At 47.6% G+C, this 70963-nt stretch overlaps 5 protein-coding genes across 5 annotated transcripts in view; all 5 read left to right on the top strand.

Moving 5' to 3' along the window:
- LOC115201770 (AT-rich interactive domain-containing protein 4B) overlaps positions 1-20901 on the top strand; it is a 42213-nt gene extending 21312 nt beyond the window's left edge. The window contains exons 3-5 of the mRNA XM_029765659.1: positions 1348-1608; positions 2957-3103; positions 18756-20901. Of these exons, the coding sequence (XP_029621519.1) occupies positions 1348-1608; positions 2957-3103; positions 18756-18901 (554 nt within the window). The 3' untranslated portion in view covers positions 18902-20901. The remainder of the gene's footprint in view (positions 1-1347; positions 1609-2956; positions 3104-18755) is intronic.
- Positions 20902-29014: 8113 nt separating this feature from the next.
- Positions 29015-33556, top strand: LOC115201772 (foot protein 1 variant 1). Its single transcript, XM_029765661.1, has 2 exons — positions 29015-30855; positions 31085-33556. Exons 1-2 carry the CDS (start codon positions 30228-30230, stop codon positions 31636-31638), a joined length of 1182 nt encoding a protein of 393 aa, XP_029621521.1. The 5' UTR covers positions 29015-30227; the 3' UTR covers positions 31639-33556.
- Positions 33557-51608: 18052 nt separating this feature from the next.
- On the top strand, positions 51609-55366 carry LOC115201774 (mitochondrial import receptor subunit TOM20 homolog B-like). Its single transcript, XM_029765666.1, has 5 exons — positions 51609-51777; positions 53631-53680; positions 53796-53877; positions 54103-54245; positions 55192-55366. Exons 1-5 carry the CDS (start codon positions 51654-51656, stop codon positions 55234-55236), a joined length of 444 nt encoding a protein of 147 aa, XP_029621526.1. The 5' UTR covers positions 51609-51653; the 3' UTR covers positions 55237-55366.
- LOC115200907 (mitochondrial import receptor subunit TOM20 homolog B) lies at positions 55295-59021 on the top strand. The gene is made up of 5 exons (XM_029764021.1): positions 55295-55300; positions 57306-57335; positions 57451-57532; positions 57758-57900; positions 58847-59021. The coding sequence occupies exons 1-5, from the start codon at positions 55295-55297 to the stop codon at positions 58889-58891; spliced, it is 306 nt and encodes a 101-aa protein (XP_029619881.1). The 3' UTR covers positions 58892-59021.
- LOC115200906 (mitochondrial import receptor subunit TOM20 homolog B) lies at positions 58950-62676 on the top strand. The gene is made up of 5 exons (XM_029764020.1): positions 58950-58955; positions 60961-60990; positions 61106-61187; positions 61413-61555; positions 62502-62676. Exons 1-5 carry the CDS (start codon positions 58950-58952, stop codon positions 62544-62546), a joined length of 306 nt encoding a protein of 101 aa, XP_029619880.1. The 3' UTR covers positions 62547-62676.
- The last annotated feature ends 8287 nt before the right edge of the window (positions 62677-70963 follow it).

Raw genomic sequence — 70963 nt, 5'->3', positions numbered from 1 at the left:
TACTTAATGCAGCTGGTGGCCACACCAGATACTGACTGTTACTTATGATTTTGAGCCCCCCTTGTTCAGGGACACATTCTATTTCTGTTAGTCACATGTCTGTGGAACTTGTTCAGTTTGTCTCAGTTGTTGAATCTTATGTTCATAAAAATATTTACACATGTTAAGTTTGCTGAAAATAAACGCAGTTGACAGTGAGGACGTTTATTTTTTTGCTGAGTTTATTTGAAAGGTTATTGCTTAAAACCGGCATCTCAAATTGTTTGGGGACAGACTTGGTGGAGACAACCGAGCACTGAAGGCGATCCTTGGTAAAGATTGCCACTCCCCCACCTTTGGAAGATCTGTTTTGCTGAAAAAGGTTATAACCAGAAATGTCAACATCAGTATTCAAAACACTCTTCCTTAACCACATCAGTAATGACCAGCACATCTGGATTGGAGCTGTGAACCCACACTTTCAATTGGTCCATTTTAGGTAATAAGCTTCTAGTGTTAACATGCAGAAAACCCAGGCTTTTACGGGAGCAGAAATCAGTGAAGCAGATATCAGAGCACCAGTCAGAATTGGGGCTAGCAACAGTAGATGGGCCAGGGTGTACATGCACATTTCCAGATATCATCAGCAGTAATACAATCAAGGCCCGGCAGAGGACAGGGAGAGCTCTGCAGTGCTGATTTATGACATCTGAATGTGCATTAGATGGCAACAAGATCATATTATACAGCAATTTCATCAGGTAACATGAATACAAAGCCGGCGAGAGGTGGTCAGAATAGGATGGGAGGCCAAAAGTCTGTAACCAATAGAGAGTCAGAATCCCGAGTGTGGGTACAAACAGTTGGTCTCACGGTTGGGTAAAGAAAGTTTGTAGTCAACAAAGTATGCAGGAGTCATGAGGCAAATAGCAAAATGCACAATTTAAAAAAGATATATAACGACTTGGGGCTAGCCATTTTAAGTTCAGAGTCACTCACCCTAACAGTGCCTGTGTGCTGGAGGCGAGCGAAAGCTCGTAGAGAGGGGGGAGTGTGGTGGGGGTACCTGTACTAGACAGGGGGAGACAGGCCAGGGCAGACGGTGAACAGAGAGGGGGAGACAGGCCAGGGCAGACGGTGAACAGAGAGGGGGAGACAGGCCAGGGCAGACGGTGAACAGAGAGGGGGAGACAGGCCAGGGCAGACGGTGAACAGAGAGGGGGAGACAGGCCAGGGCAGACGGTGAACAGATCGCCAGGTGGAATCCAAGCAGCAGGCAACAGGAGTAGGTATCACACCCACTTAATTAATATTTTCCTTTTGTCTCCCTATTCTCCTTCCTGCCCTGCCATCCCCTCCCTCCTACAGCCCACAGCAGTGACAGTGAAGACCAGTTAGTGGGTGAGAGTATGGCTAAGTCTTCAGCCTCCAAGACCCATGGTGCAGCAGACATGAAGGGGTCCATCTCGCCCAAGTGTCTCAGCCAGAGACAGGTTGAGGGACACACCCCTCCATCCAGCCATAAGTACCACAAGGAGCAGCAGCATGGGGCCCCCGACCGCCACCACCCTCACCACAGAGAGCACCATGGCAGAACACCATCCGTCTACAAGTGGAGCTTCCAGATGTGTAAGTGTGCCGATACCAACTACAGTTTACACAGAGCCTCAACCAACCCTGGCCGTCTTTCACAGAGCCTCAACCAACCCTGGCCGTCTTTCACAGAGCCTCAACCAACCCTGGCCGTCTTTCACAGAGCCTCAACCAACCCCTGGTTGTCTTTCACAGAGCCTCAACCAACCCTGGCTGTCTTTCACAGAGCCTCAACCAACCCTGGCTGTCTTTCACAGAGCCTCAACCAACCCTGGCTGTCTTTCACAGAGCCTCAACCAACCCTGGCTGTCTTTCACAGAGCCTCAACCAACCCTGGCTGTCTTTCACAGAGCCTCATCCAACCCCTGGCTGTCTTTCACAGAGCCTCGACCAACCCTGGCTGTCTTTCACAGATCCTCGACCAACCCTGGCTGTCTTTCACAGAGCCTCGACCAACCCTGGCTGTCTTTCACAGAGCCTCGACCAACCCTGGCTGTCTTTCACAGAGCCTCGACCAACCCTGGCTGTCTTTCACAGAGCCTCGACCAACCCTGGCTGTCTTTCACAGAGCCTCGACCAACCCTGGCTGTCTTTCACAGAGCCTCGACCAACCCTGGCTGTCTTTCACAGAGCCTCGACCAACCCTGGCTGTCTTTCACAGAGCCTCAACCAACCCCTGGCTGTCTTTCACAGAGCCTCAACCAACCCTGTCTGTCTTTCACAGAGCCTCAACCAACCCCTGGCTGTCTTTCACAGAGCCTCAACCCCTCTAGATTGATGCCAGCTACAGGAATTCTCATTTACATCCCACCAGATTGTCTGTTACTATACAAGTAGATTTGCCAGACAGAACCCTTTGTGATCACACAGAGGGCAATGGATAGAGGACTGACTAGTTTCATACTGTTTGGTTTAGCGTTCTACTCTGAAACAGCCCACTGAGTCCTCTCCTTTCAATGTTTATAATCTTTAACACCCCACAGAGTCCTCTCTGTTACAACCTGGCTCAAGATTGTAACAATAGGAAACCACACACTGAGTAAAGGAATAACAAAAATAATTTATCCGATAAATAAAGTAAACTCACAACAATAATCAGATGAGGCATGAAGGTCAGTAAATTAGGTGTCAACTGCCAAAGCCACAACGAAACAACCCAAGGTATGCATGGAGAGAGGAATCTCTTGCTGAATGGGGAAACAGTGGCTGTACCCTATCAGCACTGACCACTCTCCCAGCTCCGCCCACCTCTCCTACTCCGCCCACCAATCTCCTGCAGGAAGTCAGCTCAGCAAAACCCTGTGATTCCTCTCCTTTCAATGTTTCTACTCTGAAACACCCCACTGATTCCTCTCCTTTAAATGTTGTTCCTCTCCTCCCCTAGCGGACCTGGAGAAGATGTGTAGTCTGGAGAGGATCTCCTTCCTCCAGGAGAAGCTGCAGGACATCAGGAACCACTACCTGTCTCTCAAGTCTGAGGTGGCGTCCATCGACAGACGACGCAAACGCATCAAGAAGAAAGAGAGAGAGAGTGAGTCATCATAATTGACAGTTTATTTGCTACCAGAGCTATGGTAACCGCAATTAAAAAAAAGGAAGGAAGAAATGTCGTTTCTAACCCTGTAGTACTGTAGCTGGAGACCAAGGCCATCCCTGTAGTACTGTAGCTGGAGACCAAGGCCATGCCTGTAGTACTGTAGCTGGAGACCAAGGCCATGCCTGTAGTACTGTAGCTGGAGACCAAGACCATCCCTGTAGTACTGTAGCTGGAGACCAAGACCATCCCTGTAGTACTGTAGCTGGAGACCAAGACCATCCCTGTAGTACTGTAGCTGGAGACCAAGGCCATCCCTGTAGTACTGTAGCTGGAGACCAAGGCCATGCCTGTAGTACTGTAGCTGGAGACCAAGACCATCCCTGTAGTACTGTAGCTGGAGACCAAGACCATCCCTGTAGTACTGTAGCTGGAGACCAAGACCATCCCTGTAGTACTGTAGTACTGTAGCTGGAGACCAAGACCATCCCTGTAGTACTGTAGCTGGAGACCAAGACCATCCCTGTAGTACTGTAGTACTGTAGCTGGAAACCAAGACCTTCCCTGTAGTACTGTAGTACTGTAGCTGGAGACCAAGACCATCCCTGTAGTACTGTAGCTGGAGACCAAGACCATCCCTGTAGTACTGTAGCTGGAGACCAAGACCATCCCTGTAGTACTGTAGTACTGTAGCTGGAGACCAATACCATCCCTGTAGTACTGTAGCTGGAGACCAAAAACATCCCTGTAGTACTGTAGCTGGAGACCAAGGCCATCCCTGTAGTACTGTAGCTGGAGACCAAGACCATCCCTGTAGTACTGTAGCTGGAGACCAAGACAATCCCTGTAGTACTGTAGCTGGAGACCATCCCTGTAGTACTGTAGTACTGTAGCTGGAGACCAAGACCATCCCTGTAGTACTATAGCTGCTGACCAAGACCATCCCTGTAGTACTGTAGCTGGAGACCAAGACCATCCCTGTAGTACTGTAGCTGGAGACCAAGACCATCCCTGTAGTACTGTAGCTGGAGACCAAGACCATCCCTGTAGTACTGTAGCTGGAGACCAAGACCATCCCTGTAGTACTGTAGCTGGAGACCAAGACCATCCCTGTAGTACTGTAGCTGGAGAACAAGACCATCCCTGTAGTACTGTAGCTGGAGACCAAGACCATCCCTGTAGTACTGTAGTACTGTAGCAGGAGACCAAGACCATCCCTGTAGTACTGTAGCTGGAGACCAAGACCATCCCTGTAGTACTGTAGCTGGAGACCAAAGTCATCCCTGTAGTACTGTAGCTGGAGACCAAGACCATCCCTGTAGTACTGTAGCTGGAGACCAAGACCATCCCTGTAGTACTGTAGTACTGTAGCTGGAGACCAATACCATCCCTGTAGTACTGTAGCTGGAGACCAAAACCATCCCTGTAGTACTGTAGCTGGAGACCAAGGCCATCCCTGTAGTACTGTAGCTGGAGACCAAGACCATCCCTGTAGTACTGTAGCTGGAGACCAAGACAATCCCTGTAGTACTGTAGCTGGAGACCATCCCTGTAGTACTGTAGTACTGTAGCTGGAGACCAATACCATCCCTGTAGTACTATAGCTGCTGACCAAGACCATCCCTGTAGTACTGTAGCTGGAGACCAAGACCATCCCTGTAGTACTGTAGCTGGAGACCATCCCTGTAGTACTGTAGCTGGAGACCAAGACCATCCCTGTAGTACTGTAGCTGGAGACCAAGACCATCCCTGTAGTACTGTAGCTAGAGACCAAGACCATCCCTGTAGTACTGTAGCTGGAGAACAAGACCATCCCTGTAGTACTGTAGCTGGAGACCAAGACCATCCCTGTAGTACTGTAGTACTGTAGCAGGAGACCAAGACCATCCCTGTAGTACTGTAGCTGGAGACCATCCCTGTAGTACTGTAGCTGGAGACCAAGACCATCCCTGTAGTACTGTAGCTGGAGAACAAGACCATCCCTGTAGTACTGTAGCTGGAGAGCAAGACCATCCCTGTAGTACGGTAGTACTGTAGCAGGAGACCAAGACCACCCTGTAGTACTTTAGCTGGAGACCAAGACCATCCCTGTAGTACTGTAGCTGGAGACCAAAGCCATCCCTGTAGTACTGTAGCTGGAGACCAAGACCATCCCTGTAGTACTGTAGCTGGAGACCAAGAACATCCCTGTAGTACTGTAGCTGGAGACCAAGACCATCCCTGTAGTACTGTAGTACTGTAGCTGGAGACCAAGACCATCCCTGTAGTACTGTAGCTGGAGACCAAGACCATAACTGTAGTACTGTAGCTGGAGACCAAGACCATCCCTGTAGTACTGTAGTACTGTAGCTGGAGACCAAGACCATCCCTGTAGTACTGTAGCTGGAGACCAAGACCATCCCTGTAGTACTGTAGCTGGAGACCAACACCATCCCTGTAGTACTGTAGCTGGAGACCAACACCATCCCTGTAGTACTGTAGTACTGTAGCTGGAGACCAAGGCCATCCCTGTAGTACTGTAGTACTGTAGCTGGAGACCAAGGCCATCCCTGTAGTACTGTAGCTGGAGACCAAGACCATCCCTGTAGTACTGTAGCTGGAGACCAAGGCAATCCCTGTAGTACTGTAGCTGGAGACCATCCCTGTAGTACTGTAGCTGGAGACCAAGACCATCCCTGTAGTACTGTAGTACTGTAGCTGGAGACCAAGACCATCCCTGTAGTACTGTAGCTGGAGACCAAGACCATCCCTGTAGTACTGTAGTACTGTAGCTGGAGACCAAGACCATCCCTGTAGTACTGTAGCTGGAGACCAAGACCATCCCTGTAGTACTGTAGCTGGAGACCAAGGCCATCCCTGTAGTACTGTAGCTGGAGACCAAGACCATCCCTGTAGTACTGTAGCTGGAGACCAAGGCAATCCCTGTAGTACTGTAGCTGGAGACCATCCCTGTAGTACTGTAGCTGGAGACCAATACCATCCCTGTAGTACTGTAGCTGGAGACCATCCCTGTAGTACTGTAGCTGGAGACCAAGACCATCCCTGTAGTACTGTAGCTGGAGAACAAGACCATCCCTGTAGTACTGTAGCTGGAGACCAAGACCATCCCTGTAGTACTGTAGTACTGTAGCAGGAGACCAAGACCATCCCTGTAGTACTGTAGCTGGAGACCAAGACCATCCCTGTAGTACTGTAGCTGGAGACCAAAGCCATCCCTGTAGTACTGTAGCTGGAGACCAAGACCATCCCTGTAGTACTGTAGTACTGTAGCTGGAGACCAAGACCATCCCTGTAGTACTGTAGCTGGAGCCCAACACCATCCCTGTAGTACTGTAGCTGGAGACCAACACCATCCCTGTAGTACTGTAGTACTGTAGCTGGAGACCAAGGCCATCCCTGTAGTACTGTAGTACTGTAGCTGGAGACCAAGACCATCCCTGTAGTACTGTAGCTGGAGACCAAGACCATCCCTGTAGTAGTGTAGTACTGTAGCTGGAGACCAAGACCATCCCTGTAGTACTGTAGCTGGAGACCAAGACCATCCCTGTAGTACTGTAGCTGGAGACCAAGACCATCCCTGTAGTACTGTAGCTGGAGACCAAGACCATCCCTGTAGTACTGTAGCTGGAGACCAACACCATCCCTGTAGTACTGTAGTGCTGTAGCTGGAGACCAAGGCCATCCCTGTAGTACTGTAGTACTGTAGCTGGAGACCAAGACCATCCCTGTAGTACTGTAGCTGGAGACCAAGACCATCCCTGTAGTACTGTAGCTGGAGACCAAGACCATCCCTGTAGTACTGTAGTACTGTAGCTGGAGACCAAGACCATCCCTGTAGTACTGTAGCTGGAGACCAAGACCATCCCTTTAGTACTGTAGCTGGAGACCAAGGCCATCCATGTAGTACTGTAGCTGGAGACCAAGACCATCCCTGTAGTACTGTAGCTGGAGACCAAGACAATCCCTTTAGTACTGTAGCTGGAGACCAAGACCATCCCTGTAGTACTGTAGCTGGAGACCAAGACCATCCCTGTAGTACTGTAGTACTGTAGCTGGAGACCAAGACCATCCCTGTAGTACTGTAGCTGGAGACCAAGACCATCCCTGTAGTACTGTAGCTGGAGACCAAGGCCATCTCTGTAGTACTGTAGCTGGAGACCAAGACCATCCCTGTAGTACTGTAGCTGGAGACCATCCCTGTAGTACTGTAGTACTGTAGCTGGAGACCAAGACCATCTCTGTAGTACTGTAGCTGGAGACCATCCCTGTAGTACTGTAGCTGGAGACCAAGACCATCCCTGTAGTACTGTAGCTGGAGACCAAGACCATCCCTGTAGTACTGTAGCTGGAGAACAAGACCATCCCTGTAGTACTGTAGCTGGAGACCAAGACCATCCCTGTAGTACTGTAGTACTGTAGCAGGAGACCAAGACCATCCCTGTAGGACTGTAGCTGGAGACCAAGACCATCCCTGTAGTACTGTAGCTGGAGACCAAAGCCATCCCTGTAGTACTGTAGCTGGAGACCAAGACCATCCCTGTAGTACTGTAGCTGGAGACCAAGACCATCCCTGTAGTACTGTAGCTGGAGCCCAACACCATCCCTGTAGTACTGTAGCTGGAGACCAACACCATCCCTGTAGTACTGTAGTACTGTAGCTGGAGACCAAGGCCATCCCTGTAGTACTGTAGTACTGTAGCTGGAGACCAAGACCATCCCTGTAGTACTGTAGCTGGAGACCAAGACCATCCCTGTAGTACTGTAGTACTGTAGCTGGAGACCAAGACCATCCCTGTAGTACTGTAGCTGGAGACCAAGACCATCCCTGTAGTACTGTAGCTGGAGACCAAGACCATCCCTGTAGTACTGTAGCTGGAGACCAACACCATCCCTGTAGTACTGTAGCTGGAGACCAACACCATCCCTGTAGTACTGTAGTACTGTAGCTGGAGACCAAGGCCATCCCTGTAGTACTGTAGTACTGTAGCTGGAGACCAAGACCATCCCTGTAGTACTGTAGCTGGAGACCAAGACCATCCCTGTAGTACTGTAGTACTGTAGCTGGAGACCAAGACCATCCCTGTAGTACTGTAGCTGGAGACCAAGACCATCCCTGTAGTACTGTAGCTGGAGACCAAGGCCATCCCTGTAGTACTGTAGCTGGAGACCAAGACCATCCCTGTAGTACTCTAGCTGGAGACCAAGACAATCCCTGTAGTACTGTAGCTGGAGACCAAGACCATCCCTGTAGTACTGTAGCTGGAGACCAAGACCATCCCTGTAGTACTGTAGTACTGTAGCTGGAGACCAAGACCATCCCTGTAGTACTGTAGCTGGAGACCAAGACCATCCCTGTAGTACTGTAGCTGGAGACCAAGGCCATCCCTGTAGTACTGTAGCTGGAGACCAAGACCATCCCTGTAGTACTGTAGCTGGAGACCATCCCTGTAGTACTGTAGTACTGTAGCTGGAGACCAAGACCATCCCTGTAGTACTGTAGCTGGAGACCATCCCTGTAGTACTGTAGCTGGAGACCAAGACCATCCCTGTAGTACTGTAGCTGGAGAACAAGACCATCCCTGTAGTACTGTAGCTGGAGACCAAGACCATCCCTCTAGTTCTGTAGTACTATAGCAGGAGACCAAGACCATCCCTGTAGTACTGTAGCTGGAGACCAAGACCATCCCTGTAGTACTGTAGCTGGAGACCAAAGCCATCCCTGTAGTACTGTAGCTGGAGACCAAGACCATCCCTGTAGTACTGTAGCTGGAGACCAAGACCATCCCTGTAGTACTGTAGCTGGAGCCCAACACCATCCCTGTAGTACTGTAGCTGGAGACCAAGACCATCCCTGTAGTACTGTAGTACTGTAGCTGGAGACCAAGGCCATCCCTGTAGTACTGTACCTGGAGACCAAGACCATCCCTGTAGTACTGTAGCTGGAGACCAAGACCATCCCTGTAGTACTGTAGCTGGAGACCAAGACCATCCCTGTAGTACTGTAGCTGGAGACCAACACCATCCCTGTAGTACTGTAGCTGGAGACCAACACCATCACTGTAGTACTGTAGCTGGAGACCAAGGCCATCCCTGTAGTACTGTAGTACTGTAGCTGGAGACCAAGACCATCCCTGTAGTACTGTAGCTGGAGACCAAGACCATCCCTGTAGTACTGTAGCTGGAGACCAAGACCATCCCTGTAGTACTGTAGTACTGTTGCTGGAGACCAAGACCATCCCTGTAGTACTGTAGCTGGAGGCCAAGACCATCCCTGTAGTACTGTAGCTGGAGACCAAGGCCATCCCTGTAGTACTGTAGCTGGAGACCAAGACCATCCCTGTAGTACTGTAGCTGGAGACCAAGACAATCCCTGTAGTACTGTAGCTGGAGACCATCCCTGTAGTACTGTAGTACTGTAGCTGGAGACCAAGACCATCCCTGTAGTACTGTAGCTGGAGACCATCCCTGTAGTACTGTAGCTGGAGACCATCCCTGTAGTACTGTAGCTGGAGACCAAGACCATCCCTGTAGTACTGTAGCTGGAGACCAAGACCATCCCTGTAGTACTGTAGCTGGAGACCAAGACAATCCCTGTAGTACTGTAGCTGGAGACCATCCCTGTAGTACTGTAGTACTGTAGCTGGAGACCATCCCTGTAGTACTGTAGCTGGAGACCATCCCTGTAGTACTGTAGCTGGAGACCAAGACCATCCCTGTAGTACTGTAGCTGGAGACCAAGACCATCCCTGTAGTACTGTAGCTGGAGACCATCCCTGTAGTACTGTAGCTGGAGACCAAGACCATCCCTGTAGTACTGTAGCTGGAGAACAAGACCATCCCTGTAGTACTGTAGCTGGAGACCAAGACCATCCCTGTAGTACTGTAGTACTGTAGCAGGAGACCAAGACCATCCCTGTAGTACTGTAGCTGGAGACCAAGACCATCCCTGTAGTACTGTAGCTGGAGACCAAGCCATCCCTGTAGTACTGTAGCTGGAGACCAAGACCATCCCTGTAGTACTGTAGTACTGTAGCTGGAGACCAAGACCATCCCTGTAGTACTGTAGCTGGAGCCCAACACCATCCCTGTAGTACTGTAGCTGGAGACCAACACCATCCCTGTAGTACTGTAGTACTGTAGCTGGAGACCAAGGCCATCCCTGTAGTACTGTAGTACTGTAGCTGGAGACCAAGACCATCCCTGTAGTACTGTAGCTGGAGACCAAGACCATCCCTGTAGTACTGTAGTACTGTAGCTGGAGACCAAGACCATCCCTGTAGTACTGTAGCTGGAGACCAAGACCATCCCTGTAGTACTGTAGCTGGAGACCAAGACCATCCCTGTAGTACTGTAGCTGGAGACCAAGACCATCCCTGTAGTACTGTAGCTGGAGACCAACACCATCCCTGTAGTACTGTAGTGCTGTAGCTGGAGACCAAGGCCATCCCTGTAGTACTGTAGTACTGTAGCTGGAGACCAAGACCATCCCTGTAGTACTGTAGCTGGAGACCAAGACCATCCCTGTAGTACTGTAGCTGGAGACCAAGACCATCCCTGTAGTACTGTAGTACTGTAGCTGGAGACCAAGACCATCCCTGTAGTACTGTAGCTGGAGACCAAGACCATCCCTGTAGTACTGTAGCTGGAGACCAAGGCCATCCATGTAGTACTGTAGCTGGAGACCAAGACCATCCCTGTAGTACTGTAGCTGGAGACCAAGACAATCCCTGTAGTACTGTAGCTGGAGACCAAGACCATCCCTGTAGTACTGTAGCTGGAGACCAAGACCATCCCTGTAGTACTGTAGTACTGTAGCTGGAGACCAAGACCATCCCTGTAGTACTGTAGCTGGAGACCAAGACCATCCCTGTAGTACTGTAGCTGGAGACCAAGGCCATCCCTGTAGTACTGTAGCTGGAGACCAAGACCATCCCTGTAGTACTGTAGCTGGAGACCATCCCTGTAGTACTGTAGTACTGTAGCTGGAGACCAAGACCATCTCTGTAGTACTGTAGCTGGAGACCATCCCTGTAGTACTGTAGCTGGAGACCAAGACCATCCCTGTAGTACTGTAGCTGGAGACCAAGACCATCCCTGTAGTACTGTAGCTGGAGAACAAGACCATCCCTGTAGTACTGTAGCTGGAGACCAAGACCATCCCTGTAGTACTGTAGTACTGTAGCAGGAGACCAAGACCATCCCTGTAGGACTGTAGCTGGAGACCAAGACCATCCCTGTAGTACTGTAGCTGGAGACCAAAGCCATCCCTGTAGTACTGTAGCTGGAGACCAAGACCATCCCTGTAGTACTGTAGTACTGTAGCTGGAGACCAAGACCATCCCTGTAGTACTGTAGCTGGAGCCCAACACCATCCCTGTAGTACTGTAGCTGGAGACCAACACCATCCCTGTAGTACTGTAGTACTGTAGCTGGAGACCAAGGCCATCCCTGTAGTACTGTAGTACTGTAGCTGGAGACCAAGACCATCCCTGTAGTACTGTAGCTGGAGACCAAGACCATCCCTGTAGTACTGTAGTACTGTAGCTGGAGACCAAGACCCTCCCTGTAGTACTGTAGCTGGAGACCAAGACCATCCCTGTAGTACTGTAGCTGGAGACCAAGACCATCCCTGTAGTACTGTAGCTGGAGACCAACACCTTCCCTGTAGTACTGTAGCTGGAGACCAACACCATCCCTGTAGTACTGTAGTACTGTAGCTGGAGACCAAGGCCATCCCTGTAGTACTGTAGTACTGTAGCTGGAGACCAAGACCATCCCTGTAGTACTGTAGCTGGAGACCAAGACCATCCCTGTAGTACTGTAGTACTGTAGCTGGAGACCAAGACCATCCCTGTAGTACTGTAGCTAGAGACCAAGACCATCCCTGTAGTACTGTAGCTGGAGACCAAGGCCATCCCTGTAGTACTGTAGCTGGAGACCAAGACCATCCCTGTAGTACTCTAGCTGGAGACCAAGACAATCCCTGTAGTACTGTAGCTGGAGACCAAGACCATCCCTGTAGTACTGTAGCTGGAGACCAAGACCATCCCTGTAGTACTGTAGTACTGTAGCTGGAGACCAAGACCATCCCTGTAGTACTGTAGCTGGAGACCAAGACCATCCCTGTAGTACTGTAGCTGGAGACCAAGGCCATCCCTGTAGTACTGTAGCTGGAGACCAAGACCATCCCTGTAGTACTGTAGCTGGAGACCATCCCTGTAGTACTGTAGTACTGTAGCTGGAGACCAAGACCATCCCTGTAGTACTGTAGCTGGAGACCATCCCTGTAGTACTGTAGCTGGAGACCAAGACCATCCCTGTAGTACTGTAGCTGGAGAACAAGACCATCCCTGTAGTACTGTAGCTGGAGACCAAGACCATCCCTGTAGTACTGTAGTACTATAGCAGGAGACCAAGACCATCCCTGTAGTACTGTAGCTGGAGACCAAGACCATCCCTGTAGTACTGTAGCTGGAGACCAAAGCCATCCCTGTAGTACTGTAGCTGGAGACCAAGACCATCCCTGTAGTACTGTAGTACTGTAGCTGGAGACCAAGACCATCCCTGTAGTACTGTAGCTGGAGCCCAACACCATCCCTGTAGTACTGTAGCTGGAGACCAAGACCATCCCTGTAGTACTGTAGTACTGTAGCTGGAGACCAAGGCCATCCCTGTAGTACTGTAGTACTGTACCTGGAGACCAAGACCATCCCTGTAGTACTGTAGCTGGAGACCAAGACCATCCCTGTAGTACTGTAGCTGGAGACCAAGACCATCCCTGTAGTACTGTAGCTGGAGACCAACACCATCCCTGTAGTACTGTAGCTGGAGACCAACACCATCACTGTAGTACTGTAGCTGGAGACCAAGGCCATCCCTGTAGTACTGTAGTACTGTAGCTGGAGACCAAGACCATCCCTGTAGTACTGTAGCTGGAGACCAAGACCATCCCTGTAGTACTGTAGCTGGAGACCAAGACCATCCCTGTAGTACTGTAGTACTGTTGCTGGAGACCAAGACCATCCCTGTAGTACTGTAGCTGGAGGCCAAGACCATCCCTGTAGTACTGTAGCTGGAGACCAAGGCCATCCCTGTAGTACTGTAGCTGGAGACCAAGACCATCCCTGTAGTACTGTAGCTGGAGACCAAGACAATCCCTGTAGTACTGTAGCTGGAGACCATCCCTGTAGTACTGTAGTACTGTAGCTGGAGACCAAGACCATCCCTGTAGTACTGTAGCTGGAGACCATCCCTGTAGTACTGTAGCTGGAGACCATCCCTGTAGTACTGTAGCTGGAGACCAAGACCATCCCTGTAGTACTGTACCTGGAGACCAAGACCATCCCTGTAGTACTGTAGCTGGAGACCAAGACAATCCCTGTAGTACTGTAGCTGGAGACCATCCCTGTAGTACTGTAGTACTGTAGCTGGAGACCATCCCTGTAGTACTGTAGCTGGAGACCATCCCTGTAGTACTGTAGCTGGAGACCAAGACCATCCCTGTAGTACTGTAGCTGGAGACCAAGACCATCCCTGTAGTACTGTAGCTGGAGACCATCCCTGTAGTACTGTAGCTGGAGACCAAGACCATCCCTGTAGTACTGTAGCTGGAGAACAAGACCATCCCTGTAGTACTGTAGCTGGAGACCAAGACCATCCCTGTAGTACTGTAGTACTGTAGCAGGAGACCAAGACCATCCATGTAGTACTGTAGCTGGAGACCAAGACCATCCCTGTAGTACTGTAGCTGGAGACCAAAGCCATCCCTGTAGTACTGTAGCTGGAGACCAAGACCATCCCTGTAGTACTGTAGTACTGTAGCTGGAGACCAAGACCATCCCTGTAGTACTGTAGCTGGAGCCCAACACCATCCCTGTAGTACTGTAGCTGGAGACCAACACCATCCCTGTAGTACTGTAGTACTGTAGCTGGAGACCAAGGCCATCCCTGTAGTACTGTAGTACTGTAGCTGGAGACCAAGACCATCCCTGTAGTACTGTAGCTGGAGACCAAGACCATCCCTGTAGTACTGTAGTACTGTAGCTGGAGACCAAGACCATCCCTGTAGTACTGTAGCTGGAGACCAAGACCATCCCTGTAGTACTGTAGCTGGAGACCAAGACCATCCCTGTAGTACTGTAGCTGGAGACCAACACCATCCCTGTAGTACTGTAGCTGGAGACCAACACCATCCCTGTAGTACTGTAGTGCTGTAGCTGGAGACCAAGGCCATCCCTGTAGTACTGTAGTACTGTAGCTGGAGACCAAGACCATCCCTGTAGTACTGTAGCTGGAGACCAAGACCATCCCTGTAGTACTGTAGCTGGAGACCAAGACCATCCCTGTAGTACTGTAGCTGGAGACCAAGACCATCCCTGTAGTACTGTAGCTGGAGACCAAGACCATCCCTGTAGTACTGTAGCTGGAGACCAAGGCCATCCCTGTAGTACTGTAGCTGGAGACCAAGACCATCCCTGTAGTACTGTAGCTGGAGACCAAGACAATCCCTGTAGTACTGTAGCTGGAGACCAAGACCATCCCTGTAGTACTGTAGCTGGAGACCAAGACCATCCCTGTAGTACTGTAGCTGGAGACCAAGGCCATCCCTGTAGTACTGTAGCTGGAGACCAAGACCATCCCTGTAGTACTGTAGCTGGAGACCATCCCTGTAGTACTGTAGTAGTGTAGCTGGAGACCAAGACCATCTCTGTAGTACTGTAGCTGGAGACCATCCCTGTAGTACTGTAGCTGGAGACCAAGACCATCCCTGTAGTACTGTAGCTGGAGACCAAGACCATCCCTGTAGTACTGTAGCTGGAGAACAAGACCATCCCTGTAGTACTGTAGCTGGAGAACAAGACCATCCCTGTAGTACTGTAGCTGGAGACCAAGACCATCCCTGTAGTACTGTAGTACTGTAGCAGGAGACCAAGACCATCCCTGTAGGACTGTAGCTGGAGACCAAGACCATCCCTGTAGTACTGTAGCTGGAGACCAAAGCCATCCCTGTAGTACTGTAGCTGGAGACCAAGACCATCCCTGTAGTACTGTAGTACTGTAGCTGGAGACCAAGACCATCCCTGTAGTACTGTAGCTGGAGCCCAACACCATCCCTGTAGTACTGTAGCTGGAGACCAACACCATCCCTGTAGTACTGTAGTACTGTAGCTGGAGACCAAGGCCATCCCTGTAGTACTGTAGTACTGTAGCTGGAGACCAAGACCATCCCTGTAGTACTGTAGCTGGAGACCAAGACCATCCCTGTAGTACTGTAGTACTGTAGCTGGAGACCAAGACCATCCCTGTAGTACTGTAGCTGGAGACCAAGACCATCCCTGTAGTACTGTAGCTGGAGACCAACACCATCCCTGTAGTACTGTAGCTGGAGACCAACACCATCCCTGTAGTACTGTAGTACTGTAGCTGGAGACCAAGGCCATCCCTGTTGTACTGTAGTACTGTAGCTGGAGACCAAGACCATCCCTGTAGTACTGTAGCTGGAGACCAAGACCATCCCTGTAGTACTGTAGTACTGTAGCTGGAGACCAAGACCATCCCTGTAGTACTGTAGCTGGAGACCAAGACCATCCCTGTAGTACTGTAGCTGGAGACCAAGGCCATCCCTGTAGTACTGTAGCTGGAGACCAAGACCATCCCTGTAGTACTGTAGCTGGAGACCAAGACAATCCCTGTAGTACTGTAGCTGGAGACCAAGACCATCCCTGTAGTACTGTAGCTGGAGACCAAGACCATCCCTGTAGTACTGTAGTACTGTAGCTGGAGACCAAGACCATCCCTGTAGTACTGTAGCTGGAGACCAAGACCATCCCTGTAGTACTGTAGCTGGAGACCAAGGCCATCCCTGTAGTACTGTAGCTGGAGACCAAGACCAACCCTGTAGTACTGTAGCTGGAGACCATCCCTGTAGTACTGTAGTACTGTAGCTGGAGACCAAGACCATCCCTGTAGTACTGTAGCTGGAGACCATCCCTGTAGTACTGTAGCTGGAGACCAAGACCATCCCTGTAGTACTGTAGCTGGAGACCAAGACCATCCCTGTAGTACTGTAGCTGGAGAACAAGACCATCCCTGTAGTACTGTAGCTGGAGACCAAGACCATCCCTGTAGTACTGTAGTACTATAGCAGGAGACCAAGACCATCCCTGTAGTACTGTAGCTGGAGACCAAGACCATCCCTGTAGTACTGTAGCTGGAGACCAAAGCCATCCCTGTAGTACTGTAGCTGGAGACCAAGACCATCCCTGTAGTACTGTAGTACTGTAGCTGGAGACCAAGACCATCCCTGTAGTACTGTAGCTGGAGCCCAACACCATCCCTGTAGTACTGTAGCTGGAGACCAAGACCATCCCTGTAGTACTGTAGTACTGTAGCTGGAGACCAAGGCCATCCCTGTAGTACTGTAGTACTGTAGCTGGAGACCAAGACCATCCCTGTAGTACTGTAGCTGGAGAACAAGACCATCCCTGTAGTACTGTAGTACTGTAGCTGGAGACCAAGACCATCCCTGTAGTACTGTAGCTGGAGACCAAGACCATCCCTGTAGTACTGTAGCTGGAGACCAAGACCATCCCTGTAGTACTGTAGCTGGAGACCAACACCATCACTGTAGTACTGTAGCTGGAGACCAAGGCCATCCCTGTAGTACTGTAGTACTGTAGCTGGAGACCAAGACCATCCCTGTAGTACTGTAGCTGGAGACCAAGACCATCCCTGTAGTACTGTAGCTGGAGACCAAGACCATCCCTGTAGTACTGTAGTACTGTTGCTGGAGACCAAGACCATCCCTGTAGTACTGTAGCTGGAGGCCAAGACCATCCCTGTAGTACTGTAGCTGGAGACCAACACCATCCCTGTAGTACTGTAGCTGGAGACCAAGACCATCCCTGTAGTACTGTAGTACTGTAGCTGGAGACCAAGGCCATCCCTGTAGTACTGTAGTACTGTAGCTGGAGACCAAGACCATCCCTGTAGTACTGTAGCTGGAGAACAAGACCATCCCTGTAGTACTGTAGTACTGTAGCTGGAGACCAAGACCATCCCTGTAGTACTGTAGCTGGAGACCAAGACCATCCCTGTAGTACTGTAGCTGGAGACCAAGACCATCCCTGTAGTACTGTAGCTGGAGACCAACACCATCCCTGTAGTACTGTAGCTGGAGACCAACACCATCACTGTAGTACTGTAGCTGGAGACCAAGGCCATCCCTGTAGTACTGTAGTACTGTAGCTGGAGACCAAGACCATCCCTGTAGTACTGTAGCTGGAGACCAAGACCATCCCTGTAGTACTGTAGTACTGTTGCTGGAGACCAAGACCATCCCTGTAGTACTGTAGCTGGAGACCATCCCTGTAGTACTGTAGTACTGTAGCTGGAGACCAAGACCATCCCTGTAGTACTGTAGCTGGAGACCATCCCTGTAGTACTGTAGCTGGAGACCAAGACCATCCCTGTAGTACTGTAGCTGGAGACCAAGACAATCCCTGTAGTACTGTAGCTGGAGACCATCCCTGTAGTACTGTAGTACTGTAGCTGGAGACCATCCCTGTAGTACTGTAGCTGGAGACCATCCCTGTAGTACTGTAGCTGGAGACCAAGACCATCCCTGTAGTACTGTAGCTGGAGACCAAGACCATCCCTGTAATACTGTAGTACTGTAGCAGGAGACCAAGACCATCCCTGTAGTACTGTAGCTGGAGACCAAGACCATCCCTGTAGTACTGTAGCTGGAGACCAAGGCCATCCCTGTAGTACTGTAGTACTGTAGCTGGAGACCAAGACCATCCCTGTAGTACTGTAGCTGGAGACCAAGACCATTCCTGTAGTACTGTAGTACTGTAGCTGGAGACCAACACCATCCCTGTAGTACTGTAGCTGGAGACCAAGACCATCCCTGTAGTACTGTAGTACTGTAGCTGGAGACCAAGGCCATCCCTGTAGTACTGTAGTACTGTAGCTGGAGACCAAGACCATCCCTGTAGTACTGTAACTGGAGACCAAGACCATCCCTGTAGTACTGTAGTACTGTAGCTGGAGACCAAGACCATCCCTGTAGTACTGTAGCTGGAGACCAAGACCATCCCTGTAGTACTGTAGCTGGAGACCAAGACCATCCCTGTAGTACTGTAGCTGGAGACCAAGACCATCCCTGTAGTACTGTAGCTGGAGACCAAGACCATCCCTGTAGTACTTTAGCTTTTTTCCCGTACTGGTCCCCCGTGGGAATCGAACCCACAACCCTGGCGTTGCAAACACCATGCTCTACCAACTGAGCCACACGGATCTAAACCACAGACTTCTAAACTACAGACTTCTAAGCTAAAGTATATACAGCAGCCAACCCCCCAGTTCTTCTTCATCTGACCACCATGTTGTTTCTGCTCCGTCTGACCACCATGTTGTTTCTGCTCCGTCTGACCACCATGTTGTTTCTGCTCAATCTGACCACCATGTTGTTTCTGCTCCATCTGACCACCATGTTGTTTCTGCTCAATCTGACCACCATGTTGTTTCTGCTCAATCTGACCACCATGTTGTTTCTGCTTCATCTGACCACCATGTTGTTTCTGCTCAATCTGACCACCATGTTGTTTCTGCTCTGTCTGACCACCATGTTGTTTCTTCTCCCCAGGTACGGTGGCTGCATCATCCTCCTCGTCTTCCTCGTCCCCCTCCTCCAGCTCTCTAACAGCAGCGGTGATGTTGACGCTAGCCAACACTCCTGTGTCGTCCTCTTCCTCCTCTCAGAACTCTGTGGTGTCTGTAGAGTGTAGGTGACCCCTCCCAACCTTCTGAGGCCCAGGACACCCCCTCTCCCCTCCCAACCTTCTGAGGCCCAGGACACCCCTCACCCTCCCAACCTTCTGAGGCCCAGGACACCTCCTCACCCTCCCAACCTTCTGAGGCCCAGGACACCCCCTCACCCTCCCAACCTTCTGAGGCCCAGGACACCCCCTCACCCCTCCCAACCTTCTGAGGCCCAGGACAACCCCTCACCCTCCCAACCTTCTGAGGCCCAGGACACCCCTCACCCCTCCCAACCTTCTCAGGCCCAGGACAACCCCTCACCCACCCAACCTTCTGAGGCCCAGGACACCCCTCACCCTCCCAACCTTCTGAGGCCCCAGGACACCCCTCACCCTCCCAACCTCCCAACCTTCTGAGGCCCAGGACACCCCTCACCCTCCCAACCTCCCAACCTTCTGAGACCCAGGACACCCCCTCACCCTCCCAACCTTCTGAGGCCCAGGACACCCCCTCACCCCTCCAACCTTCTGAGGCCCAGGACACCCCTCACCCCTCCCAACCTTCTGAGGCCCAGGACACCCCTCACCCTTCCCAACCTTCTGAGGCCCAGGACACCCCTCACCCCTCCCAACCTTCTGAGGCCCAGGACACCTCCTCACCCCTCCCAACCTTCTGAGGCCCAGGACACCTCCTCACCCCTCCCAACCTTCTGAGGCCCAGGACACCCCTCACCCTCCCAACCTTCTCCCAACCTTTTACCCAGGCCCCACAACCTCCACCTATACCCTATATTCACCCTGACCCAACAGAACAGCCCCCAACCAGGCACCATCACCCTCATCTCCACCACTCCCAAGCCCCACTGGCTTCACCACCTCCACCCTAACACCCCACACCCAGGCCCGTCCACACCAACACCCTTCCAACAGAACAGCCAACCCACCCAGGGCCGTCCACACCAACCTCCACCCTGTAACTACAGCAGGGACCAGAGACGACAGAGAAACAAACAAGACGACCATTTTTATATCCGCAGCTGTTTCTGTTGGCAAGCTAATTGCACTCAAGTGCACTCTTATGATGATTGGGTGGAAGAATACAATGACAACAAAAGTACAAACGTGTTTTTCCTTAAATTGATAGACATTTATAAGAGCTGTTTTCTAAAAGCTATAATTATATTACGTCTGATGTGTTTATTTAATATGGGTTAGGGATGTCGTGTACTGTGTAGTCTGCCATCTTCTGTTGTATCCTATACAGAATGTCAATGCCACATTGGCATGTAGTGTGTACTCAAAGTAACCTTGCCACATATTTTCTCTGTCCCCCTCTCACTCTCGTGATCACGAAGGTTTATAGCATTAGACTGAAGGTTTATAGCATTAGACTGAAGGTTTATAGCGTTAGACTGAAGGTTTATAGCATTAGACTGAAGGTTTATAGCGTTAGACTGAAGGTTTATAGCATTAGACTGAAGGTTTATAGCGTTAGAGTGAAGGTTTATAGCATTAGAGTGAAGGTTTATAGCGTTAGACTGAAGGTTTATAGCGTTAGACTGAAGGTTTCTAGCATTAGACTGAAGGTTTCTAGCATTAGACTGAAGGTTTATAGCATTAGAGTGAAGGTTTATAGCATTAGACTGAAGGTTTATAGCATTAGACTGAAGGTTTATAGCATTAGACTGAAGGTTTATAGCATTAGAGTGAAGGTTTATAGCATTAGAGTGAAGGTTTATAGCATTAGACTGAAGGTTTATAGCGTTAGACTGAAGGTTTATAGCGTTAGACTGAAGGTTTATAGCGTTAGACTGAAGGTTTATAGCATTAGACTGAAGGTTTATAGCATTAGACTGAAGGTTTATAGCGTTAGACTGAAGGTTTATAGCATTAGACTGAAGGTTTATAGCATTAGACTGAAGGTTTATAGCATTAGACTGAAGGTTTATAGCATTAGACTGAAGGTTTATAGCATTAGACTGAAGGTTTATAGCATTAGACTGAAGGTTTATAGCGTTAGACTGTAGAACAGAGAATGAATTATGAGAGACAGGTTATGTACATGACAGATATTGGTGTTTATCTAAATATGGTTATTCTAAACATAGTGATTGTAGAGGTTGATGTAGAGAGAAGCAGTGTTCTCCCCAGGGATTTTTAACAAGGTGGTGCTGAGCAGAAAGGACTCCGATTTGGGCATTTCTTAACACCTTTATCTTCCATTTCCTGCAATCTAGAGCAACAAAATTGCCTTAAATTATAAGTAAAAAATATTTATACAGTGCCTTCAGAAATTATCACACCCCTTAACTTATTCCACATATTGTTCTTACAGCCTTTTCAAAATGGATTCAATAGATAATTTTTCTCACCCATATACACACAATACCCCATAATGACAAAGTGAAAGCGTGTTTTTAGATTTTTTTTTTCAAATGTATTGAAAATAAAATACAGAAACATCTAATTTACATAAGTATGTCAATACATGTTAGAATCACCTTTGACAGTGATTACAGCTGTGAGTCTTTCTGGGTAAGTCTGGGTAAGAGCTTTGCACACCTGGATTGTACAACATTTGCACATTATTCTTTAAAAGATTCTTCAAGCTCTTTCAAGTTGCTTGTTGATCATTGCTAGACAGCCATTTTCAAGTCTTGCCATAGATTCTCAAGCTGATTTAAGTTCAAAACTGTAACTTGGCCACTCAGGAACATTCAATGCTGTCTTGGTAAGCAACTTCAGTGTATATTTGGCCTTGTGTTTTAGGTTATTGTCCTGCTGAAAGGTGAATTTGTCTCCCAGTGTCTGTTGTAAAGCAGACTGAACCAGGTTTTCCTCTAGGATTTTGTCTGTGCTTAGCTCTATTCCATTTGTTTTTATCCTAAAAAACTCCCTGGTCCTTGCCGATTACAAGCATACCCATAACATGATGCAGCAGCCACCACCATGCTTGAAAAATATCAAGAGTGGTACTCAGTGATGTGTTGTGTTGGATTTGCCCCGAACATAACGCTTTGTATTCAGAACTAAAAGTTAATTTCTTTGCCACATTTGAAGCTGTTTGACTTGAGTGCCTTATTGCAAACAGGATGCATGTTTTGGACTTTTTTTTTATTACATTTTTTAATTTAACCTTAAATTAACTAGGCAAGTCAGTTAAGAACAAATTCTTGTTTGCAATGATGGCCTACCCCGGCAAAACCCGGCCGACGCCGCCCTATGGGACTCCCAATCACGGCTGGTTGTGATACAGACTGGAATGGATCCAGAGTCTGCAGTGATGCCTCTAGCACTGAGATGCTGTGCCTTAGACCGTTGCGCCACTCGAGAGCCTCTCATCCCTACCACAGGCTTACTTGTTTTCACTCTGTCAATTAGGTTAGTATTGTGGAGGACTTACAATGTTGTTGATCCATCCACAGTGTCCTCCTATCACAGCCATTAAACTCTGTGACTGTTTTAAAGTCACCATTGTTCTAATGGTGAAATCTATGAGCGGTTTCCTTCCTCTCCGGCAACTGAGTTAGGAAGGACGCCTGTATCTTCGTAGTGACTGGGTGTATTGATACACCATCCAAAGTGTAATTAATAACTTCACCATGCTCAAACGGATATTAAATGTCTGCTTTTTTTTACCCGTCTACCAATCGGTGCCCTTCTTTGCGAGGCATTGGAAAACCTCTCTGGTTTTTGTGTTTGATTCTGTGTTTGAAATTCACTGCTCGACTGAGGGACCTTACCGATCATTTTATGTGTGGGATATAGGTATTAGAGGTATTTATTCAAAAATCATGTTAAACAACATTTTTACTCCTGAACTTATTTAGGATGGACATGACAAAGGGGTTGAATACTTATTAACTCAAGACATTTCAACTTTTCAAAAAACAATAATTCCACTTTGACATTATGGTGTATTGTGTGTAGGCCAGTGAAACAACATCTCAATGTAATCCATTTTAAATTTTGGCTGTAATAGGCTGTAAGACAAAGTCAAGGGGTGTGAATACTTTCTGAAGGCACTTACTTTTTTTTTACATATTGACACAACCAGTCCACAAGGTGGAGCAGCCCCCCTCTTCATAGTGACACAGCCAATCCACAAGGTGGAGCAGCCCCCCTCTTCATAGTGACACAGCCAATCCACAAGGTGGAGCAGCCCCACTCTTCATAGTGACACAGCCAGTCCACAAGGTGGAGCAGCGCCCCTCTTCATAGTGACACAGCCAGTCCACAAGGTGGAGCAGCCCCCCTCTTCATAGTGACACAGCCAATCCACAAGGTGGAGCAGCCCCCCTCTTCATAGTGACACAGCCAGTCCACAAGGTGGAGCAGCCCCCCTTTTCATAGTGACACAGCCAGTCCACAAGGTGGAGCAGCCCCCCTCTTCATAGTGACACAGCCAGTCCACAAGGTGGAGCAGCCCCCCTCTTCGTATTGACACAGCCAGTCCACAAGGTGGAGCAGCCCCCCTCTTCATAGTGACACAGCCAGTCCACAAGGTGGAGCAGCCCCCCTCTTCATATTGACACAGCCAGTCCACAAGGTGGAGCAGCCCCCCTCTTCATAGTGACACAGCCAGTCCACAAGGTGGAGCAGCCCCCCTCTTCATAGTGACACAGCCAGTCCACAAGGTGGAGCAGCCCCCTTTTCATAGTGACACAGCCAGTCCACAAGGTGGAGCAGCCCCACTCTTCATAGTGACACAGCCAGTCCACAAGGTGGAGCAGCCCCGCTCTTCATAGTGACACAGCCAGTCCACAAGGTGGAGCAGCCCCCTTTTCATAGTGACACAGCCAGTCCACAAGGTGGAGCAGTCCTGCTCTTCATAGTGACACAGCCAGTCTACAAGGTAAAGAAGCACCGCTCTTCATAGTGTCACAGCCAGTCCTCAAGGTGGAGCAGCCTCCTTTTTCATAGTGACACAGCCAGTCCACAAGGTGGAGCAGCCCCCCTTTTCATAGTGACACAGCCAGTCCACAAGGTGGAGCAGCCCCTCTCTTCATAGTGACAGAGCCAGTCCACAAGGTGGAGTAGCCCCCCCTCTTCATAGTGACACAGCCAGTCCACAAGATGGAGCAGCCCTACTCTTCATAGTGACACAGCCAGTCCACAAGGTGGAGCAGCCCCGCTCTTCATAGTGTCACAGCCAGTCCACAAGGTGGAGCAGCCCCCCTCTTCATAGTGACACAGCCAATCCACAAGGTGGAGCAGCCCCCCTCTTCATAGTGACACAGCCAATCCACAAGGTGGAGCAGCCCCACTCTTCATAGTGACACAGCCAATCCACAAGGTGGAGCAGCCCCACTCTTCATAGTGACACAGCCAGTCCACAAGGTGGAGCAGCGCCCCTCTTCATAGTGACACAGCCAGTCCACAAGGTGGAGCAGCCCCCCTCTTTATAGTGACACAGCCAATCCACAAGGTGGAGCAGCCCCCTCTTCATAGTGACACAGCCAGTCCACAAGGTGGAGCAGCCCCCTCTTCATAGTGACACAGCCAGTCCACAAGGTGGAGCAGCCCCCCTCTTCATAGTGACACAGCCAGTCCACAAGGTGGAGCAGCCCCCCTCTTCGTATTGACACAGCCAGTCCACAAGATGGAGCAGCCCCCCTTTTCATAGTGACACAGCCAGTCCACAAGGTGGAGCAGCCCCCCTCTTCATAGTGACACAGCCAGTCCACAAGGTGGAGCAGCCCCGCTCTTCATAGTGACACAGCCAGTCCACAAGGTGGAGCAGCCCCCTTTTTCATAGTGACACAGCCAGTCCACAAGGTGGAGCAGTCCTGCTCTTCATAGTGACACAGCCAGTCTACAAGGTGAAGAAGCCCCGCTCTTCATAGTGTCACAGCCAGTCCACAAGGTGGAGCAGCCTCCTTTTCATAGTGACACAGCCAATCCACAAGGTGGAGCAGCCCCCCTCTTCATAGTGACACAGCCAATCCACAAGGTGGAGCAGCCCCACTCTTCATAGTGACACAGCCAATCCACAAGGTGGAGCAGCCCCCCTCTTCATAGTGACACAGCCAATCCACAAGGTGGAGCAGCCCCACTCTTCATAGTGACACAGCCAATCCACAAGGTGGAGCAGCCCCACTCTTCATAGTGACACAGCCAGTCCACAAGGTGGAGCAGCGCCCCTCTTCATAGTGACACAGCCAGTCCACAAGGTGGAGCAGCACCCCTCTTCATAGTGACACAGCCAATCCACAAGGTGGAGTAGCCCCCCTCTTCATAGTGACACAGCCAGTCCACAAGATGGAGCAGCCCTACTCTTTATAGTGACACAGCCAGTCCACAAGGTGGAGCAGCCCCGCTCTTCATAGTGTCACAGCCAGTCCACAAGGTGGAGCAGCCCCCCTCTTCATAGTGACACAGCCAATCCACAAGGTGGAGCAGCCCCCCTCTTCATAGTGACACAGCCAATCCACAAGGTGGAGCAGCCCCACTCTTCATAGTGACACAGCCAGTCCACAAGGTGGAGCAGCGCCCCTCTTCATAGTGACACAGCCAGTCCACAAGGTGGAGCAGCCCCCCTCTTCATAGTGACACAGCCAATCCACAAGGTGGAGCAGCCCCCCTCTTCATAGTGACACAGCCAGTCCACAAGGTGGAGCAGCCCCCCTTTTCATAGTTACACAGCCAGTCCACAAGGTGGAGCAGCCCCCCTCTTCATAGTGACACAGCCAGTCCACAAGGTGGAGCAGCCCCCCTCTTCGTATTGACACAGCCAGTCCACAAGGTGGAGCACCCCCCTCTTCATAGTGACACAGCCAGTCCACAAGGTGGAGCAGCCCCCCTCTTCATATTGACACAGCCAGTCCACAAGGTGGAGCAGCCCCCCTCTTCATAGTGACACAGCCAGTCCACAAGGTGGAGCAGCCCCCCTCTTCATAGTGACACAGCCAGTCCACAAGGTGGAGCAGCCCCCCTTTTCATAGTGACACAGCCAGTCCACAAGGTGGAGCAGCCCCCCTCTTCATAGTGACACAGCCAGTCCACAAGGTGGAGCAGCCCCGCTCTTCATAGTGACACAGCCAGTCCACAAGGTGGAGCAGCCCCCCTTTTCATAGTGACACAGCCAGTCCACAAGGTGGAGCAGTCCTGCTCTTCATAGTGACACAGCCAGTCTACAAGGTGAAGAAGCCCCGCTCTTCATAGTGTCACAGCCAGTCCACAAGGTGGAGCGGCCTCCTTTTTCATAGTGACACAGCCAGTCCACAAGGTGGAGCAGCCCCCCTTTTCATAGTGACACAGCCAGTCCACAAGGTGGAGCAGCCCCTCTCTTCATAGTGACAGAGCCAGTCCACAAGGTGGAGTAGCCCCCCTCTTCATAGTGACACAGCCAGTCCACAAGATGGAGCAGCCCTACTCTTCATAGTGACACAGCCAGTCCACAAGGTGGAGCAGCCCCGCTCTTCATAGTGTCACAGCCAGTCCACAAGGTGGAGCAGCCCCGCTCTTCATAGTGTCACAGCCAGTCCACAAGGTGGAGCAGCCCCCCTCTTCATAGTGACACAGCCAGTCCACAAGGTGGAGCAGCCCCGCTCTTCATAGTGACACAGCCAGTCCACAAGGTGGAGCAGCCCCCCTTTTCATAGTGACACAGCCAGTCCACAAGGTGGAGCAGCCCCCCTCTTCATAGTGACACAGCCAGTCCACAAGGTGGAGCAGCCCCCCTTTTCATAGTGACACAGCCATTCCACAAGGTGGAGCAGCCCCCCTTTTCATATTGACACAGCCAGTCCACAAGGTGGAGCAGCCCCCTTCTTCATAGTGACACAGCCAGTCCACAAGGTGGAGCAGCCCCCTTCTTCATAGTGACACAGCCAGTCTACAAGGTGGAGCAGCTCCGCTCTTCATAGTGACACAGCCAGTCCACAAGGTGGAGCAGCCCCGCTCTTCATAGTGTCACAGCCAGTCCACAAGGTGGAGCAGCCTCCCTTTTCATAGTGACACAGCCAGTCCACAAGGTGGAGCAGCCCCCCTCTTCATAGTGACACAGCCAATCCACAAGGTGGAGCAGCCCCCCTCTTCATAGTGACACAGCCAGTCCACAAGGTGGAGCAGCCCCCCTTTTCATAGTTACACAGCCAGTCCACAAGGTGGAGCAGCCCCCCTCTTCATAGTGACACAGCCAGTCCACAAGGTGGAGCAGCCCCCCTCTTCGTATTGACACAGCCAGTCCACAAGGTGGAGCTCCCCCCTCTTCATAGTGACACAGCCAGTCCACAAGGTGGAGCAGCCCCCCTCTTCATATTGACACAGCCAGTCCACAAGGTGGAGCAGCCCCCCTCTTCATAGTGACACAGCCAGTCCACAAGGTGGAGCAGCCCCCCTCTTCATAGTGACACAGCCAGTCCACAAGGTGGAGCAGCCCCCCTTTTCATAGTGACACAGCCAGTCCACAAGGTGGAGCAGCCCCCTCTTCATAGTGACACAGCCAGTCCACAAGGTGGAGCAGCCCCGCTCTTCATAGTGACACAGCCAGTCCACAAGGTGGAGCATCCCCCCTTTTCATAGTGACACAGCCAGTCCACAAGGTGGAGCAGTCCTGCTCTTCATAGTGACACAGCCAGTCTACAAGGTGAAGAAGCCCCGCTCTTCATAGTGTCACAGCCAGTCCACAAGGTGGAGCGGCCTCCTTTTTCATAGTGACACAGCCAGTCCACAAGGTGGAGCAGCCCCCCTTTTCATAGTGACACAGCCAGTCCACAAGGTGGAGCAGCCCCTCTCTTCATAGTGACAGAGCCAGTCCACAAGGTGGAGTAGCCCCCCTCTTCATAGTGACACAGCCAGTCCACAAGATGGAGCAGCCCTACTCTTCATAGTGACACAGCCAGTCCACAAGGTGGAGCAGCCCCGCTCTTCATAGTGTCACAGCCAGTCCACAAGGTGGAGCAGCCCCCCTCTTCATAGTGACACAGCCAGTCCACAAGGTGGAGCAGCCCCGCTCTTCATAGTGACACAGCCAGTCCACAAGGTGGAGCAGCCCCCCTTTTCATAGTGACACAGCCAGTCCACAAGGTGGAGCAGCCCCCCTCTTCATAGTGACACAGCCAGTCCACAAGGTGGAGCAGCCCCCCTTTTCATAGTGACACAGCCATTCCACAAGGTGGAGCAGCCCCCCTTTTCATATTGACACAGCCAGTCCACAAGGTGGAGCAGCCCCCTTCTTCATAGTGACACAGCCAGTCTACAAGGTGGAGCAGCTCCGCTCTTCATAGTGACACAGCCAGTCCACAAGGTGGAGCAGCCCCGCTCTTCATAGTGTCACAGCCAGTCCACAAGGTGGAGCAGCCTCCCTTTTCATAGTGACACAGCCAGTCCACAAGGTGGAGCAGCCTCCCTTTTCATAGTGACACAGCCAGTCCACAAGGTGGAGCAGCCCCCCTTTTCATAGTGACACAGCCAGTCCACAAGGTGGAGCAGCCCCCCTTTTCATAATAACACAGCCAGTCCACAAGGTGGAGCAGCCCCACTCTTCATAGTGACACAGCCAGTCCACAAGGTGGAGCAGCCCCCTCTTCATAGTGACACAGCCAGTCCACAAGGTGGAGCAGCCCCGCTCTTCATAGTGACACAGCCAGTCCACAAGGTGGAGCAGCCCCCCTCTTCATAGTGACACAGCCAGTCCACAAGGTGGAGCAGCCCCCCTCTTCATAGTGACACAGCCAGTCCACAAGGTGGAGCAGCCCCCCTTTTCATAGTGACACAGCCAGTCCACAAGGTGGAGCAGCCCCGCTCTTCATAGTGTCACAGCCAGTCCACAAGGTGGAGCAGCCCCCCTCTTCATCGTGACACAGCCAGTCCACAAGGTGGAGCAGCCCCCCTCTTCATAGTGACACAGCCAGTCCACAAGGTGGAGCAGCCCCCCTTTTCGTATTGACACATCCAGTCCACAAGGTGGAGCAGCCCCCCTCTTCATATTGACACAGCCAGTCCACAAGGTGGAGCAGCCCCCCTCTTCATAGTGACACAGCCAGTCCACAAGGTGGAGCAGCCCCCCTCTTCATAGTGACACAGCCAGTCCACAAGGTGGAGCAGCTCCCCTCTTCATAGTGTCACAGCCAGTCCACAAGGTGGAGCAGCCCCCCTCTTCATAGTGTCACAGCCAGTCCACAAGGTGGAGCAGCGCCCCTCTTCATAGTGTCACAGCCAGTCCACAAGGTGGAGCAGCCCCCCTCTTCATAGTGTCACAGCCAGTCCACAAGGTTGAGCAGCCCCGCTCTTCATATTGACACTGTCACAAGGACTGTTATCATGTTGTTTTAATATACTCTTCACCCTCTCACTCCTACCACCAACAGATAATCATGTTCTGGTTCTGTTCTCTACTCTGGCGAGGATAATGGTGACAATCATTATTTCAGACTCCCTTTGGTTGCATTTGAAAAAGGCTCCCTATCCCTTGGCCAAAAGGCTCCCTATCCCTTGGTCAAAAGGCTCCCTATCCCCTGGCCAATAGGCTCCCTACCCCCTGGTCAAAGGCTCCCTATCCCCTGGTCAAAAGTCTCCCTATCCCCTGGTCAACAGGCTCCCTATCCCCTGGCCAAAAGGCTCCCTATCCCTTGGTCAAAAGGCTCCCTATCCCCTGGTCAACAGGCTCCCTCTCCCCTGGTCAAAAGGCTCCCTCTCCCCTGGTCGAAAGTCTCCCTATCCCCTGGTCAACAGGCTCCCTATCCCCTGGCCAAAAGGCTCCCTATCCCCTGGTCAAAAGGCTCCCTATCCCCTGGTCAACAGTCTCCCTATCCCCTGGTCAAAAGGCTCCCTAACCCCTGGTAAACAGTCTCCCTATCCCTTGGCCAAAAGGCTCCCTATCTCCTGGTCAACAGGCTCCCTATCTCCTGGTCAAAAGGCTCCCTATCTCCTGGTCAAAAGGCTCCCTATCCCCTGGCCAAAAGGCTCCCTATCCCCTGGCCAAAAGGCTCCCTCTCCCCTGGTCAAAAGGCTCCCTCTCCCCTGGTCAAAAGGCTCCCTATCCCCTGGTCAACAGGCTCCCTCTCCCCTGGTCAAAGGGCTCCCTATCCCCTGGTCAACAGGCTCCCTATCCCCTGGTCAAAAGGCTCCCTATCCCCTGGTCAAAGGGCTCCCTATCCCCTGGTCAAAAGGCTCCCTAACCCCTGGCCAAAAGGCTCCCTATCCCCTGGTCAACAGTCTCCCTATCCCTTGGCCAAAAGGCTCCCTATCTCCTGGTCAACAGTCTCCCTATCCCCTGGTCAAAAGGCTCCCTATCCCCTGGTCAACAGGCTCCCTATCCCCTGGTCAACAGGCTCCCTATTCCTTTTTCGAAAGGCTCCCTATTCCCTGGTCAAAAGGCTCCCTATCCCCTGGTCAAAGGCTCCCTATTCCTTATGCAAAAGGCTCCCTATTCCCTGGTCAAAAGGCTCCCTATTCCCTGGTCAAAAGGCTCCCTATCCCCTGGTCAAAAGGCTCCCTATCCCCTGGTCAAAAGGCTCCCTATCCCCTGGTCAAAAGGCTCCCTATTCCCTGGTCAAAAGGCTCCCTATTCCCTGGTCAAAAGGCTCCCTATTCCCTGGTCAACAGGCTCCCTATCCCCTGGCCAAAAGGCTCCCTATCCCCTGGTCAACAGTCTCCCTATCCCCTGGCCAAAAGGCTCCCTCTCCCCTGGTCAAAAGGCTCCCTACCCCCTGGTCAAAAGGCTCCCTACCCCCTGGTCAAAGGCTCCCTACCCCTGGTCAAAAGGCTCCCTATCCCCTGGTCAAAGGGCTTCCTATCCCCTGGTCAAAAGTCTCCCTATCCCCTGGTCAAAGGGCTCCCTATCCCCTGGTCAACAGGCTCCCTATCCCCTGGTCAAAAGGCTCCCTATCCCCTGGTCAAAAGGCTCCCTAACCCCTGGTAAACAGTCTCCCTATCCCTTGGCCAAAAGGCTCCCTATCTCCTGGTCAACAGGCTCCCTATCCCCTGGTCAAAAGGCTCCCTATCCCCTGGTCAACAGGCTCCCTATCCCCTGGTCAACAGGCTCCCTATTCCTTATTCGAAAGGCTCCCTATTCCCTGGTCAAAAGGCTCCCTATCCCCTAGTCAAAAGGCTACCTATCCCCTAGTCAAAAGGCTCCCTATCCCCTGGTCAAAAGTCTCCCTATCCCCTGGTCAACAGGCTCCCTATCCCCTGGTCAAAACGCTCCCTATCCCCTGGTCAAAAGGCTCCCTATCCCCTGATCAACAGGCTTCCTATCCCCGGTCAACAGGCTCCCTATCCCCTGGTCAACAGGCTCCCTATCCCCTGGTCAAAAGGCTCCCTATCCCCTGGTCAAAGGGCTCCCTATCCCCTGGTCAACAGGCTCCCTATCCCCTGGTCAAAAGGCTCCCTATCCCCTGGTCAACAGGCTTCCTATCCCCTGGTCAAAGGGCTCCCTATCCCCTGGTCAACAGGCTCCCTATCCCCTGGTCAACAGGCTCCCTATCCCCGGTCAACAGGCTCCCTATCCCCTGGTCAAAAGGCTCCCTATCCCCTGGTCAACAGGCTTCCTATCCCCTGGTCAAAGGGCTCCCTATCCCCTGGTCAACAGGCTCCCTATCCCCTGGTCAAAGGGCTCCCTATCCCCTGGTCAACGGGCTCCCTATCCCCTGGTCAAAGGGCTCCCTATCCCCTGGTCAAAAGGCTCCCTATCCCCTGGTCAAAAGGCTCCCTATCCCCTGGTCAAAAGGCTCCCTATCCCCTGGTCAAAAGGCTCCCTATCCCCTGGCCAAAAGTCTCCCTATCCCCTGGTCAACAGGCTCCCTATCCCCTGGTCAAAAGTAGTGCACTATCAAAGGAGCAGGTTGCCATTTGCATAGGACCCTCCTGTATTATACCCTGATAGAACCCTCCTGTATTATACCCTGATAGAACCCTCCTGTATTATACCCTGATAGAACCCTCCTATGATAGAACCCTCCTGTATTATACCCTGATAGAACCCTCCTGTGATAGAACCCTCCTGTATTATACCCTGATAGAACCCTCCTGTATTGTACCCTGATAGAACCCTCCTGTGATAGAACCCCCCTGTGATAGAACCCTCCTGTATTATACCCTGATATAACCCTCCTGTATTATACCCTGATAGAACCCTCCTGTGATAGAACCCTCCTGTATTATACCCTGATAGAACCCTCCTGTATTATACCCTGATAGACCCCTCCTGTGATAGGACCCTCCTGTGATAGAACCCTCCTGTATTATACCCTGATACACTCCTCCTGTTTTATACCCTGATAGAACCCTCCTGTATTATACCCTGATAGAACCCTCCTGTGATAGGACCCTACTGTATTATACCCTGATAGGACCCTCCTGTGTTATACCCTGATAGAACCCTCCTGTGATAGAACCCTCCTGTATTATACCCTGATAGAACCCTCCTGTGATAGAACCCTCCTGTATTATACCCTGATAGAACCCTCCTGTATTATACCCTGATAGAACCCTCCTGTGATAGACCCTCCTGTGATAGAACCCTCCTGTATTATACCCTGATAGAACCCTCCTGTGATAGAACCCTCCTGTATTATACCCGGATAGATGCCTCCTGTATTATACCCTGATAGACCCCTCCTGTGATAGAACCCTCCTGTGATAGAACCCTCCTGTATTATACCCTGATAGAACCCTCCTGTGATATAACCCTCCTGTATTATACCCTGATAGAACCCTCCTGTGATAGAACCCTCCTGTGATAGAAACCTCCTGTATTATACCCTGATAGAACCCTCCTGTGATAGAACCCTCCTGTATTATACCCTGATAGATGCCTCCTGTATTATACCCTGATAGAACCCTCCTGTGATAGAACCCTCCTGTGATAGAACCCTCCTGTATTATACCCTGATAGAACCCTCCTGTGATATAACCCTCCTGTATTATACCCTGATACAACCCTCCTGTGATAGAACCCTCCTGTATTATACCCTGAAGGGATGTTTGTTTGGAATTGTATGCTTTTGTTATACATTTGTATATTGAGAAGAAGAGTGTTTTGAGTCAAGCTATTGAATATCTTGCACTGTTCATAATGATAATGTACTTTTCTGTACAGGCAGTTATACTGTTTTAACATGTAGTTTCATCAGTGTACATAGTGAGGAGGGTGTCAAAGTATGTATTTTGTTTTCCCTTTAAATCTCATTCTGGTCCTCATTGGAAGACAAGGGCTTCATCCCAAATGGCGCCCTATTCCCTATGTAGTGCCCAGTGTGACCTGGTTAAAAGAAGTGCACCATATAGGGAATAGGTTATCATTTGGGATGTTTAGGTTAATTTGGTTTCATTAGTTTTGTTGTTCTGAGTTTTTTTCTAGACTGTTTGTTTTCTTTGCCTCGGCTTATTCGTTCGTTTTTGTTTCGTTTTTCCGCTAGCTTGATCTTCTACGAGAAGTATCCCCTATAGGCACAAGACTTTGAAAATACATATTTTTGATGACGTTTTTTCAAACAATTTTGCTCTCTGGGTTTAGTGGTTTTGAAAATATGTTTTCCAACTTGTCCCTGTACAGTTTTCTGGACCTCTATGGAACGGTCTGGGACAGCGAGCGAGAAAGTGTGATTAAGCATAAAGAAAGTACTGTATTTATTTATACAGCACATTACAGGATGAGTATTCATTTATTGTAATTAATTTATTGTACAAATGTAAGCAAAAAAATAAGCCTCTGTTTCAAATAAATGCCATAGTTTGTGAACTTCGTTGTATTGTCTTTGGTCTGATCGAAACGTTACACCTGCCGTATTATCTGGTCAACACTCACAGCTGTAGTCGTGTTATCTGGTCAACACTCACAGCTGTAGCCGTGTTATCTGGTCAACACTCACAGCTGTAGTCGTGTTATCTGGTCAACACTCACAGCTGTAGTCGTGTTATCTGGTCAATACTCACAGCTGTAGTCGTCGTGTTATCTGGTCAACACTCACAGCTGTAGTCATCGTGTTATCTGGTCAACACTCACAGCTGTAGCCGTGTTATCTGGTCAACACTCACAGCTGTAGTCGTGTTATCTGGTCAACACTCACAGCTGTAGTCGTCGTGTTATCTGGTGTCAACACTCACAGCTGTAGTCATCGTGTTATCTGGTCAACACTCACAGCTGTAGTCGTGTTATCTGGTCAACACTCACAGCTGTAGTCGTCGTGTTATCTGGTCAACACTCACAGCTGTAGTCGTGTTATCTGGTCAACACTCACAGCTGTAGTCGTGTTATCTGGTCAACACTCACAGCTGTAGTCATCGTGTTATCTGGTCAACACTCACAGCTGTAGTCGTGTTATCTGGTCAACACTCACAGCTGTAGTCGTGTTATCTGGTCAACACTCACAGCTGTAGTCGTGTTATCTGGTCAACACTCACAGCTGTAGTCGTGTTATCTGGTCAACACTCACAGCTGTAGTCGTCGTGTTATCTGGTCAACACTCACAGCTGTAGCCGTGTTATCTGGTCAACACTCACAGCTGTAGTCGTGTTATCTGGTCAACACTCACAGCTGTAGTCGTGTTATCTGGTTGAATGCTGAGCTGTAGTCAATAAACAGCATTCTGACATAGGTATTCCTCTTGTCCAGATGTGATAGGGCAGTGTGGTGGTGATTGCGTCGTCTGTGGACCTATTGGGGCGGTAAGCAAATTGAAGTGGGTTAAGGGTGTCAGTTAAGGTAGAGGTGATATGGTCCTTGGCTAGCCTCTCAAAGCACTTCATGATGACGGAGGTGAGTGCTACGGGGCGATAGTCATTTAGTTCAGTTGCCTTAGCTTTCTTGGGTACAGGAACAATGGTGGACATATTGAAGCATGTGGGGACAGCAGACTGGGATAAGGAGAGATTGAATATGTCCGTAAACACTCCAGCCAGCTGGTCTGCGCATGCTCTGAGGACGCCGTCTGGGCCGGCAGCCTTGCAAGGGTTAATGTCTTACATCGGCCACGGAGAAGGAGAGCCCACAGTCCTTGGTAGCGGGCCGTGTCGGTGGTACTGTGTTCCCTCCTATAGCAGGTTGGGTATACCAGGCTATGGACAGCCTCCCCACACAGCTCACCTACCAAACCAACTCTAGCAGGGTATACCAGGCTATGGACAGCCTCCCCACACAGCTCACCTACCAAACCAACTCTAGCAGGTTGGGGTATACCAGGCTATGGACAGCCTCCCCACACAGCTCACCTACCAAACCAACTCTAGCAGGGTATACCAGGCTATGGACAGCCTCCCCACACAGCTCACCTACCAAACCAACTCTAGCAGGTTGGGGTATACCAAGGCTATGGACAGCCTCCTCACACAGCTCACCTACCAAACCAACTCTAGCAGGTTGGGGTATACCAGGCTATGGACAGCCTCCCCACACAGCTCACCTACCAAATCAACTCTAGCAGGTTGGGGTATACCAGGCTATGGACAGCCTCCCCCACACAGCTCACCTACCAAACCAACTCTAGCAGGGTATACCAGGCTATGGACAGCCTCCCCACACAGCTCACCTACCAAACCAACTCTAGCAGGGTATACCAGGCTATGGACAGCCTCCCCACACAGCTCACCTACCAAACCAACTCTAGCAGGTTGGGGTATACCAGGCTATGGACAGCCTCCCCACACAGCTCACCTACCAAACCAACTATAGCAGGTTAGGGTATACCAGGCTATGGACAGCCTCCCCACACAGCTCACCTACCAAACCAACTCTAGCAGGGTATACCAGGCTATGGACAGCCTCTCCACACAGCTCACCTACCAAACCAACTTCAGCATGGTATACCAGGCTATGTACAGCCTCCCCACACAGCTCACCTACCATACCAACTCTAGCAGGGTATACCTGGCTATGGACAGCCTCCCCACACAGCACACCTACCAAACCAACTCTAGCAGGTTGGGGTATACCAGGCTATGGACAGCCTCCCCACACAGCTCACCTACCAAATCAACTCTAGCAGGGTATACCAGGCTATGGACAGCCTCCCCACACAGCTCACCTACCAAACCAACTCTAGCAGGTTGGTGTATACCAGGCTATGGACAGCCTCCTCACACAGCTCACCTACCAAACCAACTCTAGCAGGTTGGGGTATACCAGGCTATGGACAGCCTCCTCACACAGCTCACCTACCAAACCAACTCTAGCAGGTTGGGGTATACCAGGCTATGGACAGCCTCCCCACACAGCTCACCTACCAAACCAACTCTAGCAGGTTATACCAGGCTATGGACAGCCTCCCCAAACAGCTCACCTACCAAACCAACTCTAGCAGGGTATACCAGGCTATGGACAGCCTCCCCACACAGCACACCTACCAAACCAACTCTAGCAGGTTGGGGTATACCAGGCTATGGACAGCCTCCTCACACAGCTCACCTACCAAACCAACTCTAGCAGGTTGGGGTATACCAGGCTATGGACAGCCTCCCCACACAGCTCACCTACCAAACCAACTCTAGCAGGGTATACCAGGCAATGGACAGCCTCCTCACACAGCTCACCTACCAAACCAACTCTAGCAGGTTGGTGTATACCAGGCTATGGACAGCCTCCTCACACAGCTCACCTACCAAACCAACTCTAGCAGGTTGGGGTATACCAGGCTATGGACAGCCTCCCCACACAGCTCACCTACCAAACCAACTCTAGCAGGGTATACCAGGCTATGGACAGCCTCCCCACACAGCTCACCTACCAAACCAACTCTAGCAGGTTGGGGTATACCAGGGTATGGACAGCCTCCCCACACAGCTCACCTACCAAACCAACTCTAGCAGGGTATACCAGGCTATGGACAGCCTCCCCACACAGCTCACCTACCAAACCAACTCTAGCAGGGTATACCAGGCTATGGACAGCCTCCCCACACAGCTCACCTACCAAACCAACTCTAGCAGGGTATACCAGGCTATGGACAGCCTCCCCACACAGCTCACCTACCAAACCAACTCCAGCAGGGTATACCAGGCTATGGACAGCCTCCCCACACAGCTCACCTACCAAAACAACTCTAGCAGGGTATACCAGGCTATGGACAGCATCCCACACAGCTCACCTACCAAACCAACTCTAGCAGGGTATACCAGGCTATGGACAGCATCCCACACAGCTCACCTACCAAACCAACTCTAGCAGGGTATACCAGGCAATGGACAGCCTCCCCACACAGCTCACCTACCAAACCAACTCTAGCAGGGTATACCAGGCTATGGACAGCCTCCCCACACAGCTCACCTACCAAACCAACTCTAGCAGGGTATACCAGGCTATGGACAGCCTCCCCACACAGCTCACCTACCAGAGCTAGAACATCACTCCAGCTTACAGGTGAAACAGGTACCTTTATACCTATGGCTCCTCCCTATGGATCATACCATTAACCATGGAACTCTTTACCCAAATACGGCAGAGTAAATCATGTGACAGACGTCTTCATTATACCCACATTTACATATTCCAATCTAAATAAACATCTAAATAGACACTCCTGTCTTATCCTCAAAGTGGGAATAATATCCATGAATGAAAATAGTTATACAGGCCAACTGGCGGTGAAACACTCCCATTACTTACGGACATGACTTGACTTCGTCTCGGGCTTAACAACACCTGTGGCAATATATCCTCCAAACTGGCTTCTCGGGCTTAACAACACCTGTGGCAATATATCCTCCAAACTGGCTTCTCAGGCTTAACAACACCCGTGGTAATATATCCTCCCAACTGGCTTCTCAGGCTTAACAACACCCGTGGCAATATATCCTCCAAACTGGCTTCTCAGGCTTAACACCTGTGGCAATATATCCTCCCAACTGGCTTCTCAGGCTTAACAACACCTGTGGTAATATATCCTACAGACTGGCTTCTCAGGCTTAACAACACCTGTGGCAATATATCCTCCAAACTGTCTTCTCAGGCTTAACAACACCTGTGGTAATATATCCTCCAAACTGGCTTCTCAGGCTTAACACCTGTGGCAATATATCCTCCCAACTGGCTTCTCAGGCTTAACAACACCCGTGGCAATATATCCTCCAAACTGGCTTCTCAGGCTTAACACCTGTGGCAATATATCCTCCCAACTGGCTTCTCAGGCTTAACAACACCTGTGGTAATATATCCTCCAAACAGGCTTCTCAGGCTTAACAACACCTGTGGCAATATATCCTCCAAACTGTCTTCTCAGGCTTAACAACACCTGTGGTAATATATCCTCCAAACTGGTTTCTCAGGCTTAACAACACCTGTGGCAATATATCCTCCAAACTGTCTTCTCGGGCTTAACAACACCCGTGGCTATATATCCTCCAAACTGGCTTCTCAGGCTTAACAACACCTGTGGCTATATATCCTCCAAACTGGCTTCTCGGGCTTAACAACACCTGTGGTAATATATCCTCCAAACTGGCTTCTCAGGCTTAACAACACCTGTGGCAATATATCCTCCCAACTGGCTTCTCAGGCTTAACAACACCTGTGGCAATATATCCTCCAAACTGTCTTCTCAGGCTTAACAACACCTGTGGTAATATATCTTCCAAACTGGCTTCTCAGGCTTAACAACACCTGTGGCAATATATCCTCCAAACTGTCTTCTCGGGCTTAACAACACCCGTGGCTATATATCCTCCAAACTGGCTTCTCAGGCTTAACAACACCTGTGGCTATATATCCTCCAAACTGGCTTCTCGGGCTTAACAACACCTGTGGTAATATATCCTCCTAACTGGCTTCTCAGGCTTAACAACACCTGTGGCTATATATCCTCCAAACTGGCTTCTCAGGCTTAACAACACCTGTGGCTATATATCCTCCAAACTGTCTTCTCAGGCTTAACAACACCTGTGGTAATATATCCTCCAAACTGGCTTCTCAGGCATAACAACACCCGTGGTAATATATCCTCCAAACTGGCTTCTGAGGCTTAACAACACCCGTGGTAATATATCCTCCAAACTGGCTTCTCATACTTAACAACACCTGTGGCAATATATCCTCCAAACTGGCTTCTCAGGCTTAACAACACCTGTGGCAATATATCCTCCAAACTGGCTTCTCAGGCTTAACAACACCTGTGGTAATATATCCTCCGAACTGGCTTCTCAGGCTTAACAACACCCGTGGTAATATATCCTCCCAACTGGCTTCTCAGGCTTAACAACACCCTTGGCAATATATCCTCCCAACTGGCTTCTCAGGCTTAACAACACCCGTGGCAATATATCCTCCAAACTGGCTTCTCAGGCTTAACACCTGTGGCAATATATCCTCCCAACTGGCTTCTCAGGCTTAACAACACCTGTGGTAATATATCCTCCAAACAGGCTTCTCAGGCTTAACAACACCTGTGGCAATATATCCTCCAAACTGTCTTCTCAGGCTTAACAACACCTGTGGTAATATATCCTCCAAACTGGTTTCTCAGGCTTAACAACACCTGTGGCAATATATCCTCCAAACTGTCTTCTCGGGCTTAACAACACCCGTGGCTATATATCCTCCAAACTGGCTTCTCAGGCTTAACAACACCTGTGGCTATATATCCTCCAAACTGGCTTCTCGGGCTTAACAACACCTGTGGTAATATATCCTCCAAACTGGCTTCTCAGGCTTAACAACACCTGTGGCAATATATCCTCCCAACTGGCTTCTCAGGCTTAACAACACCTGTGGTAATATATCCTCCAAACTGTCTTCTCAGGCTTAACAACACCTGTGGTAATATATCCTCCAAACTGGCTTCTCAGGCTTAACAACACCCGTGGTAATATATCCTCCAAACTGGCTTCTCAGGCTTAACAACACCCGTGGTAATATATCCTCCAAACTGGCTTCTCAGGCTTAACAACACCTGTGGCAATATATCCTCCAAACTGTCTTCTCAGGCTTAACAACACCTGTGGTAATATATCCTCCAAACTGGCTTCTCGGGCTTAACAACACCTGTGGCAATATATCCTCCAAACTGGCTTCTCAGGCTTAACAACACCCGTGGTAATATATCCTCCCAACTGGCTTCTCAGGCTTAACAACACCCGTGGCAATATATCCTCCAAACTGGCTTCTCAGGCTTAACACCTGTGGCAATATATCCTCCCAACTGGCTTCTCAGGCTTAACAACACCTGTGGTAATATATCCTACAGACTGGCTTCTCAGGCTTAACAACACCTGTGGCAATATATCCTCCAAACTGTCTTCTCAGGCTTAACAACACCTGTGGTAATATATCCTCCAAACTGGCTTCTCAGGCTTAACACCTGTGGCAATATATCCTCCCAACTGGCTTCTCAGGCTTAACAACACCTGTGGTAATATATCCTCCAAACTGGCTTCTCAGGCTTAACAACACCTGTGGCAATATATCCTCCAAACTGTCTTCTCAGGCTTAACAACACCTGTGGTAATATATCTTCCAAACTGGCTTCTCAGGCTTAACAACACCTGTGGCAATATATCCTCCAAACTGTCTTCTCGGGCTTAACAACACCCGTGGCTATATATCCTCCAAACTGGCTTCTCAGGCTTAACAACACCTGTGGCTATATATCCTCCAAACTGGCTTCTCGGGCTTAACAACACCTGTGGTAATATATCCTCCTAACTGGCTTCTCAGGCTTAACAACACCTGTGGCTATATATCCTCCAAACTGGCTTCTCAGGCTTAACAACACCTGTGGCTATATATCCTCCAAACTGTCTTCTCAGGCTTAACAACACCTGTGGTAATATATCCTCCAAACTGGCTTCTCAGGCTTAACAACACCCGTGGTAATATATCCTCCAAACTGGCTTCTGAGGCTTAACAACACCCGTGGTAATATATCCTCCAAACTGGCTTCTCATACTTAACAACACCTGTGGCAATATATCCTCCAAACTGGCTTCTCAGGCTTAACAACACCTGTGGCAATATATCCTCCAAACTGGCTTCTCAGGCTTAACAACACCTGTGGTAATATATCCTCCGAACTGGCTTCTCAGGCTTAACAACACCCGTGGTAATATATCCTCCCAACTGGCTTCTCAGGCTTAACAACACCCTTGGCAATATATCCTCCCAACTGGCTTCTCAGGCTTAACAACACCCGTGGCAATATATCCTCCAAACTGGCTTCTCAGGCTTAACACCTGTGGCAATATATCCTCCCAACTGGCTTCTCAGGCTTAACAACACCTGTGGTAATATATCCTCCAAACAGGCTTCTCAGGCTTAACAACACCTGTGGCAATATATCCTCCAAACTGTCTTCTCAGGCTTAACAACACCTGTGGTAATATATCCTCCAAACTGGTTTCTCAGGCTTAACAACACCTGTGGCAATATATCCTCCAAACTGTCTTCTCGGGCTTAACAACACCCGTGGCTATATATCCTCCAAACTGGCTTCTCAGGCTTAACAACACCTGTGGCTATATATCCTCCAAACTGGCTTCTCGGGCTTAACAACACCTGTGGTAATATATCCTCCAAACTGGCTTCTCAGGCTTAACAACACCTGTGGCAATATATCCTCCCAACTGGCTTCTCAGGCTTAACAACACCTGTGGTAATATATCCTCCAAACTGTCTTCTCAGGCTTAACAACACCTGTGGTAATATATCCTCCAAACTGGCTTCTCAGGCTTAACAACACCCGTGGTAATATATCCTCCAAACTGGCTTCTCAGGCTTAACAACACCCGTGGTAATATATCCTCCAAACTGGCTTCTCAGGCTTAACAACACCTGTGGCAATATATCCTCCAAACTGTCTTCTCAGGCTTAACAACACCTGTGGTAATATATCCTCCAAACTGGCTTCTCAGGCTTAACAACACCTGTGGCAATATATCCTCCAAACTGTCTTCTCGGGCTTAACAACACCCGTGGCTATATATCCTCCAAACTGGCTTCTCAGGCTTAACAACACCTGTGGCTATATATCCTCCAAACTGGCTTCACGGGCTTAACAACACCTGTGGTAATATATCCTCCAAACTGGCTTCTCAGGCTTACCAACACCCGTGGTAATATATCCTCCCAACTGGCTTCTCAGGCTTAACAACACCCGTGGCAATATATCCTCCCAACTGGCTTCTCAGGCTTAACAACACCCGTGGCAATATATCCTCCAAACTGTGTTCTCAGGCTTAACAACACCTGTGGTAATATATCCTCCAAACTGGCTTCTCAGGCTTAACACCTGTGGCAATATATCCTCCCAACTGACTTCTCAGGCTTAACAACACCTGTGGTAATATATCCTCCAAACTGGCTTCTCAGGCTTAACAACACCTGTGGCAATATATCCTCCAAACTGTCTTCTCAGGCTTAACAACACCTGTGGTAATATATCTTCCAAACTGGCTTCTCAGGCTTAACAACACCTGTGGCAATATATCCTCCAAACTGGCTTCTCGGGCTTAACAACACCCGTGGCTATATATCCTCCAAACTGGCTTCTCAGGCTTAACAACACCTGTGGCAATATATCCTCCAAACTGTCTTCTCAGGCTTAACAACACCTGTGGTAATATATCCTCCAAACTGGCTTCTCAGGCTTAACAACACCCGTGGTAATATATCCTCCAAACTGGCTTCTCAGGCTTAACAACACCCGTGGTAAAATATCCTCCAAACTGGCTTCTCAGGCTTAACAACACCTGTGGCAATATATCCTCCAAACTGGCTTCTCAGGCTTAACAACACCTGTGGCAATATATCCTCCAAACTGTCTTCTCGGGCATAACAACACCCGTGGCTATATATCCTCCAAACTGGCTTCTCAGGCTTAACAACACCTGTGGCTATATATCCTCCAAACTGGCTTCTCAGGCTTAACACCTGTGGCAATATATCCTCCCAACTGGCTTCTCAGGCTTAACAACACCTGTGGTAATATATCCTCCAAACTGGCTTCTCAGGCTTAACAACACCTGTGGCAATATATCCTCCAAACTGTCTTCTCAGGCTTAACAACACCTGTGGTAATATATCTTCCAAACTGGCTTCTCAGGCTTAACAACACCTGTGGCAATATATCCTCCAAACTGTCTTCTCGGGCTTAACAACACCCGTGGCTATATATCCTCCAAACTGGCTTCTCAGGCTTAACAACACCTGTGGCTATATATCCTCCAAACTGGCTTCTCGGGCTTAACAACACCTGTGGTAATATATCCTCCAAACTGGCTTCTCAGGCTTAACAACACCTGTGGCTATATATCCTCCAAACTGTCTTCTCAGGCTTAACAACACCTGTGGCAATATATCCTCCAAACTGTCTTCTCAGGCTTAACAACACCTGTGGTAATATATCCTCCAATCTGGCTTCTCAGGCTTAACATCACCCGTGGTAATATATCCTCCAAACTGGCTTCTCAGGCTTAACAACACCCGTGGTAATATATCCTCCAAACTGGCTTCTCAGGCTTAACAACACCTGTGGCAATATATCCTCCAAACTGGCTTCTCAGGATTAACAACACCTGTGGCAATATATCCTCCCAACTGGCTTCTCAGGCTTAACAACACCCGTGGCAATATATCCTCCAAACTGGCTTCTCAGGCTTAACACCTGTGGCAATATATCCTCCCAACTGGCTTCTCAGGCTTAACAACACCTGTGATAATATATCCTCCAAACTGGCTTCTCAGGCTTAACAACACCTGTGGCAATATGTCCTCCAAACTGTATTCTCAGGCTTAACAACACCTGTGGTAATATATCCTCCAAACTGGCTTCTCAGGCTTAACAACACCTGTGGCAATATATCCTCCAAACTGTCTTCTCGGGCTTAACAACACCCGTGGCTATATATCCTCCAAACTGGCTTCTCAGGCTTAACAACACCTGTGGCTATATATCCTCCAAACTGGCTTCTCGGGCTTAACAATACCTGTGGTAATATATCCTCCAAACTGGCTTCTCAGGCTTAACAACACCTGTGGCAATATATCCTCCCAACTGGCTTCTCAGGCTTAACAACACCTGTGGTAATATATCCTCCAAACTGTCTTCTCAGGCTTAACAACACCTGTGGTAATATATCCTCCAAACTGGCTTCTCAGGCTTAACAACACCTGTGGCAATATATCCTCCAAACTGTCTTCTCGGGCTTAACAACACCCGTGGCTATATATCCTCCAAACTGGCTTCTCAGGCTTAACAACACCTGTGGCTATATATCCTCCAAACTTGCTTCTCGGGCTTAACAACACCTGTGGTAATATATCCTCCAAACTGGCTTCTCAGGCTTAACAACACCCGTGGTAATATATCCTCCCAACTGGCTTCTCAGGCTTAACAACACCCGTGGCAATATATCCTCCCAACTGGCTTCTCAGGCTTAACAACACCCGTGGCAATATGTCCTCCAAACTGTGTTCTCAGGCTTAACAACACCTGTGGTAATATATCCTCCAAACTGGCTTCTCAGGCTTAACACCTGTGGCAATATATCCTCCCAACTGGCTTCTCAGGCTTAACAACACCTGTGGTAATATATCCTCCAAACTGGCTCCTCAGGCTTAACAACACCTGTGGCAATATATCCTCCAAACTGGCTTCTCAGGCTTAACAACACCTGTGGTAATATATCCTCTAAACTGGCTTCTCAGGCTTAACAACGCCTGTGGCAATATATCCTCCAAACTGTCTTCTCGGGCTTAACAACACCCGTGGCTATATATCCTCCAAACTGGCTTCTCAGGCTTAACAACACCTGTGGCAATATATCCTCCAAACTGTCTTCTCAGGCTTAACAACACCTGTGGTAATATATCCTCCAAACTGGCTTCTCAGGCTTAACAACACCCGTGGTAATATATCCTCCAAACTGGCTTCTCAGGCTTAACAACACCCGTGGTAATATATCCTCCAAACTGTCTTCTCAGGCTTAACAACACCTGTGGCAATATATCCTCCAAACTGTCTTCTCAGGCTTAACAACACCTGTGGCAATATATCCTCCAAACTGTCTTCTCGGGCATAACAACACCCGTGGCTATATATCCTCCAAACTGGCTTCTCAGGCTTAACAACACCTGTGGCTATATATCCTCCAAACTGGCTTCTCGGGCTTAACAACACCTGTGGTAATATATCCTCCAAACTGGCTTCTCAGGCTTAACAACACCTGTGGCTATATATCCTCCAAACTGGCTTCTCAGGCTTAACAACACCTGTGGCTATATATCCTCCAAACTGTCTTCTCAGGCTTAACAACACCTGTGGCAATATATCCTCCAAACTGTCTTCTCAGGCTTAACAACACCTGTGGTAATATATCCTCCAAACTGGCTTCTCAGGCTTAACAACACCTGTGGTAATATATCCTCCAAACTGGCTTCTCAGGCTTAACAACACCTGTGGCAATATATCCTCCAAACTGGCTTCTCAGGCTTAACACCTGTGGCAATATATCCTCCCAACTGGCTTCTCAGGCTTAACAACACCTGTGGTAATATATCCTCCAAACTGGCTTCTCAGGCTTAACAACACCTGTGGCAATATATCCTCCAAACTGTCTTCTCAGGCTTAACAACACCTGTGGTAATATATCCTCCAAACTGGCTTCTCAGGCTTAACAACACCTGTGTCAATATATCCTCCAAACTGTCTTCTCGGGCTTAACAACACCCGTGGCTATATATCCTCCAAACTGGCTTCTCAGGCTTAACAAAACCTGTGGCAATATATCCTCCAAACTGTCTTCTCAGGCTTAACAACACCTGTGGTAATATATCCTCCAAACTGGCTTCTCAGGCTTAACAACACCCATGGTAATATATCCTCCAAACTGGCTTCTCAGGCTTAACAACACCCGTGGTAATATATCCTCCAAACTGGCTTCTCAGGCTTAACAACACCTGTGGCAATATATCCTCCAAACTGTCTTCTCGGGCATAACAACACCCGTGGCTATATATCCTCCAAACTGGCTTCTCAGGCTTAACAACACCTGTGGCTATATATCCTCCAAACTGGCTTCTCGGGCTTAACAACACCTGTGGTAATATATCGTCCAAACTGGCTTCTCAGGCTTAACAACACCCGTGGTAATATATCCTCCCAACTGGCTTCTCAGGCTTAACAACACCCGTGCCAATATATCCTCCCAACTGGCTTCTCATGCTTAACAACACCCGTGGCAATATATCCTCCAAACTGTGTTCTCAGGCTTAACAACACCTGTGGTAATATATCCTCCAAACTGGCTTCTCAGGCTTAACACCTGAAGCAATATATCCTCCCAACTGGCTTCTCAGGCTTAACAACACCTGTGGTAATATATCCTCCAAACTGGCTTCTCAGGCTTAACAACACCTGTGGCAATATATCCTCCAAACTGTCTTCTCAGGCTTAACAACACCTGTGGTAATATATCCTCCAAACTGGCTTCTCAGGCTTAACAACACCTGTGGCAATATATCCTCCAAACTGTCTTCTCGGGCTTAACAACACCCGTGGCTATATATCCTCCAAACTGGCTTCTCAGGCTTAACAACACCTGTGGCAATATATCCTCCAAACTGTCTTCTCAGGCTTAACAACACCTGTGGTAATATATCCTCCAAACTGGCTTCTCAGGCTTAACAACACCCGTGGTAATATATCCTCCAAACTGGCTTCTCAGGCTTAACAACACCCGTGGTAATATATCCTCCAAACTGGCTTCTCAGGCTTAACAACACCTGTGGCAATATATCCTCCAAACTGTCTTCTCAGGCTTAACAACACCTGTGGTAATATATCCTCCAAACTGGCTTCTCAGGCTTAACAACACCTGTGGCAATATATCCTCCAAACTGTCTTCTCGGGCTTAACAACACCCGTGGCTATATATCCTCCAAACTGGCTTCTCAGGCTTAACAACACCTGTGGCTATATATCCTCCCAACTGGCTTCTCGGGCTAAACAACACCTGTGGTAATATATCCTCCAAACTGGCTTCTCAGGCTTAACAACACCTGTGGCTATATATCCTCCAAACTGGCTTCTCAGGCTTAACAACACCTGTGGCTATATATCCTCCAAACTGTCTTCTCAGGCTTAACAACACCTGTGGCAATATATCCTCCAAGCTGTCTTCTCAGGCTTAACAACACCTGTGGTAATATATCCTCCAAACTGGCTTCTCAGTCTTAACAACACCTGTGGTAATATATCCTCCAAACTGGCTTCTCGGGCTTAACAACACCTGTGGTAATATATCCTCCAAAGTGGCTTCTCGGGCTTAACAACACCTGTGGTAATATATCCTCCAAACTGTCTTCTCAGGCTTAACAACACCTGTGGTAATATATCCTCCAAACTGGCTTCTCAGGCTTAACAACACCCGTGGTAATATATCCTCCAAACTGGCTTCTCAGGCTTAACAACACCCGTGGTAATATATCCTCCAAACTGGCTTCTCAGGCTTAACAACACCCGTGGTAATATATCCTCCAAACTGGCTTCTCAGGCTTTACAACACCCGTGGCAATATATCCTCCAAACTGGCTTCTCAGGCTTAACAACACCTGCGGTAATATATCCTCCAAAATGGCTTCTCAGGCTTAACAACACCTGTGGTAATATATCCTCCAAACTGGCTTCTCGGGCTTAACAACACCCGTGGTAATATATCCTCCAAACTGGCTTCTCAGGCTTAACAACACCTGTGGTAATATATCCTCCAAACTGGCTTCTCAGGCTTAACAACACCCGTGGTAATATATCTTCCAAACTGGCTTCTCAGGCTTAACAACACCCGTGGTAATATATCCTCCAAACTGGCTTCTCAGGCATTATCACTTAATTGTCCATTTGTCACAATCCCTAATTTAAATATGAAAAGTAAATGTGTCCCAATGCAACTTGACCAAACGTTTCCTCAACACATAATTAGCCTTGCGCACAGTAAATTCCCATGATGCTGGCAGAAGAACAACATTTAGGAGAAATGAATGACTAGATATATGGGGAAACATGAACGAACTAAACAATTTAAAAGGTCAATTAAATAATGTGTGTTCGTGACAAGAGCTAGTGAGGCAGCTTCACACCAAAGACTGAGAAGTGCGCAAGAAAGTCATAAATTCGTAAATTGGGATCGGCCCTCAATTGAATTGAATGGTTCACTTTTATAATGGCTGTTCAACTTTCCTGTTTGAATATTCACATGGACAAGGTTCTGTTCTACCAATGTAGAATTAATTCTGCTCCCCAGAACTATGGAAATGTCATAAACTAAAGCACAAATTTCCTTGACATTTTTGGGAATTCAACACCTAACTGAACAGCCTCCCCACACAGGGCAATTAAAGTGCCTTCAAAAGGTATTCACACCCCTTTTAAATTTTCAAAAATAATAAAAGCTGAAATGTCTTGAGTCAATGAGTATTAAAAACCCCTTAAGGATCGGTGTCCCGCTAGCGGGACCACTTCCGGTGAAGCTGGAGAGCGGCAATTCAAATAAATAATCATAAATATTATGGATTTTAAACATTTATGTTCATATAAGTGTCTTATATCGGCTGAAAGCTTAAATTCTTGTTAATCTAACTGCACTGTCCGATTTACAGTAGCTATTACAGCGAAAACATTCCAATGCGATTGTTTGAGGACAGCGCTCCACATCAAAATATTTTTCCACCGGCAGAGGTTTCATACATTCACTTATGACAATTAAATATTTACTTACTTTTTGAAAATCTTCCTCTGATTTGTCATCCAAAGGGTCCCAGCTATAACATGTAGTGTCGTTTTGTTAGATAAAATCCTTCTTTATATCCCAAAAAGTCTGTTTAGTTGGTGCCAATCCACTCGTTCAACTTGCAGAGAATGGAATCCGAAAATGTACCCCTAGACTTTGTTTCAACAAGTGAAATACCTTTCTATTTACTCCTCAGACACCCTAAAATGTAATCAAACTATAATATTTCTTTCAAAAAGAAGTATGTTCAATAGGAAACTTATTTTAGCAGGTGCGTCATTTCTTCAAGGCGCAAACACGAATTTCCAAAACTGTGTCCATCTACTAAAACTGTCATTTTTTCTTAGTTTTTGAAGTTACAAGCCTGAAACTCTGAACATAGACTGCTGACACCCTGTGGAAGCCACAGGAATTGCACACAGGGAGCTCATTTACAATATGACCATTCTCTTGCATTTCTAAGAGGATGGTCTCTCAAAAAACAAAACTGATTAGCTTTTCTTTGGATTTTCTCCTACCATATCTATTGTGTTATATTCTCCTAGATTATATTAACATTTCTACAAACGTTAAAGTGTTTTCTTTCCAATGGTACCAATTATATGCATATCCTGGCTTCAGGGCCTGAGCAACAGGCAGTTTACTTTGGGCACGTCATTCAGACAGGAAGTGGAGACAAAAAGGGTCCTAGCCCTAAGAAAGGCAAGCCTAAATAAGTTCAATTGTACAAATGTGCATAACAAGTCACATAATAAGTTGCATGGACTCATTCTGTGTTCAATAATAATGGTTAAGATACTTTTTTAAATGACTACCTCATCTCTGTACCTCACACAAACAATAATCTGTAAGGTCCTTCAATAAAGCAGGGAATTTCAAGCACAGATTCAACCACAAAGACCAGGGAGGTTTTCCAGTGCCTCACAAAGAAGGACACCTATTGGTAGATGGGTAAAACATGTAAAAGAAGACATTGAACATCCCCTTGACCATGGTGAAGTTATTAATTACACTTTGACTGGTGAATCAATACACCCAGTCACTACAAAGATACAGGTGTCCATCCTAACTCAGTTGCCGTAGAGGAAGAAAACTGCTCAGTCCCGTGTGGCTCAGTTGGTAGAGCATGGTGTTTGCAACGCCAGGGTTGTGGGTTCGATTCCCACGGGGGACCAGTACAGGGGAAAAAAATGTATGAAATGTATGCATTCACTACTGTAAGTCGCGCTGGATAAGAGCGTCTGATAAATGACTTAAATGTAAATGCTCAGGGATTTTACAATGAGGTCAATGGTGACTTTAAAACAGTTAGAGTTTAATGGCTGTGATAGGAGAACACTGTGCATGTATCAACAACATTGTAGGTACTCAACAATACTAACATAATTGAAAAGAACGAAGCCTTTACAGAATACAAATATTCAAAACATGCATCCTGTTTGCAACAAGCACTAAAGAAATACTGCAAAGAAAATGTAGCAAAGCAATTTATTTTGGTCCTGAATACAAAGTGTTATGTTTGGGGCAAATCCAATAAAACACATTACTGAGTACTACTCTCCATATGTTCAACCATAGTGGTGGCTGCATCATGTTCTGGGTATGCTTGTAATCGTTAAGGACTGGAGAGTTTTTCAGGATAAATAAAACGGAATGGAGCTAAGCACAGGCAAAATCCTAGAGGGAAATCTGGTTCAGTCTGCTTTCCACCAGACACTGCAGGGATGGAACATTAGTCACAGAAAATAGAGGTTGTGGTGGCAGCTGGAGAGAGGAAATGTGGGTGTGTGAGACTTGACATCAGAAGAGTTACAGGGTGTGTTAAGTGGCGGTGTCCCATCCTTTCAGGTTGTTGGCCTGAAGTAAATAGATGTAAATAGTGGAGTATTTCTTATAATTTTTTTTGTGAATGTAGTGTTAGATGGGTATTTGTTTTTTGAGAAAATAAATAAATAAATTAAGCAAAGTATAAGGGAGTTAAACTCCAATCACATGTTATTGGTCACATACATGCTATTGCAGGTATAGCGAAATGCTTGTGTTTCAAATCAAATCAAAATGTATTTGTCAGGTGCGCCGAGTACAACAGGTGTAGACCTTACAGTGAAATGCTGAATACAACAGGTGTAGTAGACCTTACAGTGAAATGCTGAATACAACAGGTGTAGTAGACCTTACAGTGAAATGCTGAATACAACAGGTGTAGTAGACCTTACAGTGAAATGCTTACTTACAGACTCTAACCAATAGTGCAAAAAAAAGGTATTAGGTGAACAATAGGTAGGTAAAGAAATAAAACAACAGTAAAGAGACAGGCTATATACAGTAGCGAGGTTATATACAGTAGAGGCTATATACAGTAGAGAGGCTATATACAGTAGCGGGGCTATATAAAGTAGAGAGGCTATATACAGTAGAGAGGCTATATACAGTAGCGAGGCTACATACAGACACCGGTTAGTCGGGCTGATTGAGGTAGTATGTACATGTAGATATGGTTGAAGTGACTATGCATATATGATGAACAGAGAGTAGCAGTAGCGTAAAAGAGGGGTTGGTGGGTGGTGGGACACAATGCAGATAGCCCGGTTAGCCAATGTGCCGGAGCACTGGTTGGTCGGGACAATTGAGATAGTATGTACATGAATGTATAGTTAAAGTGACTATGCATATATGATAAACAGAGAGTAGCAGCAGTGTAAAAGAGGGGTTGGGGGGCACACAATGCAAATAGTCCAGGTAGCCATTTGATTACCTGTTCAGGAGTCTTATGGCTTGGGGGTTTGATTTGATTTGATATACATATGAGATGGGTAATTCAAAATATGTAAACATTATTCAAGTGACCAAAGATTTCAAGTCTGTGTAAATGAGGGTTACGTAACCGGGTGGAAGCCTCCTAGTGATGCCTAGTACGGGGGGCGGTAATGAAACATTTATTGGAGATGCTAACCACGTTTAACCTCATCAGGGGGGAAAAAAAAAGACGTTTTGAAATACGGGCTTTTATTTCTAAGGTTTCTCATTACCATGCGGAATGACGTCATCGCTGCTAGCAGGCTATTCCGCTAGCTAGCAGGCTATTCCGCTAGCTAGCAGGCTATTCAGCGGTGCGTCTCTGCTCTCCGGAGATGATGGGTGGTAAAACCAGCACCATGGCTGCTGGGGTGGCCGGAGCCATGGTCATTGGATACTGCATTTATTTCGACAGAAAACGACGGAGTGATCCGAACTTCAAGAAAAGACTGCGAGAACGTAAGTCATGTTAACTTGCTAGCATGCTTGGTAGCTAACGTCAGCTAGTGTTTTTGTGCCTTGCTTACAAGTGTTGGTTAACAATCTAGCGTGATATAACTGCATTACAAGCATACGTTAAATAATGTGTTTGATATGTTATTGCTAGTTAGTTAGGAAATAGTTAAATACTTAGTGAAGTGACACTATGCTTAGCCATTAGCTGGATATCTTAGCTAACTCAACGTTGGATACTTTTGACAATGTAGTGTATGTGGACACCCCTTAAATTTAGTGGATTCGGCTATTTCAGCCACACCCGTTGCTGAAAGGTTTATAAAATCGAGCACACAGCCATGTAATCTCCATAGACAAACATTTGTAGTAGAATGGCCCGTACTGAAGAGCTCAGTGACTTTCAATGTGGCACCGTCATAGGATGCCACCTTTCCAACAAGTCAGTTCGTCAAATTTCTGCCCTACTAGAGCTGCCCCAGTCAACTGTAAGTGCTGTTATTGTGAAGTGGAAACGTCCAGGAGCAACAACGGATCAGCCATGGAATGGTAGGTCACACAAGCTCACAGAACGGGACTGCTGAGTGCTGTAGAGTGTAAAAGCAATCTGTCCTCTGTTGCAACACTCACATCTGAGTTTGAAAACTGCCTTTGGAATCAGCATAATATCAGTTTTTTGGGAGCTTCATGAAATGGGTTTCCATGGCCGAGCAGCCGCACAGAAGCGTCAGCTGGAATTGTGTAAAGCTCGCTGTCATTGGACTCTGGAGCAGTGGAAAAGCTTTTTCTGGTGTGATGATTCACGCTTCACCATCTGGCAGTCTGACAGACGAATCTGGGTTTGGCGGATGCCAGGAGAAACGCTACCTGCCCCAATGCATAGTGCCAACTGTAAAGTTTGGTGGAGGAGGAATAATGGTGGGGCAGTTTTGTCATGCTTCGGTCTAGGCCCCTTAGTTCCAATGAAGGGACATCTTGACGCTACAACATACAATGACATTCTGGATGATTCTGTGCTTCAAACTTTGTGGCAACAGTTTGGTGAAGGCCCTTTCCTGTTTCAGCATGACAATGCCCCCATGCACAAAGCAAGGTCCGTACGGAAATGGTTTGTCGATCGGTGTGGAAGAACTTGACTGGCCTGCACAGAGCCCTGACCTCAACCTCATCTAACACCTTTGTGATGAATTGGAACGCCGACTGCGAGCCAGGCCTAATCACACAACATCAGTGCCCGACCTCACTAATGCTCTTGTGGCTGAATGGAAGCAAGTCCCCGCAGCAATGTTCCAACATCTAGTGGAAAGCCTTCCCAGAAGATTGGAGGCTGTTATAGCAGCAAAGGGGGGGGACCACCTCCATATTAATGCCCATGATTTTGGAACAAGATGTTCGACGAACAGGTGTCCACATACTTTTGGTCATGTAGTGTAGTTAACTAGCGTTGGATAACATAGCTGATGAATCGATCGGGTCAATCCAAGCTTCAGGATGCTTTGTCAAATCTAGTTATAGTAAGTATGCTAAGGGTGTTAGCTAAGTAAATAGGTAGCCAAGGGTGGCTTCTTGGTTAGGCTTTGCTAGCTAGCTAGGTAAATAGGTAGCCAAGGGTGGCTTCTTGGTTAGGCTTAGCTAGCTAGCTAAGTAAATAGGTAGCCATGGGTGGCTTCTTGGTTAGGCTTTGCTTGCTACTGTAGCTAGTCAACCACCTCTGCCACATCTTAGCTAATGTGTTCACTATTTATATAATTCTATGGCTTCCACAAGCCCACCCTCTCCCACTTTCATGTACCTCACATTGTCTCTAAGTCACCCTTTCTTTACCATACCAGTAATCAAATATCAAATTGTTTCAACAGGCAGAAGAAAACAACAGAAGTCTTCCCAAGAGAAGACTGGATTAGCAAGGGTAAGAAACACTCCATACAGAGCTCAGTGGGCAGACCAGGGTGTCTGTCAGAGGGCTAGTGATTGAAGATGATTTGGAGTTTTCTTTTTCTCTGTACTGACTGTCTGCCATTTAGCTGCCTGACCTGAAGGATGCGGAGGCTGTACAGAAGTTCTTCCTGGAGGAGATCCAATTGGGAGAGGAGCTGTTAGCACAAGGTGAGCTGTCACCCCTCTGTCTCCATGGCCATCACCTGGTCTTTCATACACACCCAGTCCTAAACACTACTAAAAGACTATAACTAAATATCTCGTCCTGAAAAAACAGGATGGTCACATTAACTCAGTCTGACCCCTTCTGGAATAGCTTCTACTCCAGTCTGGTCCAGTGTTGAACTGTGCATTCTCGTAAACCTTCTGGTTACTAATGTTAGCTCCCTACAGGAGACTATGAGAAGGGAGTGGACCACTTGATCAGTGCCATAGCGGTATGTGGTCAGCCCCAGCAGCTGCTCCAGGTGCTACAGCAAACTCTGCCTCCTCCGGTGTTCCAGATGCTGCTCACCAAACTGCCCACCATCAGCCAGGTGAGTGAGGAAGCTCTCTCCCACGGCAGATACTCCTCTCTTCCAATATCCACGCTAACATACTCTTAGAATTAAGCATTGTATTGGGCGTGCTTTTTACATGGTATGCTAGCAAGGACAACTGTGGCCAGAGTGTCACCAAAAAATGGCCGAAAGATGTAGTGCCATGAGGATGAGACTACGCATCTGGAAAGACAGACATTTTTATGTGACTCTTAACAATGAAATGGCTGAAAGATTACTTGTCTGAGTTTAATCATTTAACCTTAAATTTGCCCTTGACATCCTTTGTGTATTAGAGTTGACTGACCTTCAGGAATAGCTGTGGTAATACTGTCTCTAGTCTAGTTCAGTGGTCCTCATTCGTATCCCTTGTTTGATGTTTAAAGGGATTGTTCACCCAAATTATATATGTGTTTCCATACCCTGTAAGCAGTCTATGGACAAGGTTTGACAGCAATCCATGCTTTGGTTTAGTTTCCCTGACACTGTTTCCAAAAGCTAATGTGTCAGAGGCTCTTGGTTATTTTCAGCCCGGGGCCCCTGTGTTGGAGGCTCTTGGTTATTTCAGCCCGGGGCCCCTGTGTTGGAGGCTCTTGGTTATTTCAGCCCGGGGCCCCTGTGTTGGAGGCTCTTGGTTATTTCAGCCCGGGGCCCCTGTGTTGAGGGCTCTTGGTTATTTCAGCCCAGGGCCCCTGTGTTGGAGGCTCTTGGTTATTTCAGCTCGGGGCCCCTGTGTTGGAGGCTCTTGGTTATTTCAGCCCGGGGCCCCTGTGTTGAGGGCTCTTGGTTATTTCAGCCCGGGGCCTCTGTGTCGGAGACTCTTGGTTATTTCAGCCCGGGGCCCCTACGTCAGTCGTTCCTTGAAATATGTTTTTTATTGTCGTCACTAGCTGGTTAGGGTTCAGTTGAGGATTTAATGGATTTTTCTCTCCCTATTTTTCAGAGAATCGTGAGTGCTCAGCGTTTGGCAGAAGATGACATTGAGTGAATGAGTTGGTGAGGTGTGTTTTGAAAGAGAGAGTGTGTAACTGCGTGTGTGGCTGTGTATGACTGTACTGTCTGGCTGTATGTACAGTGCATTCATAAAGTATTCATACCCCTTGATTCTTTTTTCACATTTTGTTACATTACAGCCTTATCCTAAAATTGATTTTTTTTAAAAAGCCCCATCAATCTAATGACAAAGAAAAAACTGTTTTTTATAAACATTTGCTACTTTATTAAAAAATAAACTGATTTAGAAAAAAGAAAAACATTTTTTTTTTAGAATAAGGCTGTAACATAACAAAATATGGAAAAGGGGAATGGGTCTGAATACTGTGTGTGTGCGTGCGTGCGTGCGTGCGTGCGTGCGTGCGTCTGGCCTAGTCAAGATGGCTGCCATTGGATCTCTTCCTCATCAACCAGGACATCGGATGACAGCACCTCTGCCTCAGTGCCCTATAAGAAGCGCTTGGCTGTCATTGTCCACTCTTCAGTCTACTGTAACACAAAAGCCTTCTTCTATATGGATAGTCTTTAAAAAAAAAAATCCATAATTAATAATGAACCTATTCAGCCAACTAAAATCCTATACCTACATAAATTAGGGCATTAAAATGACTCCATGAATTTATGAAAGCCCTTTTGAAAATGTTAACTGTGTTTTTAACTAATAAACAACCCCGTGTGAAGATATTTGTAAATATGTATGTATTGTAGGTACTTGTAGAAGTAGTTTTTCAGTAGTTGTACAACTTTGTTTATGCAATTTATGTATTTTTATTTTTTTACTATGATGATTATTTTTAGATGGGAGTTGCCATATTAGTCTTGTCACTAAGTTTGTTCAGGATTTCTTCATCTGGACACTCTTGAAAAACGAGATGGTGCGTTTCTAGAGATTTTTATCCAGCAAAATGTCTAATAAATACATTGACTATGCAGTCGCTGTGTTCCCTCTCAGATTCTGTTCTAATATCATAACCAACTCTAAATGAATGTGCCCATTTACTGTTGAGCCTTAAACAGTGGGGCTGGGATATTGCCATGGATCTCTCTATACGATATTATCACAATACTTAGCTGCCGATATGTTATTGCGATTAGATACTGCAATGTTGCTGCGATTTGATGTTCCAAACATCAACAACAAACAGACCATAAGACTTTTTCCAAATGTTACATTACAGCTTTATTCTAAAATGGAGTAAATAGTTTTTCTTCTCATGAATCTACACACGCTACCCCATAATGACAAAGCAAAAACTGTTTTTTAGACATTTTTAGACCTAATTTCAGGTCTCCAGAGGTGTTCGATCGGGTTCAAGTCTGGTCTCTGGCTGGGCCACTCAGACATTCAGAGACTTGTCCCGAAGCCACGCCTTCGGTGTCTTGGCTGTGTGCTTAGGGTCGTTGTCCTGTTGGAAGGTGAACCTTCTCCCCAGTCTGAGGTCCTGAGCGCTCTGGAGCAGGTTTTCATCAAGGATCTTTCTGTACTTTGCGCCGTTCATCTTTCCCTCGATCCTGACTAGTCTCCCAGTCCCTGCTGCTAAAAAACATCCCCACAGCATGATGCTGCCACCACCATGCTGCACCGTAGAGATGGTGCCAGGTTTCCTCCAGACGTGATGCTTGGCATTCAGGCCAAAGAGTTCTATCTTGGTTTCATCAGACCAGAGAATCTTGTTTCTCATGGTCTGAGTCCTTTAGGTGCCTTTTGGCAAACTCCAAGCGGGCTGTAATGTGCCTTTTTCTGAGGAGTGGCTTCCATCTGGCCACTCTACCATAAAGGCCTGATTGGTGGAACGCTACAGAGATGGTTGTCCTTCTGGAAGGTTCTTCCATCTCCATAGAGGAACTCTGGAGCTCTGTCAGAGTTACCATCGGTTCTTGGTCACCTCCCTGACCAAGGCCCTTCTCTGCCGATTGCTCAGTTTGGCCGGGCGGCCAGCTCTAGGAAGAGTCTTGGTGGTTCCAAACTTCTATTTAAGAATGATGGAGGCCACTGTGTTCTTGGGGACCTTCAATGCTGCAGACAATGTTTTGGTACCCTCATGTCTATATAAGGTCCCACAGTCTTCCCAAGAGAAGACTGGATTAGCAAGGGTAAGAAACACTCCATACAGAGCTCAGTGGGCAGACCAGGGTGTCTGTCAGAGGGCTAGTGATTGAAGATGATTTGGAGTTTTCTTTTTCTCTGTACTGACTGTCTGCCATTTAGCTGCCTGACCTGAAGGATGCGGAGGCTGTACAGAAGTTCTTCCTGGAGGAGATCCAATTGGGAGAGGAGCTGTTAGCACAAGGTGAGCTGTCACCCCTCTGTCTCCATGGCCATCACCTGGTCTTTCATACACACCCAGTCCTAAACACTACTAAAAGACTATAACTAAATATCTCGTCCTGAAAAAACAGGATGGTCACATTAACTCAGTCTGACCCCTTCTGGAATAGCTTCTACTCCAGTCTGGTCCAGTGTTGAACTGTGCATTCTCGTAAACCTTCTGGTTACTAATGTTAGCTCCCTACAGGAGACTATGAGAAGGGAGTGGACCACTTGATCAGTGCCATAGCGGTATGTGGTCAGCCCCAGCAGCTGCTCCAGGTGCTACAGCAAACTCTGCCTCCTCCGGTGTTCCAGATGCTGCTCACCAAACTGCCCACCATCAGCCAGGTGAGTGAGGAAGCTCTCTCCCACGGCAGATACTCCTCTCTTCCAATATCCACGCTAACATACTCTTAGAATTAAGCATTGTATTGGGCGTGCTTTTTACATGGTATGCTAGCAAGGACAACTGTGGCCAGAGTGTCACCAAAAAATGGCCGAAAGATGTAGTGCCATGAGGATGAGACTACGCATCTGGAAAGACAGACATTTTTATGTGACTCTTAACAATGAAATGGCTGAAAGATTACTTGTCTGAGTTTAATCATTTAACCTTAAATTTGCCCTTGACATCCTTTGTGTATTAGAGTTGACTGACCTTCAGGAATAGCTGTGGTAATACTGTCTCTAGTCTAGTTCAGTGGTCCTCATTCGTATCCCTTGTTTGATGTTTAAAGGGATTGTTCACCCAAATTATATATGTGTTTCCATACCCTGTAAGCAGTCTATGGACAAGGTTTGACAGCAATCCATGCTTTGGTTTAGTTTCCCTGACACTGTTTCCAAAAGCTAATGTGTCAGAGGCTCTTGGTTATTTTCAGCCCGGGGCCCCTGTGTTGGAGGCTCTTGGTTATTTCAGCCCGGGGCCCCTGTGTTGGAGGCTCTTGGTTATTTCAGCCCGGGGCCCCTGTGTTGGAGGCTCTTGGTTATTTCAGCCCGGGGCCCCTGTGTTGAGGGCTCTTGGTTATTTCAGCCCAGGGCCCCTGTGTTGGAGGCTCTTGGTTATTTCAGCTCGGGGCCCCTGTGTTGGAGGCTCTTGGTTATTTCAGCCCGGGGCCCCTGTGTTGAGGGCTCTTGGTTATTTCAGCCCGGGGCCTCTGTGTCGGAGACTCTTGGTTATTTCAGCCCGGGGCCCCTACGTCAGTCGTTCCTTGAAATATGTTTTTTATTGTCGTCACTAGCTGGTTAGGGTTCAGTTGAGGATTTAATGGATTTTTCTCTCCCTATTTTTCAGAGAATCGTGAGTGCTCAGCGTTTGGCAGAAGATGACATTGAGTGAATGAGTTGGTGAGGTGTGTTTTGAAAGAGAGAGTGTGTAACTGCGTGTGTGGCTGTGTATGACTGTACTGTCTGGCTGTATGTACAGTGCATTCATAAAGTATTCATACCCCTTGATTCTTTTTTCACATTTTGTTACATTACAGCCTTATCCTAAAATTGATTTTTTTTAAAAAGCCCCATCAATCTAATGACAAAGAAAAAACTGTTTTTTATAAACATTTGCTACTTTATTAAAAAATAAACTGATTTAGAAAAAAGAAAAACATTTTTTTTTTAGAATAAGGCTGTAACATAACAAAATATGGAAAAGGGGAATGGGTCTGAATACTGTGTGTGTGCGTGCGTGCGTGCGTGCGTGCGTGCGTGCGTCTGGCCTAGTCAAGATGGCTGCCATTGGATCTCTTCCTCATCAACCAGGACATCGGATGACAGCACCTCTGCCTCAGTGCCCTATAAGAAGCGCTTGGCTGTCATTGTCCACTCTTCAGTCTACTGTAACACAAAAGCCTTCTTCTATATGGATAGTCTTTAAAAAAAAAAATCCATAATTAATAATGAACCTATTCAGCCAACTAAAATCCTATACCTACATAAATTAGGGCATTAAAATGACTCCATGAATTTATGAAAGCCCTTTTGAAAATGTTAACTGTGTTTTTAACTAATAAACAACCCCGTGTGAAGATATTTGTAAATATGTATGTATTGTAGGTACTTGTAGAAGTAGTTTTTCAGTAGTTGTACAACTTTGTTTATGCAATTTATGTATTTTTATTTTTTTACTATGATGATTATTTTTAGATGGGAGTTGCCATATTAGTCTTGTCACTAAGTTTGTTCAGGATTTCTTCATCTGGACACTCTTGAAAAACGAGATGGTGCGTTTCTAGAGATTTTTATCCAGCAAAATGTCTAATAAATACATTGACTATGCAGTCGCTGTGTTCCCTCTCAGATTCTGTTCTAATATCATAACCAACTCTAAATGAATGTGCCCATTTACTGTTGAGCCTTAAACAGTGGGGCTGGGATATTGCCATGGATCTCTCTATACGATATTATCACAATACTTAGCTGCCGATATGTTATTGCGATTAGATACTGCAATGTTGCTGCGATTTGATGTTCCAAACATCAACAACAAACAGACCATAAGACTTTTTCCAAATGTTACATTACAGCTTTATTCTAAAATGGAGTAAATAGTTTTTCTTCTCATGAATCTACACACGCTACCCCATAATGACAAAGCAAAAACTGTTTTTTAGACATTTTTAGACCTAATTTCAGGTCTCCAGAGGTGTTCGATCGGGTTCAAGTCTGGTCTCTGGCTGGGCCACTCAGACATTCAGAGACTTGTCCCGAAGCCACGCCTTCGGTGTCTTGGCTGTGTGCTTAGGGTCGTTGTCCTGTTGGAAGGTGAACCTTCTCCCCAGTCTGAGGTCCTGAGCGCTCTGGAGCAGGTTTTCATCAAGGATCTTTCTGTACTTTGCGCCGTTCATCTTTCCCTCGATCCTGACTAGTCTCCCAGTCCCTGCTGCTAAAAAACATCCCCACAGCATGATGCTGCCACCACCATGCTGCACCGTAGAGATGGTGCCAGGTTTCCTCCAGACGTGATGCTTGGCATTCAGGCCAAAGAGTTCTATCTTGGTTTCATCAGACCAGAGAATCTTGTTTCTCATGGTCTGAGTCCTTTAGGTGCCTTTTGGCAAACTCCAAGCGGGCTGTAATGTGCCTTTTTCTGAGGAGTGGCTTCCATCTGGCCACTCTACCATAAAGGCCTGATTGGTGGAACGCTACAGAGATGGTTGTCCTTCTGGAAGGTTCTTCCATCTCCATAGAGGAACTCTGGAGCTCTGTCAGAGTTACCATCGGTTCTTGGTCACCTCCCTGACCAAGGCCCTTCTCTGCCGATTGCTCAGTTTGGCCGGGCGGCCAGCTCTAGGAAGAGTCTTGGTGGTTCCAAACTTCTATTTAAGAATGATGGAGGCCACTGTGTTCTTGGGGACCTTCAATGCTGCAGACAATGTTTTGGTACCCTCATGTCTATATAAGGTCCCACAGTCTTCCCAAGAGAAGACTGGATTAGCAAGGGTAAGAAACACTCCATACAGAGCTCAGTGGGCAGACCAGGGTGTCTGTCAGAGGGCTAGTGATTGAAGATGATTTGGAGTTTTCTTTTTCTCTGTACTGACTGTCTGCCATTTAGCTGCCTGACCTGAAGGATGCGGAGGCTGTACAGAAGTTCTTCCTGGAGGAGATCCAATTGGGAGAGGAGCTGTTAGCACAAGGTGAGCTGTCACCCCTCTGTCTCCATGGCCATCACCTGGTCTTTCATACACACCCAGTCCTAAACACTACTAAAAGACTATAACTAAATATCTCGTCCTGAAAAAACAGGATGGTCACATTAACTCAGTCTGACCCCTTCTGGAATAGCTTCTACTCCAGTCTGGTCCAGTGTTGAACTGTGCATTCTCGTAAACCTTCTGGTTACTAATGTTAGCTCCCTACAGGAGACTATGAGAAGGGAGTGGACCACTTGATCAGTGCCATAGCGGTATGTGGTCAGCCCCAGCAGCTGCTCCAGGTGCTACAGCAAACTCTGCCTCCTCCGGTGTTCCAGATGCTGCTCACCAAACTGCCCACCATCAGCCAGGTGAGTGAGGAAGCTCTCTCCCACGGCAGATACTCCTCTCTTCCAATATCCACGCTAACATACTCTTAGAATTAAGCATTGTATTGGGCGTGCTTTTTACATGGTATGCTAGCAAGGACAACTGTGGCCAGAGTGTCACCAAAAAATGGCCGAAAGATGTAGTGCCATGAGGATGAGACTACGCATCTGGAAAGACAGACATTTTTATGTGACTCTTAACAATGAAATGGCTGAAAGATTACTTGTCTGAGTTTAATCATTTAACCTTAAATTTGCCCTTGACATCCTTTGTGTATTAGAGTTGACTGACCTTCAGGAATAGCTGTGGTAATACTGTCTCTAGTCTAGTTCAGTGGTCCTCATTCGTATCCCTTGTTTGATGTTTAAAGGGATTGTTCACCCAAATTATATATGTGTTTCCATACCCTGTAAGCAGTCTATGGACAAGGTTTGACAGCAATCCATGCTTTGGTTTAGTTTCCCTGACACTGTTTCCAAAAGCTAATGTGTCAGAGGCTCTTGGTTATTTTCAGCCCGGGGCCCCTGTGTTGGAGGCTCTTGGTTATTTCAGCCCGGGGCCCCTGTGTTGGAGGCTCTTGGTTATTTCAGCCCGGGGCCCCTGTGTTGGAGGCTCTTGGTTATTTCAGCCCGGGGCCCCTGTGTTGAGGGCTCTTGGTTATTTCAGCCCAGGGCCCCTGTGTTGGAGGCTCTTGGTTATTTCAGCTCGGGGCCCCTGTGTTGGAGGCTCTTGGTTATTTCAGCCCGGGGCCCCTGTGTTGAGGGCTCTTGGTTATTTCAGCCCGGGGCCTCTGTGTCGGAGACTCTTGGTTATTTCAGCCCGGGGCCCCTACGTCAGTCGTTCCTTGAAATATGTTTTTTATTGTCGTCACTAGCTGGTTAGGGTTCAGTTGAGGATTTAATGGATTTTTCTCTCCCTATTTTTCAGAGAATCGTGAGTGCTCAGCGTTTGGCAGAAGATGACATTGAGTGAATGAGTTGGTGAGGTGTGTTTTGAAAGAGAGAGTGTGTAACTGCGTGTGTGGCTGTGTATGACTGTACTGTCTGGCTGTATGTACAGTGCATTCATAAAGTATTCATACCCCTTGATTCTTTTTTCACATTTTGTTACATTACAGCCTTATCCTAAAATTGATTTTTTTTAAAAAGCCCCATCAATCTAATGACAAAGAAAAAACTGTTTTTTATAAACATTTGCTACTTTATTAAAAAATAAACTGATTTAGAAAAAATAAAAACATGTTTTTTTTAGAATAAGGCTGTAACATAACAAAATATGGAAAAGGGGAATGGGTCTGAATACTGTGTGTGTGCGTGCGTGCGTGCGTGCGTGCGTGCGTCTGGCCTAGTCAAGATGGCTGCCATTGGATCTCTTCCTCATCAACCAGGACATCGGATGACAGCACCTCTGCCTCAGTGCCCTATAAGAAGCGCTTGGCTGTCATTGTCCACTCTTCAGTCTACTGTAACACAAAAGCCTTCTTCTATATGGATAGTCTTAAAAAAAAAAAATCCATAATTAATAATGAACCTATTCAGCCAACTAAAATCCTATACCTACATAAATTAGGGCATTAAAATGACTCCATGAATTTATGAAAGCCCTTTTGAAAATGTTAACTGTGTTTTTAACTAATAAACAACCCCGTGTGAAGATATTTGTAAATATGTATGTATTGTAGGTACTTGTAGAAGTAGTTTTTCAGTAGTTGTACAACTTTGTTTATGCAATTTATGTATTTTTATTTTTTTACTATGATGATTATTTTTAGATGGGAGTTGCCATATTAGTCTTGTCACTAAGTTTGTTCAGGATTTCTTCATCTGGACACTCTTGAAAAACGAGATGGTGCGTTTCTAGAGATTTTTATCCAGCAAAATGTCTAATAAATACATTGACTATGCAGTCGCTGTGTTCCCTCTCAGATTCTGTTCTAATATCATAACCAACTCTAAATGAATGTGCCCATTTACTGTTGAGCCTTAAACAGTGGGGCTGGGATATTGCCATGGATCTCTCTATACGATATTATCACAATACTTAGCTGCCGATATGTTATTGCGATTAGATACTGCAATGTTGCTGCGATTTGATGTTCCAAACATCAACAACAAACAGACCATAAGACTTTTTCCAAATGTTACATTACAGCTTTATTCTAAAATGGAGTAAATAGTTTTTCTTCTCATGAATCTACACACGCTACCCCATAATGACAAAGCAAAAACTGTTTTTTAGACATTTTTAGACCTAATTTCAGGTCTCCAGAGGTGTTCGATCGGGTTCAAGTCTGGTCTCTGGCTGGGCCACTCAGACATTCAGAGACTTGTCCCGAAGCCACGCCTTCGGTGTCTTGGCTGTGTGCTTAGGGTCGTTGTCCTGTTGGAAGGTGAACCTTCTCCCCAGTCTGAGGTCCTGAGCGCTCTGGAGCAGGTTTTCATCAAGGATCTTTCTGTACTTTGCGCCGTTCATCTTTCCCTCGATCCTGACTAGTCTCCCAGTCCCTGCTGCTGAAAAACATCCCCACAGCATGATGCTGCCACCACCATGCTGCACCGTAGAGATGGTGCCAGGTTTCCTCCAGACGTGATGCTTGGCATTCAGGCCAAAGAGTTCTATCTTGGTTTCATCAGACCAGAGAATCTTGTTTCTCATGGTCTGAGTCCTTTAGGTGCCTTTTGGCAAACTCCAAGCGGGCTGTAATGTGCCTTTTTCTGAGGAGTGGCTTCCATCTGGCCACTCTACCATAAAGGCCTGATTGGTGGAACGCTACAGAGATGGTTGTCCTTCTGGAAGGTTCTTCCATCTCCATAGAGGAACTCTGGAGCTCTGTCAGAGTTACCATCGGTTCTTGGTCACCTTCCTGACCAAGGCCCTTCTCTGCCGATTGCTCAGTTTGGCCGGGCGGCCAGCTCTAGGAAGAGTCTTGGTGGTTCCAAACTTCTTCTATTTAAGAATGATGGAGGCCACTGTGTTCTTGGGGACCTTCAATGCTGCAGACAATGTTTTGGTACCCTCATGGCTTGGTTTTTGCTCTGACATGCACTGTCAACTGTGGGACCTTATATAGACAGGTGTGTGCCTTTCCAAATCATGTCCAATCAATGGAATTTACCACAGGTGGACTCCAATCAAGTTGTAGAAACATCTCAAGGATGATCAATGGAAACAGGATCCACCTGAGCTCCATTTCGAGTCTCATTGCAAAGGAGCTGAATACTTATGTAAGTAAGTTATTACTGTTTTTCATTTTCAACAAATTTGCACAAAAAAAGTGTCATTATGGGGTATTGTGTGTAGTTTGAGGGGGGGAGTAATTTAATCAATTTTAGAATAAGGCTGTAACGTAACAAAATGTGGAAAAAGTCAAGGGGTCTGAATACTTTACGAATTCACTGTATGTCTGGCTTAAGGATGAATAGCGCTTCCTAACCATACCTAGCAATGTTTTTTTTTTATTGTTTTCTAAAATGTCTGTGGAAGGTTCTTTTTGTATTTCAAACCTACATTCCTGAAATCATCCTGTTTCCTCCAAGTCATGGAATGAAATGTGAGAAATGTTGTATTGTTTTGTTTCTGTAGTCTGCATGTCCTCTAGATGGCAGTAGCAATGCATGAAGAAATGACTACCAGAATGGTCTGAAATGTGGGCCAATGTGTTTGTATCTGCATCTTGTAGCACCTGAAGCCATGTACAGGATTGGCTTATGGCATGTTGACGTGTTTTGATTATCTATCTGTTCTTGTCAAAGTATACTCCCAAGTTTGTCATAAAAAAAAAAAAGTGGTCTTTGAATTGTTTTAGTCAGAATCTACTGACCGCATATTTCCTGTAATAACTGCCGTAGTGACTTGTCTTATACAATTCCAATGCAGTTACCTCTGTTCAGATCGTTGATAGTTACCTCTGCTCAGATCGTTGATAGTTAACGGTGGCAGTTACCTCTGCTCAGATCGTTGATAGTTAACGGTGGCAGTTACCTCTGCTCAGATCGTTGATAGTTAACGGTGGCAGTTACCTCTGCTCAGATCGTTGATAGTTAACGGTGGCAGTTACCTCTGCTCAGATCGTTGATAGTTAACGGTGGCAGTTACCTCTGCTCAGATCGTTGATAGTTAACGGTGGCAGTTACCTCTGTTCAGATCGTTGATAGTTACCTCTGTTCAGATCGTTGATAGTTACCTCTGCTCAGATCGTTGATAGTTAACGGTGGCAGTTACCTCTGTTCAGATCGTTGATAGTTACGGGTGGCAGTTACCTCTGCTCAGATCGTTGATAGTTACCTCTGTTCAGATCGTTGATAGTTACCTCTGTTCAGATCGTTGATAGTTAACGGTGGCAGTTACCTCTGCTCAGATCGTTGATAGTTAACGGTGGCAGTTACCTCGGCTCAGATCGTTGATAGTTAACGGTGGCAGTTACCTCTGCTCAGATCGTTGATAGTTAACGGTGGCAGTTACCTCTGCTCAGATCGTTGATAGTTAACGGTGGCAGTTACCTCTGCTCAGATTGTTGATAGTTACCTCTGCTCAGATCGTTGATAGTTAACGGTGGCAGTTACCTCTGCTCAGATCGTTGATAGTTAACGGTGGCAGTTACCTCTGCTCAGATCGTTGATAGTTAACGGTGGCAGTTACCTCTGCTCAGATCGTTGATAGTTACCTCTGCTCAGATCGTTGATAGTTAACGGTGGCAGTTACCTCTGCTCAGATCGTTGATAGTTAACGGTGGCAGTTACCTCTGCTCAGATCGTTGATAGTTACCTCTGCTCAGATCGTTGATAGTTATGGGTGGCAGTTACCTCTGCTCAGATCGTTGATAGTTACCTCTGCTCAGATCGTTGATAGTTAACGGTGGCAGTTACCTCTGCTCAGATCGTTGATAGTTACCTCTGTTCAGATCGTTGACAGTTAACGGTGGCAGTTACCTCTGCTCAGATCGTTGATAGTTACCTCTGCTCAGATCGTTGATAGTTAACGGTGGCAGTTACCTCTGCTCAGATCGTTGATAGTTAACGGTGGCAGTTACCTCTGCTCAGATCGTTGATAGTTAACGGTGGCAGTTACCTCTGCTCAGATCGTTGATAGTTACCTCTGCTCAGATCGTTGATAGTTACCTCTGTTCAGATCGTTGATAGTTAACGGTGGCAGTTACCTCTGCTCAGATCGTTGATAGTTAACGGTGGCAGGTACCTCTGCTCAGATCGTTGATAGTTAACGGTGGCAGTTACCTCTGCTCAGATCGTTGATAGTTATGGGTGGCAGTTACCTCTGTTCAGATCGTTGATAGTTACCTCTGTTCAGATCGTTGATAGTTAACGGTGGCAGTTACCTCTGCTCAGATCGTTGATAGTTAACGGTGGCAGTTACCTCTGCTCAGATCGTTGATAGTTACCTCTGCTCAGATCGTTGATAGTTAACGGTGGCAGTTACCTCTGCTCAGATCGTTGATAGTTACCTCTGCTCAGATCGTTGATAGTTAACGGTGGCAGTTACCTCTGCTCAGATCGTTGATAGTTAACGGTGGCAGTTACCTCTGCTCAGATCGTTGATAGTTACCTCTGCTCAGATTGTTGATAGTTACCTCTGCTCAGATCGTTGATAGTTAACGGTGGCAGTTACCTCTGCTCAGATCGTTGATAGTTAACGGTGGCAGTTACCTCTGCTCAGATCGTTGATAGTTACCTCTGCTCAGATCGTTGATAGTTAACGGTGGCAGTTACCTCTGCTCAGATCGTTGATAGTTACCTCTGCTCAGATCGTTGATAGTTAACGGTGGCAGTTACCTCTGCTCAGATCGTTGATAGTTACCTCTGCTCAGATCGTTGATAGTTACCTCTGTTCAGATCGTTGATAGTTACCTCTGCTCAGATCGTTGATAGTTACCTCTGCTCAGATCGTTGATAGTTACCTCTGTTCAGATCGTTGATAGTTAACGGTGGCAGTTACCTCTGTTCAGATCGTTGATAGTTACCTCTGCTCAGATCGTTGATAGTTAACGGTGGCAGTTACCTCTGCTCAGATCGTTGATAGTTACCTCTGCTCAGATCGTTGATAGTTAACGGTGGCAGTTACCTCTGCTCAGATCGTTGATAGTTAACGGTGGCAGTTACCTCTGCTCAGATCGTTGATAGTTACCTCTGCTAAAATCGTTGATAGTTAACGGTGGCAGTTACCTCTGCTCAGATCGTTGATAGTTACCTCTGTTCAGATTGTTGATAGTTACCTCTGCTCAGATCGTTGATAGTTAACGGTAGCAGTTACCTCTGCTCAGATCGTTGATAGTTAACGGTGGCAGTTACCTCTGCTCAGATCGTTGATAGTTACCTCTGCTCAGATCGTTGATAGTTAACGGTGGCAGTTACCTCTGCTCAGATCGTTGATAGTTAACGGTGGCAGTTACCTCTGCTCAGATCGTTGATAGTTACCTCTGCTCAGATCGTTGATAGTTATGGGTGGCAGTTACCTCTGCTCAGATCGTTGATAGTTACCTCTGCTCAGATCGTTGATAGTTAACGGTGGCAGTTACCTCTGCTCAGATCGTTGATAGTTAACGGTGGCAGTTACCTCTGTTCAGATCGTTGATAGTTACCTCTGTTCAGATCGTTGATAGTTACCTCTGCTCAGATCGTTGATAGTTAACGGTGGCAGTTACCTCTGTTCAGATCGTTGATAGTTACCTCTGTTCAGATCGTTGATAGTTACCTCTGCTCAGATCGTTGATAGTTACCTCTGTTCAGATCGTTGATAGTTACCTCTGTTCAGATCGTTGATAGTTACCTCTGTTCAGATCGTTGATAGTTACCTCTGTTCAGATCGTTGATAGTTACGGGTGGCAGTTACCTCTGCTCAGATCGTTGATAGTTAACGGTGGCAGTTACCTCTGCTCAGATCGTTGATAGTTAACGGTGGCAGTTACCTCTGTTCAGATCGTTGATAGTTACCTCTGCTCAAATCGTTGATAGTTAACGGTGGCAGTTACCTCTGCTCAGATCGTTGATAGTTATGGGTGGCAGTTACCTCTGCTCAGATCGTTGATAGTTAACGGTGGCAGTTACCTCGGCTCAGATCGTTGATAGTTAACGGTGGCAGTTACCTCTGCTCAGATCGTTAATAGTTACGGGTGGCAGTTACCTCTGCTCAGATCGTTGATAGTTATGGGTGGCAGTTACCTCTGTTCAGATCGTTGATAGTTACCTCTGCTCAGATCGTTGATAGTTAACGGTGGCAGTTACCTCTGCTCAGATCGTTGATAGTTAACGGTGGCAGTTATCTCTGCTCAGATCGTTGATAGTTACCTCTGCTCAGATCGTTGATAGTTAACGGTAGCAGTTACCTCTGTTCAGATCGTTGATAGTTAACGGTGGCAGTTACCTCTGCTCAGATCGTTGATAGTTACCTCTGCTCAGATCGTTGATAGTTAACGGTGGCAGTTACCTCTGCTCAGATCGTTGATAGTTAACCGTGGCAGTTACCTCTGCTCAGATTGTTGATAGTTACCTCTGCTCAGATCGTTGATAGTTAACGGTGGCAGTTACCTCTGCTCAGATCGTTGATAGTTAACGGTGGCAGTTACCTCTGTTCAGATCGTTGATAGTTACCTCTGCTCAGATCGTTGATAGTTACCTCTGCTCAGATCGTTGATAGTTAACGGTTGCAGTTACCTCTGCTCAGATCGTTGATAGTTAACGGTGGCAGTTACCTCTGCTCAGATCGTTGATAGTTAACGGTGGCAGTTACCTCTGCTCAGATCGTTAATAGTTACGGGTGGCAGTTACCTCTGCTCAGATCGTTGATAGTTAACGGTGGCAGTTACCTCTGCTCAGATCGTTGATAGTTACTTCTGTTCAGATCGTTGATAGTTAACGGTAGCAGTTACCTCTGCTCAGATCGTTGATAGTTAACGGTGGCAGTTACCTCTGCTCAGATCGTTGATAGTTAACGGTGGCAGTTTTCTCGGCTCAGATCGTTGATAGTTAACGGTGGCAGTTACCTCTGCTCAGATCGTTGATAGTTAACGGTGGCAGTTACCTCTGCTCAGATCGTTGATAGTTATGGGTGGCAGTTACCTCTGTTCAGATCGTTGATAGTTACCTCTGTTCAGATCGTTGATAGTTAACGGTGGCAGTTACCTCTGTTCAGATCGTTGATAGTTACCTCTGCTCAGATCGTTGATAGTTAACGGTTGCAGTTACCTCTGCTCAGATCGTTAATAGTTACGGGTGGCAGTTACCTCTGCTCAGATCGTTGATAGTTAACGGTGGCAGTTACCTCTGCTCAGATCGTTGATAGTTAACGGTGGCAGTTACCTCTGCTCAGATCGTTGATAGTTACCTCTGCTCAGATCGTTGATAGTTAACGGTGGCAGTTACCTCTGCTCAGATCGTTGATAGTTACCTCTGCTCAGATCGTTGATAGTTAACGGTGGCAGTTACCTCTGCTCAGATCGTTGATAGTTAACGGTGGCAGTTACCTCTGCTCAGATCGTTGATAGTTACCTCTGCTCAGATTGTTGATAGTTACCTCTGCTCAGATCGTTGATAGTTAACGGTGGCAGTTACCTCTGCTCAGATCGTTGATAGTTAACGGTGGCAGTTACCTCTGCTCAGATCGTTGATAGTTACCTCTGCTCAGATCGTTGATAGTTAACGGTGGCAGTTACCTCTGCTCAGATCGTTGATAGTTACCTCTGCTCAGATCGTTGATAGTTAACGGTGGCAATTACCTCTGCTCAGATCGTTGATAGTTACCTCTGCTCAGATCGTTGATAGTTACCTCTGTTCAGATCGTTGATAGTTACCTCTGCTCAGATCGTTGATAGTTACCTCTGCTCAGATCGTTGATAGTTACCTCTGTTCAGATCGTTGATAGTTAACGGTGGCAGTTACCTCTGCTCAGATCGTTGATAGTTAACGGTGGCAGTTACCTCTGCTCAGATCGTTGATAGTTAACGGTGGCAGTTACCTCTGCTCAGATCGTTGATAGTTATGGGTGGCAGTTACCTCTGTTCAGATCGTTGATAGTTACCTCTGTTCAGATCGTTGATAGTTAACGGTGGCAGTTACCTCTGTTCAGATCGTTGATAGTTACCTCTGCTCAGATCGTTGATAGTTAACGGTTGCAGTTACCTCTGCTCAGATCGTTAATAGTTACGGGTGGCAGTTACCTCTGCTCAGATCGTTGATAGTTAACGGTGGCAGTTACCTCTGCTCAGATCGTTGATAGTTAACGGTGGCAGTTACCTCTGCTCAGATCGTTGATAGTTACCTCTGCTCAGATCGTTGATAGTTAACGGTGGCAGTTACCTCTGCTCAGATCGTTGATAGTTACCTCTGCTCAGATCGTTGATAGTTAACGGTGGCAGTTACCTCTGCTCAGATCGTTGATAG

Source organism: Salmo trutta, chromosome 10 (genome assembly GCF_901001165.1).
Source record: "Salmo trutta chromosome 10, fSalTru1.1, whole genome shotgun sequence".
Taxonomy (NCBI): Eukaryota; Metazoa; Chordata; class Actinopteri; order Salmoniformes; family Salmonidae; genus Salmo; species Salmo trutta.
This window is presented reverse-complemented; position numbering and strand designations above follow the sequence as displayed.

Bases quoted from the DNA above. Each gene is read 5' to 3' on its own strand.
- LOC115200906 (XM_029764020.1), top strand. The intron at 60,991-61,105 runs GTAAGAAACACT...TCTGCCATTTAG, and splicing joins AGAAGACTGGATTAGCAAGG to CTGCCTGACCTGAAGGATGC. The intron at 61,188-61,412 runs GTGAGCTGTCAC...AGCTCCCTACAG, and splicing joins AGAGGAGCTGTTAGCACAAG to GAGACTATGAGAAGGGAGTG.
- LOC115201772 (XM_029765661.1), top strand. From the start codon at position 30,228: ATGCAAAAGGCTCCCTATTCCCTGGTCAAAAGGCTCCCTATTCCCTGG. The intron at 30,856-31,084 runs GCTCCCTATTCC...CCCGGTCAACAG, and splicing joins CCCTATCCCCTGGTCAACAG to GCTCCCTATCCCCTGGTCAA.
- LOC115201774 (XM_029765666.1), top strand. From the start codon at position 51,654: ATGATGGGTGGTAAAACCAGCACCATGGCTGCTGGGGTGGCCGGAGCC. The intron at 53,681-53,795 runs GTAAGAAACACT...TCTGCCATTTAG, and splicing joins AGAAGACTGGATTAGCAAGG to CTGCCTGACCTGAAGGATGC. The intron at 53,878-54,102 runs GTGAGCTGTCAC...AGCTCCCTACAG, and splicing joins AGAGGAGCTGTTAGCACAAG to GAGACTATGAGAAGGGAGTG.
- LOC115200907 (XM_029764021.1), top strand. The intron at 57,336-57,450 runs GTAAGAAACACT...TCTGCCATTTAG, and splicing joins AGAAGACTGGATTAGCAAGG to CTGCCTGACCTGAAGGATGC. The intron at 57,901-58,846 runs GTGAGTGAGGAA...CCTATTTTTCAG, and splicing joins AACTGCCCACCATCAGCCAG to AGAATCGTGAGTGCTCAGCG.